Source organism: Mytilus trossulus, chromosome 6 (genome assembly GCF_036588685.1).
Source record: "Mytilus trossulus isolate FHL-02 chromosome 6, PNRI_Mtr1.1.1.hap1, whole genome shotgun sequence".
Classification (NCBI taxonomy): Eukaryota; Metazoa; Mollusca; class Bivalvia; order Mytilida; family Mytilidae; genus Mytilus; species Mytilus trossulus.
In genome coordinates, this window is record NC_086378.1 from 55,263,986 (window position 1) to 55,336,074 (window position 72,089).

At 34.2% G+C, this 72,089-nt stretch overlaps 1 long non-coding RNA gene across 1 annotated transcript; it reads left to right on the forward strand.

The window, feature by feature from the left end:
• The first annotated feature begins 15,601 nt into the window (after positions 1-15,601).
• On the forward strand, positions 15,602-17,157 carry LOC134723560 (uncharacterized). The gene is made up of 3 exons (XR_010108111.1): positions 15,602-15,740; positions 16,581-16,717; positions 17,143-17,157. It is a non-coding gene; the product is annotated as an uncharacterized LOC134723560 (long non-coding RNA).
• Positions 17,158-72,089: the final 54,932 nt, after the last annotated feature.

Sequence of the window (72,089 nt, forward strand, 5' to 3'; positions counted from 1 at the left end):
TGATTGTTTTTGCTTAACGTCCAGTGGCAAATAGTCCATGCAAATTAAAGCTATTGTGTTAGAAATTCACCTCAAGTCTAGTTAAACATTAGCTTTTATTTGTATTTTTGTGAGAGATGAAGGGAAAAAAAAACACGAATGATATAGAATTGCACACACGCACTTGCTTCAAATGTGTTTTCTTAAATAAAACCACTATGCAATCTTAAGCATTGATGACTATTTCGACTTAAGTTACAACAAAGTGGCATTTATTTGATAGCCAAATTATCTGATCCCGACTTGACTGTGATGAAAAAAAGCAACATATTACATGGTAGAGCACACTGGTTCCCGAAAAGTGGATCATAGTATAAGAACAGGTACTTCCGATTTAGGCAACAAGGTAAACACATCATACTTTCAAATATTTATTTCATTATTCACGTGAAACTTCCGTCATGGGTTCTACCGTCACCCTGTAACGTGGAGCCTTTCGATTTGTATCAATTCATTGCCCATTGTCTTTTAGTTTTGCACAAAGTAACAGCTACTCGTAGGAACTACATTTTGTCTAAAATGTGTACTACTAGTTTTCTGCAGACATATACAGTAAATTTAGTAAATAAACATACGTGATCAGGGACCGCCCATTTAGGGGAGAGCTTTCTGTATAACACTGAAGTTATATGCTCTTCTGATTGGCAGATAATGTTTGTAATAAATATTTTTTGGTAGATGGATCAAAACTAGAGTTGAAAAAAAATTAAAAAATATATGCTGAATGGACTAACTTTTTTCCCTTCAGGGTTGAAAAGTAATGGGGGTCAGTATAGGAATTCAGTGCGAATCTACATTGCTTGTAAACAAGGCCATGTGAATGCCCAAAAATGCCGCATGACCCTATGTTTTTATTGTTGCAAAAGATAGGGCTACATTTGTACTTTCATGAATGATATATGAAAGATTTTAATTTCTAAAGGTAAATCAGGTATAAATTTATTCCCACACATAGATTAGCATTAAAGTCAATGGGAGATTTTTTTTACTGAATTTACCCCTACAAGTAAGCAAAAACTAAACGAAGAGACAAATGACCAAACATAAAAGAAAGAAAAAAACTCCGCCACGGCTTTCTGGATTAATTCTTTTTTCATATCAACAATAGTCAGACAATTTTATTGAAACTCCACCACTTGCACGTGGACAGAAGTGAATATTTCCACACTGAGATTCTCCTAAAACAATACAACAAACAAAACACAGCGAATTTCATACCGTTCAGTTTTGAGTTGTTGGTTTGATTGATGTATACACTGCATCTCCTATGATTCATATGACTGTTTCATGCGTCAACAACGTTGTTGCTCATTTACTAAACAGTGAAGGTTATTTCGCCTTTTATAGCTGATGTTTATCATTTGAAAATCTATTTCAAGGTATCCCCCTTTTCTTCATAAAATAATATAAACCAAAACAATGCAAAAAGCAAAAAACACCAAAAAATTGTTTTCCAAACATTACTCGTAACAAAACAAGCTTCGTCTTTCAGAGGTAAGCATACGATGTAATGGGTTTGAAACCATTATATACTACCCATTTTGTAAAGTTTCCTCAGAGAAGGTATTGGCAAAAATCTGGTTGGTTATATACGTATAGTATACGTTTGCGGCTTGTGGCGTTTTTCTTGTTTTTGAAATTGTGCTATGTATAGATTAAAATCTAATAATCTCTAAAAATCTAAAACACCGACTCAATCATAGAATGAGTCCTTGTCAGGGCTTTTTCGTATTAACAAACAAAAATTTTGCAAATAATCGATATAGTACACCCTTTTAATTGAATAATCTATACATTTAAGTTTGCACTGCATGCTATGATTTCAAACCACAGTCTACATCTGTTGGGAACGTTGCCCTGAACGGGACGGAATTAAACCCGTACGTTCATGAGGCGAAAGACTTTAATCTTAGATACTAGTAGTCCTTCTTCTTTCCTCTTCAGGTTGAATGACAAAAGGGGGGTGTTAGTAATAACATTTAAAAAAAAAGAGCTTTATAATCATCCCATTTACATTTTATTAAACGTGTGTGGGTCCCACGTCAGGTACGTTGTCGTGAAAGGTTGTTTATCATATCTAAATGGCTATGCCCCACCACTTTTTGCTCATTGTAAAGGACCTCTCACCCCCATTATATTCACGCAGTACTTAATTTTCCATGTGCACTAATTGCTGACAACAATATCCTATAAATCGGATAGACTAAGCACTGCGAGTGTTTCTTTGCATCAAGTGTAGTGGATTGATTTGATTGTTTTTGCTTAACGTCCAGTGGCAAATAGTCCATGCAAATTAAAGCTATTGTGTTAGAAATTCACCTCAAGTCTAGTTAAACATTAGCTTTTATTTGTATTTTTGTGAGAGATGAAGGGAAAAAAAAAACACGAATGATATAGAATTGCACACACGCACTTGCTTCAAATGTGTTTTCTTAAATAAAACCACTATGCAATCTTAAGCATTGATGACTATTTCGACTTAAGTTACAACAAAGTGGCATTTATTTGATAGCCAAATTATCTGATCCCGACTTGACTGTGATGAAAAAAAGCAACATATTACATGGTAGAGCACACTGGTTCCCGAAAAGTGGATCATAGTATAAGAACAGGTACTTCCGATTTAGGCAACAAGGTAAACACATCATACTTTCAAATATTTATTTCATTATTCACGTGAAACTTCCGTCATGGGTTCTACCGTCACCCTGTAACGTGGAGCCTTTCGATTTGTATCAATTCATTGCCCATTGTCTTTTAGTTTTGCACAAAGTAACAGCTACTCGTAGGAACTACATTTTGTCTAAAATGTGTACTACTAGTTTTCTGCAGACATATACAGTAAAGGAGTATGTTCGATAAGGTCCTAAAATGGCCCCCTTTTTTAGCGCAAATTTCAAATTCGGATTTATTTACCAATATCACGATAAATTATAGCTAATACATTAACTAGATAGGATATAAGCCATTTTATTGAAAATTTCACGCTCCTGCGTTTCATTATGACGTCACAAGTTGTACTCATATTGATTTTTCACGAAAAAATCAATGAAACTGGGTAAATTTCCATAGATTATTGGACAGGAAACATAGAGCGCATACGTCGACAACAAAGATCTTTTAAAATAATGTTTGTGAAGACATTTCACATGTCTTATTTGAATATTAAGCTTGTCGACGCCTGCGCTCTATGTTTCCTGGTCCTTTATTTGGTTGAAATCCAGCTGATTTTGTCAAATTTCACAAAAATCCCTTATCTTGACCTTTTTGGGATGTAAAAATCAACGTGTTAGAATTAAACTTTGACAAAAACAGTTCTGTTTAACTTTCTCACATGTCTTTAAGGCAACTTAAAGCATTTATTGTCTTGTAACTATGAACTTTATAATTGGGGCCAAATATGGCCCTTACCGAACTTACTCCTTTAGTAAATAAACATACGTGATCAGGGACCGCCCATTTAGGGGAGAGCTTTCTGTATAACACTGAAGTTATATGCTCTTCTGATTGGCAGATAATGTTTGTAATAAATATTTTTTGGTAGATGGATCAAAACTAGAGTTGAAAAAAAATTAAAAAATATATGCTGAATGGACTAACTTTTTTCCCTTCAGGGTTGAAAAGTAATGGGGGTCAGTATAGGAATTCAGTGCGAATCTACATTGCTTGTAAACAAGGCCATGTGAATGCCCAAAAATGCCGCATGACCCTATGTTTTTATTGTTGCAAAAGATAGGGCTACATTTGTACTTTCATGAATGATATATGAAAGATTTTAATTTCTAAAGGTAAATCAGGTATAAATTTATTCCCACACATAGATTAGCATTAAAGTCAATGGGAGATTTTTTTTACTGAATTTACCCCTACAAGTAAGCAAAAACTAAACGAAGAGACAAATGACCAAACATAAAAGAAAGAAAAAAACTCCGCCACGGCTTTCTGGATTAATTCTTTTTTCATATCAACAATAGTCAGACAATTTTATTGAAACTCCACCACTTGCACGTGGACAGAAGTGAATATTTCCACACTGAGATTCTCCTAAAACAATACAACAAACAAAACACAGCGAATTTCATACCGTTCAGTTTTGAGTTGTTGGTTTGATTGATGTATACACTGCATCTCCTATGATTCATATGACTGTTTCATGCGTCAACAACGTTGTTGCTCATTTACTAAACAGTGAAGGTTATTTCGCCTTTTATAGCTGATGTTTATCATTTGAAAATCTATTTCAAGGTATCCCCCTTTTCTTCATAAAATAATATAAACCAAAACAATGCAAAAAGCAAAAAACACCAAAAAATTGTTTTCCAAACATTACTCGTAACAAAACAAGCTTCGTCTTTCAGAGGTAAGCATACGATGTAATGGGTTTGAAACCATTTTATACTACCCATTTTGTAAAGTTTCCTCAGAGAAGGTATTGGCAAAAATCTGGTTGGTTATATACGTATAGTATACGTTTGCGGCTTGTGGCGTTTTTCTTGTTTTTGAAATTGTGCTATGTATAGATTAAAATCTAATAATCTCTAAAAATCTAAAACACCGACTCAATCATAGAATGAGTCCTTGTCAGGGCTTTTTCGTATTAACAAACAAAAATTTTGCAAATAATCGATATAGTACACCCTTTTAATTGAATAATCTATACATTTAAGTTTGCACTGCATGCTATGATTTCAAACCACAGTCTACATCTGTTCGGAACGTTGCCCTGAACGGGACGGAATTAAACCCGTACGTTCATGAGGCGAAAGACTTTAATCTTAGATACTAGTAGTCCTTCTTCTTTCCTCTTCAGGTTGAATGACAAAAGGGGGGTGTTAGTAATAACATTTAAAAAAAAAGAGCTTTATAATCATCCCATTTACATTTTATTAAACGTGTGTGGGTCCCACGTCAGGTACGTTGTCGTGAAAGGTTGTTTATCATATCTAAATGGCTATGCCCCACCACTTTTTGCTCATTGTAAAGGACCTCTCACCCCCATTATATTCACGCAGTACTTAATTTTCCATGTGCACTAATTGCTGACAACAATATCCTATAAATCGGATAGACTAAGCACTGCGAGTGTTTCTTTGCATCAAGTGTAGTGGATTGATTTGATTGTTTTTGCTTAACGTCCAGTGGCAAATAGTCCATGCAAATTAAAGCTATTGTGTTAGAAATTCACCTCAAGTCTAGTTAAACATTAGCTTTTATTTGTATTTTTGTGAGAGATGAAGGGAAAAAAAAACACGAATGATATAGAATTGCACACACGCACTTGCTTCAAATGTGTTTTCTTAAATAAAACCACTATGCAATCTTAAGCATTGATGACTATTTCGACTTAAGTTACAACAAAGTGGCATTTATTTGATAGCCAAATTATCTGATCCCGACTTGACTGTGATGAAAAAAAGCAACATATTACATGGTAGAGCACACTGGTTCCCGAAAAGTGGATCATAGTATAAGAACAGGTACTTCCGATTTAGGCAACAAGGTAAACACATCATACTTTCAAATATTTATTTCATTATTCACGTGAAACTTCCGTCATGGGTTCTACCGTCACCCTGTAACGTGGAGCCTTTCGATTTGTATCAATTCATTGCCCATTGTCTTTTAGTTTTGCACAAAGTAACAGCTACTCGTAGGAACTACATTTTGTCTAAAATGTGTACTACTAGTTTTCTGCAGACATATACAGTAAATTTAGTAAATAAACATACGTGATCAGGGATCGCCCATTTAGGGGAGAGCTTTCTGTATAACACTGAAGTTATATGCTCTTCTGATTGGCAGATAATGTTTGTAATAAATATTTTTTGGTAGATGGATCAAAACTAGAGTTGAAAAAAAAATAAAAAATATATGCTGAATGGACTAACTTTTTTCCCTTCAGGGTTGAAAAGTAATGGGGGTCAGTATAGGAATTCAGTGCGAATCTACATTGCTTGTAAACAAGGCCATGTGAATGCCCAAAAATGCCGCATGACCCTATGTTTTTATTGTTGCAAAAGATAGGGCTACATTTGTACTTTCATGAATGATATATGAAAGATTTTAATTTCTAAAGGTAAATCAGGTATAAATTTATTCCCACACATAGATTAGCATTAAAGTCAATGGGAGATTTTTTTTACTGAATTTACCCCTACAAGTAAGCAAAAACTAAACGAAGAGACAAATGACCAAACATAAAAGAAAGAAAAAAACTCCGCCACGGCTTTCTGGATTAATTCTTTTTTCATATCAACAATAGTCAGACAATTTTATTGAAACTCCACCACTTGCACGTGGACAGAAGTGAATATTTCCACACTGAGATTCTCCTAAAACAATACAACAAACAAAACACAGCGAATTTCATACCGTTCAGTTTTGAGTTGTTGGTTTGATTGATGTATACACTGCATCTCCTATGATTCATATGACTGTTTCATGCGTCAACAACGTTGTTGCTCATTTACTAAACAGTGAAGGTTATTTCGCCTTTTATAGCTGATGTTTATCATTTGAAAATCTATTTCAAGGTATCCCCCTTTTCTTCATAAAATAATATAAACCAAAACAATGCAAAAAGCAAAAAACACCAAAAAATTGTTTTCCAAACATTACTCGTAACAAAACAAGCTTCGTCTTTCAGAGGTAAGTATACGATGTAATGGGTTTGAAACCATTATATACTACCCATTTTGTAAAGTTTCCTCAGAGAAGGTATTGGCAAAAATCTGGTTGGTTATATACGTATAGTATACGTTTGCGGCTTGTGGCGTTTTTCTTGTTTTTGAAATTGTGCTATGTATAGATTAAAATCTAATAATCTCTAAAAATCTAAAACACCGACTCAATCATAGAATGAGTCCTTGTCAGGGCTTTTTCGTATTAACAAACAAAAATTTTGCAAATAATCGATATAGTACACCCTTTTAATTGAATAATCTATACATTTAAGTTTGCACTGCATGCTATGATTTCAAACCACAGTCTACATCTGTTGGGAACGTTGCCCTGAACGGGACGGAATTAAACCCGTACGTTCATGAGGCGAAAGACTTTAATCTTAGATACTAGTAGTCCTTCTTCTTTCCTCTTCAGGTTGAATGACAAAAGGGGGGTGTTAGTAATAACATTTAAAAAAAAAGAGCTTTATAATCATCCCATTTACATTTTATTAAACGTGTGTGGGTCCCACGTCAGGTACGTTGTCGTGAAAGGTTGTTTATCATATCTAAATGGCTATGCCCCACCACTTTTTGCTCATTGTAAAGGACCTCTCACCCCCATTATATTCACGCAGTACTTAATTTTCCATGTGCACTAATTGCTGACAACAATATCCTATAAATCGGATAGACTAAGCACTGCGAGTGTTTCTTTGCATCAAGTGTAGTGGATTGATTTGATTGTTTTTGCTTAACGTCCAGTGGCAAATAGTCCATGCAAATTAAAGCTATTGTGTTAGAAATTCACCTCAAGTCTAGTTAAACATTAGCTTTTATTTGTATTTTTGTGAGAGATGAAGGGAAAAAAAAAACACGAATGATATAGAATTGCACACACGCACTTGCTTCAAATGTGTTTTCTTAAATAAAACCACTATGCAATCTTAAGCATTGATGACTATTTCGACTTAAGTTACAACAAAGTGGCATTTATTTGATAGCCAAATTATCTGATCCCGACTTGACTGTGATGAAAAAAAGCAACATATTACATGGTAGAGCACACTGGTTCCCGAAAAGTGGATCATAGTATAAGAACAGGTACTTCCGATTTAGGCAACAAGGTAAACACATCATACTTTCAAATATTTATTTCATTATTCACGTGAAACTTCCGTCATGGGTTCTACCGTCACCCTGTAACGTGGAGCCTTTCGATTTGTATCAATTCATTGCCCATTGTCTTTTAGTTTTGCACAAAGTAACAGCTACTCGTAGGAACTACATTTTGTCTAAAATGTGTACTACTAGTTTTCTGCAGACATATACAGTAAATTTAGTAAATAAACATACGTGATCAGGGACCGCCCATTTAGGGGAGAGCTTTCTGTATAACACTGAAGTTATATGCTCTTCTGATTGGCAGATAATGTTTGTAATAAATATTTTTTGGTAGATGGATCAAAACTAGAGTTGAAAAAAAATTAAAAAATATATGCTGAATGGACTAACTTTTTTCCCTTCAGGGTTGAAAAGTAATGGGGGTCAGTATAGGAATTCAGTGCGAATCTACATTGCTTGTAAACAAGGCCATGTGAATGCCCAAAAATGCCGCATGACCCTATGTTTTTATTGTTGCAAAAGATAGGGCTACATTTGTACTTTCATGAATGATATATGAAAGATTTTAATTTCTAAAGGTAAATCAGGTATAAATTTATTCCCACACATAGATTAGCATTAAAGTCAATGGGAGATTTTTTTTACTGAATTTACCCCTACAAGTAAGCAAAAACTAAACGAAGAGACAAATGACCAAACATAAAAGAAAGAAAAAAACTCCGCCACGGCTTTCTGGATTAATTCTTTTTTCATATCAACAATAGTCAGACAATTTTATTGAAACTCCACCACTTGCACGTGGACAGAAGTGAATATTTCCACACTGAGATTCTCCTAAAACAATACAACAAACAAAACACAGCGAATTTCATACCGTTCAGTTTTGAGTTGTTGGTTTGATTGATGTATACACTGCATCTCCTATGATTCATATGACTGTTTCATGCGTCAACAACGTTGTTGCTCATTTACTAAACAGTGAAGGTTATTTCGCCTTTTATAGCTGATGTTTATCATTTGAAAATCTATTTCAAGGTATCCCCCTTTTCTTCATAAAATAATATAAACCAAAACAATGCAAAAAGCAAAAAACACCAAAAAATTGTTTTCCAAACATTACTCGTAACAAAACAAGCTTCGTCTTTCAGAGGTAAGCATACGATGTAATGGGTTTGAAACCATTATATACTACCCATTTTGTAAAGTTTCCTCAGAGAAGGTATTGGCAAAAATCTGGTTGGTTATATACGTATAGTATACGTTTGCGGCTTGTGGCGTTTTTCTTGTTTTTGAAATTGTGCTATGTATAGATTAAAATCTAATAATCTCTAAAAATCTAAAACACCGACTCAATCATAGAATGAGTCCTTGTCAGGGCTTTTTCGTATTAACAAACAAAAATTTTGCAAATAATCGATATAGTACACCCTTTTAATTGAATAATCTATACATTTAAGTTTGCACTGCATGCTATGATTTCAAACCACAGTCTACATCTGTTGGGAACGTTGCCCTGAACGGGACGGAATTAAACCCGTACGTTCATGAGGCGAAAGACTTTAATCTTAGATACTAGTAGTCCTTCTTCTTTCCTCTTCAGGTTGAATGACAAAAGGGGGGTGTTAGTAATAACATTTAAAAAAAAAGAGCTTTATAATCATCCCATTTACATTTTATTAAACGTGTGTGGGTCCCACGTCAGGTACGTTGTCGTGAAAGGTTGTTTATCATATCTAAATGGCTATGCCCCACCACTTTTTGCTCATTGTAAAGGACCTCTCACCCCCATTATATTCACGCAGTACTTAATTTTCCATGTGCACTAATTGCTGACAACAATATCCTATAAATCGGATAGACTAAGCACTGCGAGTGTTTCTTTGCATCAAGTGTAGTGGATTGATTTGATTGTTTTTGCTTAACGTCCAGTGGCAAATAGTCCATGCAAATTAAAGCTATTGTGTTAGAAATTCACCTCAAGTCTAGTTAAACATTAGCTTTTATTTGTATTTTTGTGAGAGATGAAGGGAAAAAAAAACACGAATGATATAGAATTGCACACACGCACTTGCTTCAAATGTGTTTTCTTAAATAAAACCACTATGCAATCTTAAGCATTGATGACTATTTCGACTTAAGTTACAACAAAGTGGCATTTATTTGATAGCCAAATTATCTGATCCCGACTTGACTGTGATGAAAAAAAGCAACATATTACATGGTAGAGCACACTGGTTCCCGAAAAGTGGATCATAGTATAAGAACAGGTACTTCCGATTTAGGCAACAAGGTAAACACATCATACTTTCAAATATTTATTTCATTATTCACGTGAAACTTCCGTCATGGGTTCTACCGTCACCCTGTAACGTGGAGCCTTTCGATTTGTATCAATTCATTGCCCATTGTCTTTTAGTTTTGCACAAAGTAACAGCTACTCGTAGGAACTACATTTTGTCTAAAATGTGTACTACTAGTTTTCTGCAGACATATACAGTAAATTTAGTAAATAAACATACGTGATCAGGGATCGCCCATTTAGGGGAGAGCTTTCTGTATAACACTGAAGTTATATGCTCTTCTGATTGGCAGATAATGTTTGTAATAAATATTTTTTGGTAGATGGATCAAAACTAGAGTTGAAAAAAAAATAAAAAATATATGCTGAATGGACTAACTTTTTTCCCTTCAGGGTTGAAAAGTAATGGGGGTCAGTATAGGAATTCAGTGCGAATCTACATTGCTTGTAAACAAGGCCATGTGAATGCCCAAAAATGCCGCATGACCCTATGTTTTTATTGTTGCAAAAGATAGGGCTACATTTGTACTTTCATGAATGATATATGAAAGATTTTAATTTCTAAAGGTAAATCAGGTATAAATTTATTCCCACACATAGATTAGCATTAAAGTCAATGGGAGATTTTTTTTACTGAATTTACCCCTACAAGTAAGCAAAAACTAAACGAAGAGACAAATGACCAAACATAAAAGAAAGAAAAAAACTCCGCCACGGCTTTCTGGATTAATTCTTTTTTCATATCAACAATAGTCAGACAATTTTATTGAAACTCCACCACTTGCACGTGGACAGAAGTGAATATTTCCACACTGAGATTCTCCTAAAACAATACAACAAACAAAACACAGCGAATTTCATACCGTTCAGTTTTGAGTTGTTGGTTTGATTGATGTATACACTGCATCTCCTATGATTCATATGACTGTTTCATGCGTCAACAACGTTGTTGCTCATTTACTAAACAGTGAAGGTTATTTCGCCTTTTATAGCTGATGTTTATCATTTGAAAATCTATTTCAAGGTATCCCCCTTTTCTTCATAAAATAATATAAACCAAAACAATGCAAAAAGCAAAAAACACCAAAAAATTGTTTTCCAAACATTACTCGTAACAAAACAAGCTTCGTCTTTCAGAGGTAAGCATACGATGTAATGGGTTTGAAACCATTATACATGTATACTACCCATTTTGTAAAGTTTCCTCAGAGAAGGTATTGGCAAAAATCTGGTTGGTTATATACGTATAGTATACGTTTGCGGCTTGTGGCGTTTTTCTTGTTTTTTGAAATTGTGCTATGTATAGATTAAAATCTAATAATCTCTAAAAATCTAAAACACCGACTCAATCATAGAATGAGTCCTTGTCAGGGCTTTTTCGTATTAACAAACAAAAATTTTGCAAAAAATCGATATAGTACACCCTTTTAATTGAATAATCTATACATTTAAGTTTGCACTGCATGCTATGATTTCAAACCACAGTCTACATCTGTTGGGAACGTTGCCCTGAACGGGACGGAATTAAACCCGTACGTTCATGAGGCGAAAGACTTTAATCTTAGATACTAGTAGTCCTTCTTCTTTCCTCTTCAGGTTGAATGACAAAAGGGGGGTGTTAGTAATAACATTTAAAAAAAAAGAGCTTTATAATCATCCCATTTACATTTTATTAAACGTGTGTGGGTCCCACGTCAGGTACGTTGTCGTGAAAGGTTGTTTATCATATCTAAATGGCTATGCCCCACCACTTTTTGCTCATTGTAAAGGACCTCTCACCCCCATTATATTCACGCAGTACTTAATTTTCCATGTGCACTAATTGCTGACAACAATATCCTATAAATCGGATAGACTAAGCACTGCGAGTGTTTCTTTGCATCAAGTGTAGTGGATTGATTTGATTGTTTTTGCTTAACGTCCAGTGGCAAATAGTCCATGCAAATTAAAGCTATTGTGTTAGAAATTCACCTCAAGTCTAGTTAAACATTAGCTTTTATTTGTATTTTTGTGAGAGATGAAGGGAAAAAAAAAACACGAATGATATAGAATTGCACACACGCACTTGCTTCAAATGTGTTTTCTTAAATAAAACCACTATGCAATCTTAAGCATTGATGACTATTTCGACTTAAGTTACAACAAAGTGGCATTTATTTGATAGCCAAATTATCTGATCCCGACTTGACTGTGATGAAAAAAAGCAACATATTACATGGTAGAGCACACTGGTTCCCGAAAAGTGGATCATAGTATAAGAACAGGTACTTCCGATTTAGGCAACAAGGCAAACACATCATACTTTCAAATATTTATTTCATTATTCACGTGAAACTTCCGTCATGGGTTCTACCGTCACCCTGTAACGTGGAGCCTTTCGATTTGTATCAATTCATTGCCCATTGTCTTTTAGTTTTGCACAAAGTAACAGCTACTCGTAGGAACTACATTTTGTCTAAAATGTGTACTACTAGTTTTCTGCAGACATATACAGTAAATTTAGTAAATAAACATACGTCATCAGGGACCGCCCATTTAGGGGAGAGCTTTCTGTATAACACTGAAGTTATATGCTCTTCTGATTGGCAGATAATGTTTGTAATAAATATTTTTTGGTAGATGGATCAAAACTAGAGTTGAAAAAAAATTAAAAAATATATGCTGAATGGACTAACTTTTTTCCCTTCAGGGTTGAAAAGTAATGGGGGTCAGTATAGGAATTCAGTGCGAATCTACATTGCTTGTAAACAAGGCCATGTGAATGCCCAAAAATGCCGCATGACCCTATGTTTTTATTGTTGCAAAAGATAGGGCTACATTTGTACTTTCATGAATGATATATGAAAGATTTTAATTTCTAAAGGTAAATCAGGTATAAATTTATTCCCACACATAGATTAGCATTAAAGTCAATGGGAGATTTTTTTTACTGAATTTACCCCTACAAGTAAGCAAAAACTAAACGAAGAGACAAATGACCAAACAGAAAAGAAAGAAAAAAACTCCGCCACGGCTTTCTGGATAAATATTTTTTCATATCAACAATAGTCAGACAACTTTATTGAAACTCCACCACTTGCACGTGGACAGAAGTGAATATTTCCACACTGAGATTCTCCTAAAACAATACAACAAACAAAACACAGCGAATTTCATACCGTTCAGTTTTGAGTTGTTGGTTTGATTGATGTATACACTGCATCTCCTATGATTCATATGACTGTTTCATGCGTCAACAACGTTGTTGCTCATTTACTAAACAGTGAAGGTTATTTCGCCTTTTATAGCTGATGTTTATCATTTGAAAATCTATTTCAAGGTATCCCCCTTTTCTTCATAAAATAATATAAACCAAAACAATGCAAAAAGCAAAAAACACCAAAAAATTGTTTTCCAAACATTACTCGTAACAAAACAAGCTTCGTCTTTCAGAGGTAAGTATACGATGTAATGGGTTTGAAACCATTATACATGTATACTACCCATTTTGTAAAGTTTCCTCAGAGAAGGTATTGGCAAAAATCTGGTTGGTTATATACGTATAGTATACGTTTGCGGCTTGTGGCGTTTTTCTTGTTTTTTGAAATTGTGCTATGTATAGATTAAAATCTAATAATCTCTAAAAATCTAAAACACCGACTCAATCATAGAATGAGTCCTTGTCAGGGCTTTTTCGTATTAACAAACAAAAATTTTGCAAAAAATCGATATAGTACACCCTTTTAATTGAATAATCTATACATTTAAGTTTGCACTGCATGCTATGATTTCAAACCACAGTCTACATCTGTTGGGAACGTTGCCCTGAACGGGACGGAATTAAACCCGTACGTTCATGAGGCGAAAGACTTTAATCTTAGATACTAGTAGTCCTTCTTCTTTCCTCTTCAGGTTGAATGACAAAAGGGGGGTGTTAGTAATAACATTTAAAAAAAAAGAGCTTTATAATCATCCCATTTACATTTTATTAAACGTGTGTGGGTCCCACGTCAGGTACGTTGTCGTGAAAGGTTGTTTATCATATCTAAATGGCTATGCCCCACCACTTTTTGCTCATTGTAAAGGACCTCTCACCCCCATTATATTCACGCAGTACTTAATTTTCCATGTGCACTAATTGCTGACAACAATATCCTATAAATCGGATAGACTAAGCACTGCGAGTGTTTCTTTGCATCAAGTGTAGTGGATTGATTTGATTGTTTTTGCTTAACGTCCAGTGGCAAATAGTCCATGCAAATTAAAGCTATTGTGTTAGAAATTCACCTCAAGTCTAGTTAAACATTAGCTTTTATTTGTATTTTTGTGAGAGATGAAGGGAAAAAAAAAACACGAATGATATAGAATTGCACACACGCACTTGCTTCAAATGTGTTTTCTTAAATAAAACCACTATGCAATCTTAAGCATTGATGACTATTTCGACTTAAGTTACAACAAAGTGGCATTTATTTGATAGCCAAATTATCTGATCCCGACTTGACTGTGATGAAAAAAAGCAACATATTACATGGTAGAGCACACTGGTTCCCGAAAAGTGGATCATAGTATAAGAACAGGTACTTCCGATTTAGGCAACAAGGCAAACACATCATACTTTCAAATATTTATTTCATTATTCACGTGAAACTTCCGTCATGGGTTCTACCGTCACCCTCCCAGGTAGCACAAAACATTTTCAAAACATTTTTATAAGGTTGTATAAATGTCTTATCAAAACGTTGTCAAACAAATATTTTCGTGATGTTATGTAAATATTTTGTCTTTGATTTTTAAAACATTTTTTTTAAACATTTTTTGAAAATATTTTTACAATGATGTAAGAATATTCATAAAAATGTTTTCGATAATATTTTTTAAGATATTCTGTTTGAATGTTTTATAAATGTTCAGAAGATATGTAGGTTCTACCTCTGAAAAACATTTTAAAAGTATATAAGTAGAACATTCTTAACAATATTACTCTGATGTTTTAAAAATATTTTCTAAAAATGTTTCATAGAATGTTTAAATAACATGCCTTTAAGATATTTTAACAACATTTCTTCATAATATTCGATGAAAACATTTTGAAAACATTACGCTTTAATATTGAGAAAATGAATTTATAAAACAATTTGTTGCTAATATTTTAACAACATTTTAAAATAATATTATGAACACATTTACCCAAAAACATTTAAAAAACGTTTCGCATTTAATATTGAGAAAATGAATTTATAAAACATTTTGTTGCTAATATTTTAACAACATTTCAAAATAATATTATAAACACATTTACTCAAAAATATTTAATAGAAAATGTTTAAACAATATTTTTAAGACATTAATTTAGGTTATGTAAAACAAATAATTTCATTAAATGACAGTGATTTGAGTGGTACTTGGTCCCATATATAGCATTATATAGTGTAGTGCTATTTTCCGGATTATCTGTTCCACTACCGACAACAAACTTTTTACAAATTTAAAATCTGACTGTTCCCGGTGACCAACGAACATGAACCCAAGGAATTTTGGAATCAGTAACCGGAAGTTTTATTTACCGCCATGCTGTAAACAAAGACAAAGGAAACGTAGAAAATAAAGAATAACCTTATCATGCGTTAAAACTGGTAAGATATGACACTAGTTTACATTTATAAATCATTATTCTGCTTCTTAAAATATCTTGGTTATTTTTTTTAATATATTAAAAGAATTAATACGAGTTTAACATGTGTAAGCAAGTATAATGCAAAAAGGGGGGTGCTGATAATTTTAGTCTGCCTCGATGTTATGATGTTTATGTCCAGTGAACATTAGAATTATACTAAAATGGTTACCCTCAAGGGTTTTTTATATGATTTTAAAATCTATATAATTATAAATGCAACTACTTCATCTTGACTGCTTGTAACGACTCACCATGTCTGAAAAGTATTTTTACAAGTCAGTCCTTCATTTGCTTTAACAGACTAGGCTATTTAAGCAGCATTTTATTCACTCAATTGCTGTCGACATATCTACTAATCAAGGGAATCCCAAATACGCAATGGTTATCAAAGCTTTTGCTATTTGATAACGCGAGTGTTGTTGCCTCTATAATATATTGTTTTATGTTTATGTAACTCGTACATTTGTTTCGAGCCTTACAGCCTATCGCCAGGCCAGATAAATATGTATGTGCCGATCCCAAGACAGGAGTTTGACTCAGTTGTTGCCGGTCCATTTCTGACATATTTGTTTTTTCGTCAAACTTTATAAATAACAAGAATTATGCCGTTACTTTCTTTTTTTGAATTGTTTTATCATACGCCTTTACGGGACGTATTATGGAATACCGTGTCGATCTATCTGTCCGTTCCTCTGTCTGTAGGTTGTGACCTTTGTACATGTACATATGTAGCTCACTATTACAATGTGACTTTTTATAACTTATATTTTATTCATTTTGTTTATTTTAACTTTTGTAGGATCAATTAGATGTACCAAAATGTATGATAGATTTTCTGAAATGCAGATTAAAATGGAGAATGGAAATGGGGATTTTAAAAAAGAATATAAGCTTAGAAACGATTACAACCATCCTGGAAGAGCAAATTATATGGAGGTATTTATTCTTTAAAATCTTCAATCTACATAACATGTATTTGCGCAAAAATATACAATAACCATTTTTCTTTGTAAGACCAAGAACATGTTACAGGTTCTTCATGGGTGGCTACTTTTTATAGTTGAGAAAACTATAGTGTACAGTATACATGACTTATTTTAAAAACTGGTGAAATCTACCGTTACACTTGTTTAATAATAAAAAAAAATCTATAGATGTATAAAATAGCTACAATTGTTGCTTCACAATCCATTAACACTGATAAGTTGACACTTTTCAATATACTTTTGTAAAACCACTGTGGATTAAATGAAGAGAAATAGTTTATTGTGTAATTTTGATTAGATTAACTGAAGCTCCACTTGTTTATGTTGTTTAATCACTTAACGGAAGGACTAATTTGTTTATGCTTTATTTTACAGAAGCAAGCAGATGTCAAAGAAAATAAAAAGAATGGAAGAAAGGAAACGTTGAAAAAGAACAGTGATATGAAAATATTGAATAAATGTTTTGCATTTATAATTGTTATTCATCTTGTATAGTGTTGACTAATTATATATAAGGCAGCAAAGAAAACAGTTAAAAACGATGCAGAAAAAAATGTCTGACGGTACATGAGATGAAGAAATACTTCTAAAAAAAATGCACAAAGATATTTAAAATCAGAAAAAAAGAATACCTTTCTGTAAGTAAAACCATGACAAATTATAATATAACGTGTTCAATGAATACAAAAAAAAAGGGTTATGTCAATGAGACATCAATCTGACAAAAGTAAACAAAATATATAGATTCAACTGTAAACAACAAACAATTGTGAAAGGAGATGTGTGGTAAAGATCAGTATGACAGCAGTTGTTTTTTCAGATGCAGATCTAGGATTATGAGAAAAGTGTCCACATGCTCTACACTAGACAAAGTTGGATTGAAATAGTTGGAATTAGATAAACTATAATTATAGCTTCATAAGAGGACACAGGATCACCCCCGCCATATTCAAACACAATCAAATGATTTTTTAATATTTTATAAAACGTTTGAATAATGATGTTAGAAAACATTTTTCTTATGATATTCATATAACATTTAAATGATGTTTTGAGATTATGAACATTATAAAAACATTTTGTAAAATGTTTTTTGAACATTTTCACAACATTTTATCCTGCAACACATTTTTGTTTTATGTTTTAAAAATGTTTCAAGGATATTTTAATATAAACAAACATTTATAAAACATTTTACAAACATTGTCAACAAAATTTAGAAATGTTTTAATGATGTCTTTAAAAATATCCTGGACATTTTATGGAAAATGTTTTGAAAATATTTCTGATGCCATACAATAGCACGTTATTTTAATATTTTCTACGATATTTTCCCAACATTTTTCAAAATGTTTTAAAAACATAAACAAAATATTATTGTGTTAACTGGGCTGTAACGTGGAGCCTTTCGATTTGTATCAATTCATTGCCCATTGTCTTTTAGTTTTGCACAAAGTAACAGCTACTCGTAGGAACTACATTTTGTCTAAAATGTGTACTACTAGTTTTCTGCAGACATATACAGTAAATTTAGTAAATAAACATACGTCATCAGGGACCGCCCATTTAGGGGAGAGCTTTCTGTATAACACTGAAGTTATATGCTCTTCTGATTGGCAGATAATGTTTGTAATAAATATTTTTTGGTAGATGGATCAAAACTAGAGTTGAAAAAAAATTAAAAAATATATGCTGAATGGACTAACTTTTTTCCCTTCAGGGTTGAAAAGTAATGGGGGTCAGTATAGGAATTCAGTGCGAATCTACATTGCTTGTAAACAAGGCCATGTGAATGCCCAAAAATGCCGCATGACCCTATGTTTTTATTGTTGCAAAAGATAGGGCTACATTTGTACTTTCATGAATGATATATGAAAGATTTTAATTTCTAAAGGTAAATCAGGTATAAATTTATTCCCACACATAGATTAGCATTAAAGTCAATGGGAGATTTTTTTTACTGAATTTACCCCTACAAGTAAGCAAAAACTAAACGAAGAGACAAATGACCAAACAGAAAAGAAAGAAAAAAACTCCGCCACGGCTTTCTGGATAAATATTTTTTCATATCAACAATAGTCAGACAACTTTATTGAAACTCCACCACTTGCACGTGGACAGAAGTGAATATTTCCACACTGAGATTCTCCTAAAACAATACAACAAACAAAACACAGCGAATTTCATACCGTTCAGTTTTGAGTTGTTGGTTTGATTGATGTATACACTGCATCTCCTATGATTCATATGACTGTTTCATGCGTCAACAACGTTGTTGCTCATTTACTAAACAGTGAAGGTTATTTCGCCTTTTATAGCTGATGTTTATCATTTGAAAATCTATTTCAAGGTATCCCCCTTTTCTTCATAAAATAATATAAACCAAAACAATGCAAAAAGCAAAAAACACCAAAAAATTGTTTTCCAAACATTACTCGTAACAAAACAAGCTTCGTCTTTCAGAGGTAAGTATACGATGTAATGGGTTTGAAACCATTATACATGTATACTACCCATTTTGTAAAGTTTCCTCAGAGAAGGTATTGGCAAAAATCTGGTTGGTTATATACGTATAGTATACGTTTGCGGCTTGTGGCGTTTTTCTTGTTTTTTGAAATTGTGCTATGTATAGATTAAAATCTAATAATCTCTAAAAATCTAAAACACCGACTCAATCATAGAATGAGTCCTTGTCAGGGCTTTTTCGTATTAACAAACAAAAATTTTGCAAAAAATCGATATAGTACACCCTTTTAATTGAATAATCTATACATTTAAGTTTGCACTGCATGCTATGATTTCAAACCACAGTCTACATCTGTTGGGAACGTTGCCCTGAACGGGACGGAATTAAACCCGTACGTTCATGAGGCGAAAGACTTTAATCTTAGATACTAGTAGTCCTTCTTCTTTCCTCTTCAGGTTGAATGACAAAAGGGGGGTGTTAGTAATAACATTTAAAAAAAAAGAGCTTTATAATCATCCCATTTACATTTTATTAAACGTGTGTGGGTCCCACGTCAGGTACGTTGTCGTGAAAGGTTGTTTATCATATCTAAATGGCTATGCCCCACCACTTTTTGCTCATTGTAAAGGACCTCTCACCCCCATTATATTCACGCAGTACTTAATTTTCCATGTGCACTAATTGCTGACAACAATATCCTATAAATCGGATAGACTAAGCACTGCGAGTGTTTCTTTGCATCAAGTGTAGTGGATTGATTTGATTGTTTTTGCTTAACGTCCAGTGGCAAATAGTCCATGCAAATTAAAGCTATTGTGTTAGAAATTCACCTCAAGTCTAGTTAAACATTAGCTTTTATTTGTATTTTTGTGAGAGATGAAGGGAAAAAAAAAAACACGAATGATATAGAATTGCACACACGCACTTGCTTCAAATGTGTTTTCTTAAATAAAACCACTATGCAATCTTAAGCATTGATGACTATTTCGACTTAAGTTACAACGAAGTGGCATTTATTTGATAGCCAAATTATCTGATCCCGACTTGACTGTGATGAAAAAAAGCAACATATTACATGGTAGAGCACACTGGTTCCCGAAAAGTGGATCATAGTATAAGAACAGGTACTTCCGATTTAGGCAACAAGGCAAACACATCATACTTTCAAATATTTATTTCATTATTCACGTGAAACTTCCGTCATGGGTTCTACCGTCACCCTGTAACGTGGAGCCTTTCGATTTGTATCAATTCATTGCCCATTGTCTTTTAGTTTTGCACAAAGTAACAGCTACTCGTAGGAACTACATTTTGTCTAAAATGTGTACTACTAGTTTTCTGCAGACATATACAGTAAATTTAGTAAATAAACATACGTCATCAGGGACCGCCCATTTAGGGGAGAGCTTTCTGTATAACACTGAAGTTATATGCTCTTCTGATTGGCAGATAATGTTTGTAATAAATATTTTTTGGTAGATGGATCAAAACTAGAGTTGAAAAAAAATTAAAAAATATATGCTGAATGGACTAACTTTTTTCCCTTCAGGGTTGAAAAGTAATGGGGGTCAGTATAGGAATTCAGTGCGAATCTACATTGCTTGTAAACAAGGCCATGTGAATGCCCAAAAATGCCGCATGACCCTATGTTTTTATTGTTGCAAAAGATAGGGCTACATTTGTACTTTCATGAATGATATATGAAAGATTTTAATTTCTAAAGGTAAATCAGGTATAAATTTATTCCCACACATAGATTAGCATTAAAGTCAATGGGAGATTTTTTTTACTGAATTTACCCCTAAAAGTAAGCAAAAACTAAACGAAGAGACAAATGACCAAACAGAAAAGAAAGAAAAAAACTCCGCCACGGCTTTCTGGATAAATATTTTTTCATATCAACAATAGTCAGACAACTTTATTGAAACTCCACCACTTGCACGTGGACAGAAGTGAATATTTCCACACTGAGATTCTCCTAAAACAATACAACAAACAAAACACAGCGAATTTCATACCGTTCAGTTTTGAGTTGTTGGTTTGATTGATGTATACACTGCATCTCCTATGATTCATATGACTGTTTCATGCGTCAACAACGTTGTTGCTCATTTACTAAACAGTGAAGGTTATTTCGCCTTTTATAGCTGATGTTTATCATTTGAAAATCTATTTCAAGGTATCCCCCTTTTCTTCATAAAATAATATAAACCAAAACAATGCAAAAAGCAAAAAACACCAAAAAATTGTTTTCCAAACATTACTCGTAACAAAACAAGCTTCGTCTTTCAGAGGTAAGTATACGATGTAATGGGTTTGAAACCATTATACATGTATACTACCCATTTTGTAAAGTTTCCTCAGAGAAGGTATTGGCAAAAATCTGGTTGGTTATATACGTATAGTATACGTTTGCGGCTTGTGGCGTTTTTCTTGTTTTTTGAAATTGTGCTATGTATAGATTAAAATCTAATAATCTCTAAAAATCTAAAAAAACGACTTAATCATAGAATGAGTCCTTGTCAGGGCTTTTTCGTATTAACAAACAAAAATTTTGCAAAAAATCGATATAGTACACCCTTTTAATTGAATAATCTATACATTTAAGTTTGCACTGCATGCTATGATTTCAAACCACAGTCTACATCTGTTGGGAACGTTGCCCTGAACGGGACGGAATTAAACCCGTACGTTCATGAGGCGAAAGACTTTAATCTTAGATACTAGTAGTCCTTCTTCTTTCCTCTTCAGGTTGAATGACAAAAGGGGGGTGTTAGTAATAACATTTAAAAAAAAAGAGCTTTATAATCATCCCATTTACATTTTATTAAACGTGTGTGGGTCCCACGTCAGGTACGTTGTCGTGAAAGGTTGTTTATCATATCTAAATGGCTATGCCCCACCACTTTTTGCTCATTGTAAAGGACCTCTCACCCCCATTATATTCACGCAGTACTTAATTTTCCATGTGCACTAATTGCTGACAACAATATCCTATAAATCGGATAGACTAAGCACTGCGAGTGTTTCTTTGCATCAAGTGTAGTGGATTGATTTGATTGTTTTTGCTTAACGTCCAGTGGCAAATAGTCCATGCAAATTAAAGCTATTGTGTTAGAAATTCACCTCAAGTCTAGTTAAACATTAGCTTTTATTTGTATTTTTGTGAGAGATGAAGGGAAAAAAAAAACACGAATGATATAGAATTGCACACACGCACTTGCTTCAAATGTGTTTTCTTAAATAAAACCACTATGCAATCTTAAGCATTGATGACTATTTCGACTTAAGTTACAACAAAGTGGCATTTATTTGATAGCCAAATTATCTGATCCCGACTTGACTGTGATGAAAAAAAGCAACATATTACATGGTAGAGCACACTGGTTCCCGAAAAGTGGATCATAGTATAAGAACAGGTACTTCCGATTTAGGCAACAAGGCAAACACATCATACTTTCAAATATTTATTTCATTATTCACGTGAAACTTCCGTCATGGGTTCTACCGTCACCCTGTAACGTGGAGCCTTTCGATTTGTATCAATTCATTGCCCATTGTCTTTTAGTTTTGCACAAAGTAACAGCTACTCGTAGGAACTACATTTTGTCTAAAATGTGTACTACTAGTTTTCTGCAGACATATACAGTAAATTTAGTAAATAAACATACGTCATCAGGGACCGCCCATTTAGGGGAGAGCTTTCTGTATAACACTGAAGTTATATGCTCTTCTGATTGGCAGATAATGTTTGTAATAAATATTTTTTGGTAGATGGATCAAAACTAGAGTTGAAAAAAAATTAAAAAATATATGCTGAATGGACTAACTTTTTTCCCTTCAGGGTTGAAAAGTAATGGGGGTCAGTATAGGAATTCAGTGCGAATCTACATTGCTTGTAAACAAGGCCATGTCAATGCCCAAAAATGCCGCATGACCCTATGTTTTTATTGTTGCAAAAGATAGGGCTACATTTGTACTTTCATGAATGATATATGAAAGATTTTAATTTCTAAAGGTAAATCAGGTATAAATTTATTCCCACACATAGATTAGCATTAAAGTCAATGGGAGATTTTTTTTACTGAATTTACCCCTACAAGTAAGCAAAAACTAAACGAAGAGACAAATGACCAAACAGAAAAGAAAGAAAAAAACTCCGCCACGGCTTTCTGGATAAATATTTTTTCATATCAACAATAGTCAGACAACTTTATTGAAACTCCACCACTTGCACGTGGACAGAAGTGAATATTTCCACACTGAGATTCTCCTAAAACAATACAACAAACAAAACACAGCGAATTTCATACCGTTCAGTTTTGAGTTGTTGGTTTGATTGATGTATACACTGCATCTCCTATGATTCATATGACTGTTTCATGCGTCAACAACGTTGTTGCTCATTTACTAAACAGTGAAGGTTATTTCGCCTTTTATAGCTGATGTTTATCATTTGAAAATCTATTTCAAGGTATCCCCCTTTTCTTCATAAAATAATATAAACCAAAACAATGCAAAAAGCAAAAAACACCAAAAAATTGTTTTCCAAACATTACTCGTAACAAAACAAGCTTCGTCTTTCAGAGGTAAGTATACGATGTAATGGGTTTGAAACCATTATACATGTATACTACCCATTTTGTAAAGTTTCCTCAGAGAAGGTATTGGCAAAAATCTGGTTGGTTATATACGTATAGTATACGTTTGCGGCTTGTGGCGTTTTTCTTGTTTTTTGAAATTGTGCTATGTATAGATTAAAATCTAATAATCTCTAAAAATCTAAAAAACCGACTTAATCATAGAATGAGTCCTTGTCAGGGCTTTTTCGTATTAACAAACAAAAATTTTGCAAAAAATCGATATAGTACACCCTTTTAATTGAATAATCTATACATTTAAGTTTGCACTGCATGCTATGATTTCAAACCACAGTCTACATCTGTTGGGAACGTTGCCCTGAACGGGACGGAATTAAACCCGTACGTTCATGAGGCGAAAGACTTTAATCTTAGATACTAGTAGTCCTTCTTCTTTCCTCTTCAGGTTGAATGACAAAAGGGGGGTGTTAGTAATAACATTTAAAAAAAAAGAGCTTTATAATCATCCCATTTACATTTTATTAAACGTGTGTGGGTCCCACGTCAGGTACGTTGTCGTGAAAGGTTGTTTATCATATCTAAATGGCTATGCCCCACCACTTTTTGCTCATTGTAAAGGACCTCTCACCCCCATTATATTCACGCAGTACTTAATTTTCCATGTGCACTAATTGCTGACAACAATATCCTATAAATCGGATAGACTAAGCACTGCGAGTGTTTCTTTGCATCAAGTGTAGTGGATTGATTTGATTGTTTTTGCTTAACGTCCAGTGGCAAATAGTCCATGCAAATTAAAGCTATTGTGTTAGAAATTCACCTCAAGTCTAGTTAAACATTAGCTTTTATTTGTATTTTTGTGAGAGATGAAGGGAAAAAAAAAACACGAATGATATAGAATTGCACACACGCACTTGCTTCAAATGTGTTTTCTTAAATAAAACCACTATGCAATCTTAAGCATTGATGACTATTTCGACTTAAGTTACAACAAAGTGGCATTTATTTGATAGCCAAATTATCTGATCCCGACTTGACTGTGATGAAAAAAAGCAACATATTACATGGTAGAGCACACTGGTTCCCGAAAAGTGGATCATAGTATAAGAACAGGTACTTCCGATTTAGGCAACAAGGCAAACACATCATACTTTCAAATATTTATTTCATTATTCACGTGAAACTTCCGTCATGGGTTCTACCGTCACCCTGTAACGTGGAGCCTTTCGATTTGTATCAATTCATTGCCCATTGTCTTTTAGTTTTGCACAAAGTAACAGCTACTCGTAGGAACTACATTTTGTCTAAAATGTGTACTACTAGTTTTCTGCAGACATATACAGTAAATTTAGTAAATAAACATACGTCATCAGGGACCGCCCATTTAGGGGAGAGCTTTCTGTATAACACTGAAGTTATATGCTCTTCTGATTGGCAGATAATGTTTGTAATAAATATTTTTTGGTAGATGGATCAAAACTAGAGTTGAAAAAAAATTAAAAAATATATGCTGAATGGACTAACTTTTTTCCCTTCAGGGTTGAAAAGTAATGGGGGTCAGTATAGGAATTCAGTGCGAATCTACATTGCTTGTAAACAAGGCCATGTGAATGCCCAAAAATGCCGCATGACCCTATGTTTTTATTGTTGCAAAAGATAGGGCTACATTTGTACTTTCATGAATGATATATGAAAGATTTTAATTTCTAAAGGTAAATCAGGTATAAATTTATTCCCACACATAGATTAGCATTAAAGTCAATGGGAGATTTTTTTTACTGAATTTACCCCTACAAGTAAGCAAAAACTAAACGAAGAGACAAATGACCAAACAGAAAAGAAAGAAAAAAACTCCGCCACGGCTTTCTGGATAAATATTTTTTCATATCAACAATAGTCAGACAACTTTATTGAAACTCCACCACTTGCACGTGGACAGAAGTGAATATTTCCACACTGAGATTCTCCTAAAACAATACAACAAACAAAACACAGCGAATTTCATACCGTTCAGTTTTGAGTTGTTGGTTTGATTGATGTATACACTGCATCTCCTATGATTCATATGACTGTTTCATGCGTCAACAACGTTGTTGCTCATTTACTAAACAGTGAAGGTTATTTCGCCTTTTATAGCTGATGTTTATCATTTGAAAATCTATTTCAAGGTATCCCCCTTTTCTTCATAAAATAATATAAACCAAAACAATGCAAAAAGCAAAAAACACCAAAAAATTGTTTTCCAAACATTACTCGTAACAAAACAAGCTTCGTCTTTCAGAGGTAAGTATACGATGTAATGGGTTTGAAACCATTATACATGTATACTACCCATTTTGTAAAGTTTCCTCAGAGAAGGTATTGGCAAAAATCTGGTTGGTTATATACGTATAGTATACGTTTGCGGCTTGTGGCGTTTTTCTTGTTTTTTGAAATTGTGCTATGTATAGATTAAAATCTAATAATCTCTAAAAATCTAAAAAACCGACTTAATCATAGAATGAGTCCTTGTCAGGGCTTTTTCGTATTAACAAACAAAAATTTTGCAAAAAATCGATATAGTACACCCTTTTAATTGAATAATCTATACATTTAAGTTTGCACTGCATGCTATGATTTCAAACCACAGTCTACATCTGTTGGGAACGTTGCCCTGAACGGGACGGAATTAAACCCGTACGTTCATGAGGCGAAAGACTTTAATCTTAGATACTAGTAGTCCTTCTTCTTTCCTCTTCAGGTTGAATGACAAAAGGGGGGTGTTAGTAATAACATTTAAAAAAAAAGAGCTTTATAATCATCCCATTTACATTTTATTAAACGTGTGTGGGTCCCACGTCAGGTACGTTGTCGTGAAAGGTTGTTTATCATATCTAAATGGCTATGCCCCACCACTTTTTGCTCATTGTAAAGGACCTCTCACCCCCATTATATTCACGCAGTACTTAATTTTCCATGTGCACTAATTGCTGACAACAATATCCTATAAATCGGATAGACTAAGCACTGCGAGTGTTTCTTTGCATCAAGTGTAGTGGATTGATTTGATTGTTTTTGCTTAACGTCCAGTGGCAAATAGTCCATGCAAATTAAAGCTATTGTGTTAGAAATTCACCTCAAGTCTAGTTAAACATTAGCTTTTATTTGTATTTTTGTGAGAGATGAAGGGAAAAAAAAAACACGAATGATATAGAATTGCACACACGCACTTGCTTCAAATGTGTTTTCTTAAATAAAACCACTATGCAATCTTAAGCATTGATGACTATTTCGACTTAAGTTACAACAAAGTGGCATTTATTTGATAGCCAAATTATCTGATCCCGACTTGACTGTGATGAAAAAAAGCAACATATTACATGGTAGAGCACACTGGTTCCCGAAAAGTGGATCATAGTATAAGAACAGGTACTTCCGATTTAGGCAACAAGGCAAACACATCATACTTTCAAATATTTATTTCATTATTCACGTGAAACTTCCGTCATGGGTTCTACCGTCACCCTGTAACGTGGAGCCTTTCGATTTGTATCAATTCATTGCCCATTGTCTTTTAGTTTTGCACAAAGTAACAGCTACTCGTAGGAACTACATTTTGTCTAAAATGTGTACTACTAGTTTTCTGCAGACATATACAGTAAATTTAGTAAATAAACATACGTGATCAGGGACCGCCCATTTAGGGGAGAGCTTTCTGTATAACACTGAAGTTATATGCTCTTCTGATTGGCAGATAATGTTTGTAATAAATATTTTTTGGTAGATGGATCAAAACTAGAGTTGAAAAAAAATTAAAAAATATATGCTGAATGGACTAACTTTTTTCCCTTCAGGGTTGAAAAGTAATGGGGGTCAGTATAGGAATTCAGTGCGAATCTACATTGCTTGTAAACAAGGCCATGTGAATGCCCAAAAATGCCGCATGACCCTATGTTTTTATTGTTGCAAAAGATAGGGCTACATTTGTACTTTCATGAATGATATATGAAAGATTTTAATTTCTAAAGGTAAATCAGGTATAAATTTATTCCCACACATAGATTAGCATTAAAGTCAATGGGAGATTTTTTTTACTGAATTTACCCCTACAAGTAAGCAAAAACTAAACGAAGAGACAAATGACCAAACAGAAAAGAAAGAAAAAAACTCCGCCACGGCTTTCTGGATAAATATTTTTTCATATCAACAATAGTCAGACAACTTTATTGAAACTCCACCACTTGCACGTGGACAGAAGTGAATATTTCCACACTGAGATTCTCCTAAAACAATACAACAAACAAAACACAGCGAATTTCATACCGTTCAGTTTTGAGTTGTTGGTTTGATTGATGTATACACTGCATCTCCTATGATTCATATGACTGTTTCATGCGTCAACAACGTTGTTGCTCATTTACTAAACAGTGAAGGTTATTTCGCCTTTTATAGCTGATGTTTATCATTTGAAAATCTATTTCAAGGTATCCCCCTTTTCTTCATAAAATAATATAAACCAAAACAATGCAAAAAGCAAAAAACACCAAAAAATTGTTTTCCAAACATTACTCGTAACAAAACAAGCTTCGTCTTTCAGAGGTAAGTATACGATGTAATGGGTTTGAAACCATTATACATGTATACTACCCATTTTGTAAAGTTTCCTCAGAGAAGGTATTGGCAAAAATCTGGTTGGTTATATACGTATAGTATACGTTTGCGGCTTGTGGCGTTTTTCTTGTTTTTTGAAATTGTGCTATGTATAGATTAAAATCTAATAATCTCTAAAAATCTAAAACACCGACTCAATCATAGAATGAGTCCTTGTCAGGGCTTTTTCGTATTAACAAACAAAAATTTTGCAAAAAATCGATATAGTACACCCTTTTAATTGAATAATCTATACATTTAAGTTTGCACTGCATGCTATGATTTCAAACCACAGTCTACATCTGTTGGGAACGTTGCCCTGAACGGGACGGAATTAAACCCGTACGTTCATGAGGCGAAAGACTTTAATCTTAGATACTAGTAGTCCTTCTTCTTTCCTCTTCAGGTTGAATGACAAAAGGGGGGTGTTAGTAATAACATTTAAAAAAAAAGAGCTTTATAATCATCCCATTTACATTTTATTAAACGTGTGTGGGTCCCACGTCAGGTACGTTGTCGTGAAAGGTTGTTTATCATATCTAAATGGCTATGCCCCACCACTTTTTGCTCATTGTAAAGGACCTCTCACCCCCATTATATTCACGCAGTACTTAATTTTCCATGTGCACTAATTGCTGACAACAATATCCTATAAATCGGATAGACTAAGCACTGCGAGTGTTTCTTTGCATCAAGTGTAGTGGATTGATTTGATTGTTTTTGCTTAACGTCCAGTGGCAAATAGTCCATGCAAATTAAAGCTATTGTGTTAGAAATTCACCTCAAGTCTAGTTAAACATTAGCTTTTATTTGTATTTTTGTGAGAGATGAAGGGAAAAAAAAAACACGAATGATATAGAATTGCACACACGCACTTGCTTCAAATGTGTTTTCTTAAATAAAACCACTATGCAATCTTAAGCATTGATGACTATTTCGACTTAAGTTACAACAAAGTGGCATTTATTTGATAGCCAAATTATCTGATCCCGACTTGACTGTGATGAAAAAAAGCAACATATTACATGGTAGAGCACACTGGTTCCCGAAAAGTGGATCATAGTATAAGAACAGGTACTTCCGATTTAGGCAACAAGGCAAACACATCATACTTTCAAATATTTATTTCATTATTCACGTGAAACTTCCGTCATGGGTTCTACCGTCACCCTGTAACGTGGAGCCTTTCGATTTGTATCAATTCATTGCCCATTGTCTTTTAGTTTTGCACAAAGTAACAGCTACTCGTAGGAACTACATTTTGTCTAAAATGTGTACTACTAGTTTTCTGCAGACATATACAGTAAATTTAGTAAATAAACATACGTCATCAGGGACCGCCCATTTAGGGGAGAGCTTTCTGTATAACACTGAAGTTATATGCTCTTCTGATTGGCAGATAATGTTTGTAATAAATATTTTTTGGTAGATGGATCAAAACTAGAGTTGAAAAAAAATTAAAAAATATATGCTGAATGGACTAACTTTTTTCCCTTCAGGGTTGAAAAGTAATGGGGGTCAGTATAGGAATTCAGTGCGAATCTACATTGCTTGTAAACAAGGCCATGTGAATGCCCAAAAATGCCGCATGACCCTATGTTTTTATTGTTGCAAAAGATAGGGCTACATTTGTACTTTCATGAATGATATATGAAAGATTTTAATTTCTAAAGGTAAATCAGGTATAAATTTATTCCCACACATAGATTAGCATTAAAGTCAATGGGAGATTTTTTTTACTGAATTTACCCCTACAAGTAAGCAAAAACTAAACGAAGAGACAAATGACCAAACAGAAAAGAAAGAAAAAAACTCCGCCACGGCTTTCTGGATAAATATTTTTTCATATCAACAATAGTCAGACAACTTTATTGAAACTCCACCACTTGCACGTGGACAGAAGTGAATATTTCCACACTGAGATTCTCCTAAAACAATACAACAAACAAAACACAGCGAATTTCATACCGTTCAGTTTTGAGTTGTTGGTTTGATTGATGTATACACTGCATCTCCTATGATTCATATGACTGTTTCATGCGTCAACAACGTTGTTGCTCATTTACTAAACAGTGAAGGTTATTTCGCCTTTTATAGCTGATGTTTATCATTTGAAAATCTATTTCAAGGTATCCCCCTTTTCTTCATAAAATAATATAAACCAAAACAATGCAAAAAGCAAAAAACACCAAAAAATTGTTTTCCAAACATTACTCGTAACAAAACAAGCTTCGTCTTTCAGAGGTAAGTATACGATGTAATGGGTTTGAAACCATTATACATGTATACTACCCATTTTGTAAAGTTTCCTCAGAGAAGGTATTGGCAAAAATCTGGTTGGTTATATACGTATAGTATACGTTTGCGGCTTGTGGCGTTTTTCTTGTTTTTTGAAATTGTGCTATGTATAGATTAAAATCTAATAATCTCTAAAAATCTAAAACACCGACTCAATCATAGAATGAGTCCTTGTCAGGGCTTTTTCGTATTAACAAACAAAAATTTTGCAAAAAATCGATATAGTACACCCTTTTAATTGAATAATCTATACATTTAAGTTTGCACTGCATGCTATGATTTCAAACCACAGTCTACATCTGTTGGGAACGTTGCCCTGAACGGGACGGAATTAAACCCGTACGTTCATGAGGCGAAAGACTTTAATCTTAGATACTAGTAGTCCTTCTTCTTTCCTCTTCAGGTTGAATGACAAAAGGGGGGTGTTAGTAATAACATTTAAAAAAAAAGAGCTTTATAATCATCCCATTTACATTTTATTAAACGTGTGTGGGTCCCACGTCAGGTACGTTGTCGTGAAAGGTTGTTTATCATATCTAAATGGCTATGCCCCACCACTTTTTGCTCATTGTAAAGGACCTCTCACCCCCATTATATTCACGCAGTACTTAATTTTCCATGTGCACTAATTGCTGACAACAATATCCTATAAATCGGATAGACTAAGCACTGCGAGTGTTTCTTTGCATCAAGTGTAGTGGATTGATTTGATTGTTTTTGCTTAACGTCCAGTGGCAAATAGTCCATGCAAATTAAAGCTATTGTGTTAGAAATTCACCTCAAGTCTAGTTAAACATTAGCTTTTATTTGTATTTTTGTGAGAGATGAAGGGAAAAAAAAAACACGAATGATATAGAATTGCACACACGCACTTGCTTCAAATGTGTTTTCTTAAATAAAACCACTATGCAATCTTAAGCATTGATGACTATTTCGACTTAAGTTACAACAAAGTGGCATTTATTTGATAGCCAAATTATCTGATCCCGACTTGACTGTGATGAAAAAAAGCAACATATTACATGGTAGAGCACACTGGTTCCCGAAAAGTGGATCATAGTATAAGAACAGGTACTTCCGATTTAGGCAACAAGGCAAACACATCATACTTTCAAATATTTATTTCATTATTCACGTGAAACTTCCGTCATGGGTTCTACCGTCACCCTGTAACGTGGAGCCTTTCGATTTGTATCAATTCATTGCCCATTGTCTTTTAGTTTTGCACAAAGTAACAGCTACTCGTAGGAACTACATTTTGTCTAAAATGTGTACTACTAGTTTTCTGCAGACATATACAGTAAATTTAGTAAATAAACATACGTCATCAGGGACCGCCCATTTAGGGGAGAGCTTTCTGTATAACACTGAAGTTATATGCTCTTCTGATTGGCAGATAATGTTTGTAATAAATATTTTTTGGTAGATGGATCAAAACTAGAGTTGAAAAAAAATTAAAAAATATATGCTGAATGGACTAACTTTTTTCCCTTCAGGGTTGAAAAGTAATGGGGGTCAGTATAGGAATTCAGTGCGAATCTACATTGCTTGTAAACAAGGCCATGTGAATGCCCAAAAATGCCGCATGACCCTATGTTTTTATTGTTGCAAAAGATAGGGCTACATTTGTACTTTCATGAATGATATATGAAAGATTTTAATTTCTAAAGGTAAATCAGGTATAAATTTATTCCCACACATAGATTAGCATTAAAGTCAATGGGAGATTTTTTTTACTGAATTTACCCCTACAAGTAAGCAAAAACTAAACGAAGAGACAAATGACCAAACAGAAAAGAAAGAAAAAAACTCCGCCACGGCTTTCTGGATAAATATTTTTTCATATCAACAATAGTCAGACAACTTTATTGAAACTCCACCACTTGCACGTGGACAGAAGTGAATATTTCCACACTGAGATTCTCCTAAAACAATACAACAAACAAAACACAGCGAATTTCATACCGTTCAGTTTTGAGTTGTTGGTTTGATTGATGTATACACTGCATCTCCTATGATTCATATGACTGTTTCATGCGTCAACAACGTTGTTGCTCATTTACTAAACAGTGAAGGTTATTTCGCCTTTTATAGCTGATGTTTATCATTTGAAAATCTATTTCAAGGTATCCCCCTTTTCTTCATAAAATAATATAAACCAAAACAATGCAAAAAGCAAAAAACACCAAAAAATTGTTTTCCAAACATTACTCGTAACAAAACAAGCTTCGTCTTTCAGAGGTAAGTATACGATGTAATGGGTTTGAAACCATTATACATGTATACTACCCATTTTGTAAAGTTTCCTCAGAGAAGGTATTGGCAAAAATCTGGTTGGTTATATACGTATAGTATACGTTTGCGGCTTGTGGCGTTTTTCTTGTTTTTTGAAATTGTGCTATGTATAGATTAAAATCTAATAATCTCTAAAAATCTAAAACACCGACTCAATCATAGAATGAGTCCTTGTCAGGGCTTTTTCGTATTAACAAACAAAAATTTTGCAAAAAATCGATATAGTACACCCTTTTAATTGAATAATCTATACATTTAAGTTTGCACTGCATGCTATGATTTCAAACCACAGTCTACATCTGTTGGGAACGTTGCCCTGAACGGGACGGAATTAAACCCGTACGTTCATGAGGCGAAAGACTTTAATCTTAGATACTAGTAGTCCTTCTTCTTTCCTCTTCAGGTTGAATGACAAAAGGGGGGTGTTAGTAATAACATTTAAAAAAAAAGAGCTTTATAATCATCCCATTTACATTTTATTAAACGTGTGTGGGTCCCACGTCAGGTACGTTGTCGTGAAAGGTTGTTTATCATATCTAAATGGCTATGCCCCACCACTTTTTGCTCATTGTAAAGGACCTCTCACCCCCATTATATTCACGCAGTACTTAATTTTCCATGTGCACTAATTGCTGACAACAATATCCTATAAATCGGATAGACTAAGCACTGCGAGTGTTTCTTTGCATCAAGTGTAGTGGATTGATTTGATTGTTTTTGCTTAACGTCCAGTGGCAAATAGTCCATGCAAATTAAAGCTATTGTGTTAGAAATTCACCTCAAGTCTAGTTAAACATTAGCTTTTATTTGTATTTTTGTGAGAGATGAAGGGAAAAAAAAAACACGAATGATATAGAATTGCACACACGCACTTGCTTCAAATGTGTTTTCTTAAATAAAACCACTATGCAATCTTAAGCATTGATGACTATTTCGACTTAAGTTACAACAAAGTGGCATTTATTTGATAGCCAAATTATCTGATCCCGACTTGACTGTGATGAAAAAAGCAACATATTACATGGTAGAGCACACTGGTTCCCGAAAAGTGGATCATAGTATAAGAACAGGTACTTCCGATTTAGGCAACAAGGCAAACACATCATACTTTCAAATATTTATTTCATTATTCACGTGAAACTTCCGTCATGGGTTCTACCGTCACCCTGTAACGTGGAGCCTTTCGATTTGTATCAATTCATTGCCCATTGTCTTTTAGTTTTGCACAAAGTAACAGCTACTCGTAGGAACTACATTTTGTCTAAAATGTGTACTACTAGTTTTCTGCAGACATATACAGTAAATTTAGTAAATAAACATACGTCATCAGGGACCGCCCATTTAGGGGAGAGCTTTCTGTATAACACTGAAGTTATATGCTCTTCTGATTGGCAGATAATGTTTGTAATAAATATTTTTTGGTAGATGGATCAAAACTAGAGTTGAAAAAAAATTAAAAAATATATGCTGAATGGACTAACTTTTTTCCCTTCAGGGTTGAAAAGTAATGGGGGTCAGTATAGGAATTCAGTGCGAATCTACATTGCTTGTAAACAAGGCCATGTGAATGCCCAAAAATGCCGCATGACCCTATGTTTTTATTGTTGCAAAAGATAGGGCTACATTTGTACTTTCATGAATGATATATGAAAGATTTTAATTTCTAAAGGTAAATCAGGTATAAATTTATTCCCACACATAGATTAGCATTAAAGTCAATGGGAGATTTTTTTTACTGAATTTACCCCTACAAGTAAGCAAAAACTAAACGAAGAGACAAATGACCAAACAGAAAAGAAAGAAAAAAACTCCGCCACGGCTTTCTGGATAAATATTTTTTCATATCAACAATAGTCAGACAACTTTATTGAAACTCCACCACTTGCACGTGGACAGAAGTGAATATTTCCACACTGAGATTCTCCTAAAACAATACAACAAACAAAACACAGCGAATTTCATACCGTTCAGTTTTGAGTTGTTGGTTTGATTGATGTATACACTGCATCTCCTATGATTCATATGACTGTTTCATGCGTCAACAACGTTGTTGCTCATTTACTAAACAGTGAAGGTTATTTCGCCTTTTATAGCTGATGTTTATCATTTGAAAATCTATTTCAAGGTATCCCCCTTTTCTTCATAAAATAATATAAACCAAAACAATGCAAAAAGCAAAAAACACCAAAAAATTGTTTTCCAAACATTACTCGTAACAAAACAAGCTTCGTCTTTCAGAGGTAAGTATACGATGTAATGGGTTTGAAACCATTATACATGTATACTACCCATTTTGTAAAGTTTCCTCAGAGAAGGTATTGGCAAAAATCTGGTTGGTTATATACGTATAGTATACGTTTGCGGCTTGTGGCGTTTTTCTTGTTTTTTGAAATTGTGCTATGTATAGATTAAAATCTAATAATCTCTAAAAATCTAAAACACCGACTCAATCATAGAATGAGTCCTTGTCAGGGCTTTTTCGTATTAACAAACAAAAATTTTGCAAAAAATCGATATAGTACACCCTTTTAATTGAATAATCTATACATTTAAGTTTGCACTGCATGCTATGATTTCAAACCACAGTCTACATCTGTTGGGAACGTTGCCCTGAACGGGACGGAATTAAACCCGTACGTTCATGAGGCGAAAGACTTTAATCTTAGATACTAGTAGTCCTTCTTCATTCCTCTTCAGGTTGAATGACAAAAGGGGGGTGTTAGTAATAACATTTAAAAAAAAAGAGCTTTATAATCATCCCATTTACATTTTATTAAACGTGTGTGGGTCCCACGTCAGGTACGTTGTCGTGAAAGGTTGTTTATCATATCTAAATGGCTATGCCCCACCACTTTTTGCTCATTGTAAAGGACCTCTCACCCCCATTATATTCACGCAGTACTTAATTTTCCATGTGCACTAATTGCTGACAACAATATCCTATAAATCGGATAGACTAAGCACTGCGAGTGTTTCTTTGCATCAAGTGTAGTGGATTGATTTGATTGTTTTTGCTTAACGTCCAGTGGCAAATAGTCCATGCAAATTAAAGCTATTGTGTTAGAAATTCACCTCAAGTCTAGTTAAACATTAGCTTTTATTTGTATTTTTGTGAGAGATGAAGGGAAAAAAAAAACACGAATGATATAGAATTGCACACACGCACTTGCTTCAAATGTGTTTTCTTAAATAAAACCACTATGCAATCTTAAGCATTGATGACTATTTCGACTTAAGTTACAACAAAGTGGCATTTATTTGATAGCCAAATTATCTGATCCCGACTTGACTGTGATGAAAAAAAGCAACATATTACATGGTAGAGCACACTGGTTCCCGAAAAGTGGATCATAGTATAAGAACAGGTACTTCCGATTTAGGCAACAAGGCAAACACATCATACTTTCAAATATTTATTTCATTATTCACGTGAAACTTCCGTCATGGGTTCTACCGTCACCCTGTAACGTGGAGCCTTTTGATTTGTATCAATTCATTGCCCATTGTCTTTTAGTTTTGCACAAAGTAACAGCTACTCGTAGGAACTACATTTTGTCTAAAATGTGTACTACTAGTTTTCTGCAGACATATACAGTAAATTTAGTAAATAAACATACGTGATCAGGGACCGCCCATTTAGGGGAGAGCTTTCTGTATAACACTGAAGTTATATGCTCTTCTGATTGGCAGATAATGTTTGTAATAAATATTTTTTGGTAGATGGATCAAAACTAGAGTTGAAAAAAAATTAAAAAATATATGCTGAATGGACTAACTTTTTTCCCTTCAGGGTTGAAAAGTAATGGGGGTCAGTATAGGAATTCAGTGCGAATCTACATTGCTTGTAAACAAGGCCATGTGAATGCCCAAAAATGCCGCATGACCCTATGTTTTTATTGTTGCAAAAGATAGGGCTACATTTGTACTTTCATGAATGATATATGAAAGATTTTAATTTCTAAAGGTAAATCAGGTATAAATTTATTCCCACACATAGATTAGCATTAAAGTCAATGGGAGATTTTTTTTACTGAATTTACCCCTACAAGTAAGCAAAAACTAAACGAAGAGACAAATGACCAAACAGAAAAGAAAGAAAAAAACTCCGCCACGGCTTTCTGGATAAATATTTTTTCATATCAACAATAGTCAGACAACTTTATTGAAACTCCACCACTTGCACGTGGACAGAAGTGAATATTTCCACACTGAGATTCTCCTAAAACAATACAACAAACAAAACACAGCGAATTTCATACCGTTCAGTTTTGAGTTGTTGGTTTGATTGATGTATACACTGCATCTCCTATGATTCATATGACTGTTTCATGCGTCAACAACGTTGTTGCTCATTTACTAAACAGTGAAGGTTATTTCGCCTTTTATAGCTGATGTTTATCATTTGAAAATCTATTTCAAGGTATCCCCCTTTTCTTCATAAAATAATATAAACCAAAACAATGCAAAAAGCAAAAAACACCAAAAAATTGTTTTCCAAACATTACTCGTAACAAAACAAGCTTCGTCTTTCAGAGGTAAGTATACGATGTAATGGGTTTGAAACCATTATACATGTATACTACCCATTTTGTAAAGTTTCCTCAGAGAAGGTATTGGCAAAAATCTGGTTGGTTATATACGTATAGTATACGTTTGCGGCTTGTGGCGTTTTTCTTGTTTTTTGAAATTGTGCTATGTATAGATTAAAATCTAATAATCTCTAAAAATCTAAAACACCGACTCAATCATAGAATGAGTCCTTGTCAGGGCTTTTTCGTATTAACAAACAAAAATTTTGCAAAAAATCGATATAGTACACCCTTTTAATTGAATAATCTATACATTTAAGTTTGCACTGCATGCTATGATTTCAAACCACAGTCTACATCTGTTGGGAACGTTGCCCTGAACGGGACGGAAATAAACCCGTACGTTCATGAGGCGAAAGACTTTAATCTTAGATACTAGTAGTCCTTCTTCTTTCCTCTTCAGGTTGAATGACAAAAGGGGGGTGTTAGTAATAACATTTAAAAAAAAAGAGCTTTATAATCATCCCATTTACATTTTATTAAACGTGTGTGGGTCCCACGTCAGGTACGTTGTCGTGAAAGGTTGTTTATCATATCTAAATGGCTATGCCCCACCACTTTTTGCTCATTGTAAAGGACCTCTCACCCCCATTATATTCACGCAGTACTTAATTTTCCATGTGCACTAATTGCTGACAACAATATCCTATAAATCGGATAGACTAAGCACTGCGAGTGTTTCTTTGCATCAAGTGTAGTGGATTGATTTGATTGTTTTTGCTTAACGTCCAGTGGCAAATAGTCCATGCAAATTAAAGCTATTGTGTTAGAAATTCACCTCAAGTCTAGTTAAACATTAGCTTTTATTTGTATTTTTGTGAGAGATGAAGGGAAAAAAAAAACACGAATGATATAGAATTGCACACACGCACTTGCTTCAAATGTGTTTTCTTAAATAAAACCACTATGCAATCTTAAGCATTGATGACTATTTCGACTTAAGTTACAACAAAGTGGCATTTATTTGATAGCCAAATTATCTGATCCCGACTTGACTGTGATGAAAAAAAGCAACATATTACATGGTAGAGCACACTGGTTCCCGAAAAGTGGATCATAGTATAAGAACAGGTACTTCCGATTTAGGCAACAAGGCAAACACATCATACTTTCAAATATTTATTTCATTATTCACGTGAAACTTCCGTCATGGGTTCTACCGTCACCCTGTAACGTGGAGCCTTTCGATTTGTATCAATTCATTGCCCATTGTCTTTTAGTTTTGCACAAAGTAACAGCTACTCGTAGGAACTACATTTTGTCTAAAATGTGTACTACTAGTTTTCTGCAGACATATACAGTAAATTTAGTAAATAAACATACGTGATCAGGGACCGCCCATTTAGGGGAGAGCTTTCTGTATAACACTGAAGTTATATGCTCTTCTGATTGGCAGATAATGTTTGTAATAAATATTTTTTGGTAGATGGATCAAAACTAGAGTTGAAAAAAAATTAAAAAATATATGCTGAATGGACTAACTTTTTTCCCTTCAGGGTTGAAAAGTAATGGGGGTCAGTATAGGAATTCAGTGCGAATCTACATTGCTTGTAAACAAGGCCATGTGAATGCCCAAAAATGCCGCATGACCCTATGTTTTTATTGTTGCAAAAGATAGGGCTACATTTGTACTTTCATGAATGATATATGAAAGATTTTAATTTCTAAAGGTAAATCAGGTATAAATTTATTCCCACACATAGATTAGCATTAAAGTCAATGGGAGATTTTTTTTACTGAATTTACCCCTACAAGTAAGCAAAAACTAAACGAAGAGACAAATGACCAAACAGAAAAGAAAGAAAAAAACTCCGCCACGGCTTTCTGGATAAATATTTTTTCATATCAACAATAGTCAGACAACTTTATTGAAACTCCACCACTTGCACGTGGACAGAAGTGAATATTTCCACACTGAGATTCTCCTAAAACAATACAACAAACAAAACACAGCGAATTTCATACCGTTCAGTTTTGAGTTGTTGGTTTGATTGATGTATACACTGCATCTCCTATGATTCATATGACTGTTTCATGCGTCAACAACGTTGTTGCTCATTTACTAAACAGTGAAGGTTATTTCGCCTTTTATAGCTGATGTTTATCATTTGAAAATCTATTTCAAGGTATCCCCCTTTTCTTCATAAAATAATATAAACCAAAACAATGCAAAAAGCAAAAAACACCAAAAAATTGTTTTCCAAACATTACTCGTAACAAAACAAGCTTCGTCTTTCAGAGGTAAGTATACGATGTAATGGGTTTGAAACCATTATACATGTATACTACCCATTTTGTAAAGTTTCCTCAGAGAAGGTATTGGCAAAAATCTGGTTGGTTATATACGTATAGTATACGTTTGCGGCTTGTGGCGTTTTTCTTGTTTTTTGAAATTGTGCTATGTATAGATTAAAATCTAATAATCTCTAAAAATCTAAAACACCGACTCAATCATAGAATGAGTCCTTGTCAGGGCTTTTTCGTATTAACAAACAAAAATTTTGCAAAAAATCGATATAGTACACCCTTTTAATTGAATAATCTATACATTTAAGTTTGCACTGCATGCTATGATTTCAAACCACAGTCTACATCTGTTGGGAACGTTGCCCTGAACGGGACGGAAATAAACCCGTACGTTCATGAGGCGAAAGACTTTAATCTTAGATACTAGTAGTCCTTCTTCTTTCCTCTTCAGGTTGAATGACAAAAAGGGGGTGTTAGTAATAACATTTAAAAAAAAAGAGCTTTATAATCATCCCATTTACATTTTATTAAACGTGTGTGGGTCCCACGTCAGGTACGTTGTCGTGAAAGGTTGTTTATCATATCTAAATGGCTATGCCCCACCACTTTTTGCTCATTGTAAAGGACCTCTCACCCCCATTATATTCACGCAGTACTTAATTTTCCATGTGCACTAATTGCTGACAACAATATCCTATAAATCGGATAGACTAAGCACTGCGAGTGTTTCTTTGCATCAAGTGTAGTGGATTGATTTGATTGTTTTTGCTTAACGTCCAGTGGCAAATAGTCCATGCAAATTAAAGCTATTGTGTTAGAAATTCACCTCAAGTCTAGTTAAACATTAGCTTTTATTTGTATTTTTGTGAGAGATGAAGGGAAAAAAAAACCACGAATGATATAGAATTGCACACACGCACTTGCTTCAAATGTGTTTTCTTAAATAAAACCACTATGCAATCTTAAGCATTGATGACTATTTCGACTTAAGTTACAACAAAGTGGCATTTATTTGATAGCCAAATTATCTGATCCCGACTTGACTGTGATGAAAAAAAGCAACATATTACATGGTAGAGCACACTGGTTCCCGAAAAGTGGATCATAGTATAAGAACAGGTACTTCCGATTTAGGCAACAAGGCAAACACATCATACTTTCAAATATTTATTTCATTATTCACGTGAAACTTCCGTCATGGGTTCTACCGTCACCCTGTAACGTGGAGCCTTTCGATTTGTATCAATTCATTGCCCATTGTCTTTTAGTTTTGCACAAAGTAACAGCTACTCGTAGGAACTACATTTTGTCTAAAATGTGTACTACTAGTTTTCTGCAGACATATACAGTAAATTTAGTAAATAAACATACGTGATCAGGGACCGCCCATTTAGGGGAGAGCTTTCTGTATAACACTGAAGTTATATGCTCTTCTGATTGGCAGACAATGTTTGTAATAAATATTTTTTGGTAGATGGATCAAAACTAGAGTTGAAAAAAAATTAAAAAATATATGCTGAATGGACTAACTTTTTTCCCTTCAGGGTTGAAAAGTAATGGGGGTCAGTATAGGAATTCAGTGCGAATCTACATTGCTTGTAAACAAGGCCATGTGAATGCCCAAAAATGCCGCATGACCCTATGTTTTTATTGTTGCAAAAGATAGGGCTACATTTGTACTTTCATGAATGATATATGAAAGATTTTAATTTCTAAAGGTAAATCAGGTATAAATTTATTCCCACACATAGATTAGCATTAAAGTCAATGGGAGATTTTTTTTACTGAATTTACCCCTACAAGTAAGCAAAAACTAAACGAAGAGACAAATGACCAAACAGAAAAGAAAGAAAAAAACTCCGCCACGGCTTTCTGGATAAATATTTTTTCATATCAACAATAGTCAGACAACTTTATTGAAACTCCACCACTTGCACGTGGACAGAAGTGAATATTTCCACACTGAGATTCTCCTAAAACAATACAACAAACAAAACACAGCGAATTTCATACCGTTCAGTTTTGAGTTGTTGGTTTGATTGATGTATACACTGCATCTCCTATGATTCATATGACTGTTTCATGCGTCAACAACGTTGTTGCTCATTTACTAAACAGTGAAGGTTATTTCGCCTTTTATAGCTGATGTTTATCATTTGAACATCTATTTCAAGGTATCCCCCTTTTCTTCATAAAATAATATAAACCAAAACAATGCAAAAAGCAAAAAACACCAAAAAATTGTTTTCCAAACATTACTCGTAACAAAACAAGCTTCGTCTTTCAGAGGTAAGCATACGATGTAATGGGTTTGAAACCATTATATACTACCCATTTTGTAAAGTTTCCTCAGAGAAGGTACTGGCAAAAATCTGGTTGGTTATATACGTATAGTATACGTTTGCGGCTTGTGGCGTTTTTCTTGTTTTTTGAAATTGTGCTATGTATAGATTAAAATCTAATAATCTCTAAAAATCTAAAACACCGACTCAATCATAGAATGAGTCCTTGTCAGGGCTTTTTCGTATTAACAAACAAAAATTTTGCAAAAAATCGATATAGTACACCCTTTTAATTGAATAATCTATACATTTAAGTTTGCACTGCATGCTATGATTTCAAACCACAGTCTACATCTGTTGGGAACGTTGCCCTGAACGGGACGGAATTAAACCCGTACGTTCATGAGGCGAAAGACTTTAATCTTAGATACTAGTAGTCCTTCTTCATTCCTCTTCAGGTTGAATGACAAAAGGGGGGTGTTAGTAATAACATTTAAAAAAAAAGAGCTTTATAATCATCCCATTTACATTTTATTAAACGTGTGTGGGTCCCACGTCAGGTACGTTGTCGTGAAAGGTTGTTTATCATATCTAAATGGCTATGCCCCACCACTTTTTGCTCATTGTAAAGGACCTCTCACCCCCATTATATTCACGCAGTACTTAATTTTCCATGTGCACTAATTGCTGACAACAATATCCTATAAATCGGATAGACTAAGCACTGCGAGTGTTTCTTTGCATCAAGTGTAGTGGATTGATTTGATTGTTTTTGCTTAACGTCCAGTGGCAAATAGTCCATGCAAATTAAAGCTATTGTGTTAGAAATTCACCTCAAGTCTAGTTAAACATTAGCTTTTATTTGTATTTTTGTGAGAGATGAAGGGAAAAAAAAAACACGAATGATATAGAATTGCACACACGCACTTGCTTCAAATGTGTTTTCTTAAATAAAACCACTATGCAATCTTAAGCATTGATGACTATTTCGACTTAAGTTACAACAAAGTGGCATTTATTTGATAGCCAAATTATCTGATCCCGACTTGACTGTGATGAAAAAAAGCAACATATTACATGGTAGAGCACACTGGTTCCCGAAAAGTGGATCATAGTATAAGAGCAGGTACTTCCGATTTAGGCAACAAGGTAAACACATCATACTTTCAAATATTTATTTCATTATTCACGTGAAACTTCCGTCATGGGTTCTACCGTCACCCTGTAACGTGGAGCCTTTCGATTTGTATCAATTCATTGCCCATTGTCTTTTAGTTTTGCACAAAGTAACAGCTACTCGTAGGAACTACATTTTGTCTAAAATGTGTACTACTAGTTTTCTGCAGACATATACAGTAAATTTAGTAAATAAACATACGTGATCAGGGACCGCCCATTTAGGGGAGAGCTTTCTGTATAACACTGAAGTTATATGCTCTTCTGATTGGCAGATAATGTTTGTAATAAATATTTTTTGGTAGATGGATCAAAACTAGAGTTGAAAAAAAATTAAAAAATATATGCTGAATGGACTAACTTTTTTCCCTTCAGGGTTGAAAAGTAATGGGGGTCAGTATAGGAATTCAGTGCGAATCTACATTGCTTGTAAACAAGGCCATGTGAATGCCCAAAAATGCCGCATGACCCTATGTTTTTATTGTTGCAAAAGATAGGGCTACATTTGTACTTTCATGAATGATATATGAAAGATTTTAATTTCTAAAGGTAAATCAGGTATAAATTTATTCCCACACATAGATTAGCATTAAAGTCAATGGGAGATTTTTTTTACTGAATTTACCCCTACAAGTAAGCAAAAACTAAACGAAGAGACAAATGACCAAACAGAAAAGAAAGAAAAAAACTCCGCCACGGCTTTCTGGATAAATATTTTTTCATATCAACAATAGTCAGACAACTTTATTGAAACTCCACCACTTGCACGTGGACAGAAGTGAATATTTCCACACTGAGATTCTCCTAAAACAATACAACAAACAAAACACAGCGAATTTCATACCGTTCAGTTTTGAGTTGTTGGTTTGATTGATGTATACACTGCATCTCCTATGATTCATATGACTGTTTCATGCGTCAACAACGTTGTTGCTCATTTACTAAACAGTGAAGGTTATTTCGCCTTTTATAGCTGATGTTTATCATTTGAAAATCTATTTCAAGGTATCCCCCTTTTCTTCATAAAATAATATAAACCAAAACAATGCAAAAAGCAAAAAACACCAAAAAATTGTTTTCCAAACATTACTCGTAACAAAACAAGCTGCGTCTTTCAGAGGTAAGCATACGATGTAATGGGTTTGAAACCATTATATACTACCCATTTTGTAAAGTTTCCTCAGAGAAGGTATTGGCAAAAATCTGGTTGGTTATATACGTATAGTATACGTTTGCGGCTTGTGGCGTTTTTCTTGTTTTTTGAAATTGTGCTATGTATAGATTAAAATCTAATAATCTCTAAAAATCTAAAACACCGACTCAATCATAGAATGAGTCCTTGTCAGGGCTTTTTCGTATTAACAAACAAAAATTTTGCAAAAAATCGATATAGTACACCCTTTTAATTGAATAATCTATACATTTAAGTTTGCACTGCATGCTATGATTTCAAACCACAGTCTACATCTGTTGGGAACGTTGCCCTGAACGGGACGGAATTAAACCCGTACGTTCATGAGGCGAAAGACTTTAATCTTAGATACTAGTAGTCCTTCTTCATTCCTCTTCAGGTTGAATGACAAAAGGGGGGTGTTAGTAATAACATTTAAAAAAAAAGAGCTTTATAATCATCCCATTTACATTTTATTAAACGTGTGTGGGTCCCACGTCAGGTACGTTGTCGTGAAAGGTTGTTTATCATATCTAAATGGCTATGCCCCACCACTTTTTGCTCATTGTAAAGGACCTCTCACCCCCATTATATTCACGCAGTACTTAATTTTCCATGTGCACTAATTGCTGACAACAATATCCTATAAATCGGATAGACTAAGCACTGCGAGTGTTTCTTTGCATCAAGTGTAGTGGATTGATTTGATTGTTTTTGCTTAACGTCCAGTGGCAAATAGTCCATGCAAATTAAAGCTATTGTGTTAGAAATTCACCTCAAGTCTAGTTAAACATTAGCTTTTATTTGTATTTTTGTGAGAGATGAAGGGAAAAAAAAAACACGAATGATATAGAATTGCACACACGCACTTGCTTCAAATGTGTTTTCTTAAATAAAACCACTATGCAATCTTAAGCATTGATGACTATTTCGACTTAAGTTACAACAAAGTGGCATTTATTTGATAGCCAAATTATCTGATCCCGACTTGACTGTGATGAAAAAAAGCAACATATTACATGGTAGAGCACACTGGTTCCCGAAAAGTGGATCATAGTATAAGAACAGGTACTTCCGATTTAGGCAACAAGGTAAACACATCATACTTTCAAATATTTATTTCATTATTCACGTGAAACTTCCGTCATGGGTTCTACCGTCACCCTGTAACGTGGAGCCTTTCGATTTGTATCAATTCATTGCCCATTGTCTTTTAGTTTTGCACAAAGTAACAGCTACTCGTAGGAACTACATTTTGTCTAAAATGTGTACTACTAGTTTTCTGCAGACATATACAGTAAATTTAGTAAATAAACATACGTGATCAGGGACCGCCCATTTAGGGGAGAGCTTTCTGTATAACACTGAAGTTATATGCTCTTCTGATTGGCAGATAATGTTTGTAATAAATATTTTTTGGTAGATGGATCAAAACTAGAGTTGAAAAAAAATTAAAAAATATATGCTGAATGGACTAACTTTTTTCCCTTCAGGGTTGAAAAGTAATGGGGGTCAGTATAGGAATTCAGTGCGAATCTACATTGCTTGTAAACAAGGCCATGTGAATGCCCAAAAATGCCGCATGACCCTATGTTTTTATTGTTGCAAAAGATAGGGCTACATTTGTACTTTCATGAATGATATATGAAAGATTTTAATTTCTAAAGGTAAATCAGGTATAAATTTATTCCCACACATAGATTAGCATTAAAGTCAATGGGAGATTTTTTTTACTGAATTTACCCCTACAAGTAAGCAAAAACTAAACGAAGAGACAAATGACCAAACATAAAAGAAAGAAAAAAACTCCGCCACGGCTTTCTGGATTAATTCTTTTTTCATATCAACAATAGTCAGACAACTTTATTGAAACTCCACCACTTGCACGTGGACAGAAGTGAATATTTCCACACTGAGATTCTCCTAAAACAATACAACAAACAAAACACAGCGAATTTCATACCGTTCAGTTTTGAGTTGTTGGTTTGATTGATGTATACACTGCATCTCCTATGATTCATATGACTGTTTCATGCGTCAACAACGTTGTTGCTCATTTACTAAACAGTGAAGGTTATTTCGCCTTTTATAGCTGATGTTTATCATTTGAAAATCTATTTCAAGGTATCCCCCTTTTCTTCATAAAATAATATAAACCAAAACAATGCAAAAAGCAAAAAACACCAAAAAATTGTTTTCCAAACATTACTCGTAACAAAACAAGCTTCGTCTTTCAGAGGTAAGCATACGATGTAATGGGTTTGAAACCATTATATACTACCCATTTTGTAAAGTTTCCTCAGAGAAGGTATTGGCAAAAATCTGGTTGGTTATATACGTATAGTATACGTTTGCGGCTTGTGGCGTTTTTCTTGTTTTTTGAAATTGTGCTATGTATAGATTAAAATCTAATAATCTCTAAAAATCTAAAACACCGACTCAATCATAGAATGAGTCCTTGTCAGGGCTTTTTCGTATTAACAAACAAAAATTTTGCAAAAAATCGATATAGTACACCCTTTTAATTGAATAATCTATACATTTAAGTTTGCACTGCATGCTATGATTTCAAACCACAGTCTACATCTGTTGGGAACGTTGCCCTGAACGGGACGGAATTAAACCCGTACGTTCATGAGGCGAAAGACTTTAATCTTAGATACTAGTAGTCCTTCTTCTTTCCTCTTCAGGTTGAATGACAAAAGGGGGGTGTTAGTAATAACATTTAAAAAAAAAGAGCTTTATAATCATCCCATTTACATTTTATTAAACGTGTGTGGGTCCCACGTCAGGTACGTTGTCGTGAAAGGTTGTTTATCATATCTAAATGGCTATGCCCCACCACTTTTTGCTCATTGTAAAGGACCTCTCACCCCCATTATATTCACGCAGTACTTAATTTTCCATGTGCACTAATTGCTGACAACAATATCCTATAAATCGGATAGACTAAGCACTGCGAGTGTTTCTTTGCATCAAGTGTAGTGGATTGATTTGATTGTTTTTGCTTAACGTCCAGTGGCAAATAGTCCATGCAAATTAAAGCTATTGTGTTAGAAATTCACCTCAAGTCTAGTTAAACATTAGCTTTTATTTGTATTTTTGTGAGAGATGAAGGGAAAAAAAAAACACGAATGATATAGAATTGCACACACGCACTTGCTTCAAATGTGTTTTCTTAAATAAAACCACTATGCAATCTTAAGCATTGATGACTATTTCGACTTAAGTTACAACAAAGTGGCATTTATTTGATAGCCAAATTATCTGATCCCGACTTGACTGTGATGAAAAAAAGCAACATATTACATGGTAGAGCACACTGGTTCCCGAAAAGTGGATCATAGTATAAGAACAGGTACTTCCGATTTAGGCAACAAGGCAAACACATCATACTTTCAAATATTTATTTCATTATTCACGTGAAACTTCCGTCATGGGTTCTACCGTCACCCTGTAACGTGGAGCCTTTCGATTTGTATCAATTCATTGCCCATTGTCTTTTAGTTTTGCACAAAGTAACAGCTACTCGTAGGAACTACATTTTGTCTAAAATGTGTACTACTAGTTTTCTGCAGACATATACAGTAAATTTAGTAAATAAACATACGTGATCAGGGACCGCCCATTTAGGGGAGAGCTTTCTGTATAACACTGAAGTTATATGCTCTTCTGATTGGCAGATAATGTTTGTAATAAATATTTTTTGGTAGATGGATCAAAACTAGAGTTGAAAAAAAATTAAAAAATATATGCTGAATGGACTAACTTTTTTCCCTTCAGGGTTGAAAAGTAATGGGGGTCAGTATAGGAATTCAGTGCGAATCTACATTGCTTGTAAACAAGGCCATGTGAATGCCCAAAAATGCCGCATGACCCTATGTTTTTATTGTTGCAAAAGATAGGGCTACATTTGTACTTTCATGAATGATATATGAAAGATTTTAATTTCTAAAGGTAAATCAGGTATAAATTTATTCCCACACATAGATTAGCATTAAAGTCAATGGGAGATTTTTTTTACTGAATTTACCCCTACAAGTAAGCAAAAACTAAACGAAGAGACAAATGACCAAACAGAAAAGAAAGAAAAAAACTCCGCCACGGCTTTCTGGATAAATATTTTTTCATATCAACAATAGTCAGACAACTTTATTGAAACTCCACCACTTGCACGTGGACAGAAGTGAATATTTCCACACTGAGATTCTCCTAAAACAATACAACAAACAAAACACAGCGAATTTCATACCGTTCAGTTTTGAGTTGTTGGTTTGATTGATGTATACACTGCATCTCCTATGATTCATATGACTGTTTCATGCGTCAACAACGTTGTTGCTCATTTACTAAACAGTGAAGGTTATTTCGCCTTTTATAGCTGATGTTTATCATTTGAAAATCTATTTCAAGGTATCCCCCTTTTCTTCATAAAATAATATAAACCAAAACAATGCAAAAAGCAAAAAACACCAAAAAATTGTTTTCCAAACATTACTCGTAACAAAACAAGCTTCGTCTTTCAGAGGTAAGTATACGATGTAATGGGTTTGAAACCATTATACATGTATACTACCCATTTTGTAAAGTTTCCTCAGAGAAGGTATTGGCAAAAATCTGGTTGGTTATATACGTATAGTATACGTTTGCGGCTTGTGGCGTTTTTCTTGTTTTTTTGAAATTGTGCTATGTATAGATTAAAATCTAATAATCTCTAAAAATCTAAAACACCGACTCAATCATAGAATGAGTCCTTGTCAGGGCTTTTTCGTATTAACAAACAAAAATTTTGCAAAAAATCGATATAGTACACCCTTTTAATTGAATAATCTATACATTTAAGTTTGCACTGCATGCTATGATTTCAAACCACAGTCTACATCTGTTGGGAACGTTGCCCTGAACGGGACGGAAATAAACCCGTACGTTCATGAGGCGAAAGACTTTAATCTTAGATACTAGTAGTCCTTCTTCTTTCCTCTTCAGGTTGAATGACAAAAGGGGGGTGTTAGTAATAAAATTTAAAAAAAAAGAGCTTTATAATCATCCCATTTACATTTTATTAAACGTGTGTGGGTCCCACGTCAGGTACGTTGTCGTGAAAGGTTGTTTATCATATCTAAATGGCTATGCCCCACCACTTTTTGCTCATTGTAAAGGACCTCTCACCCCCATTATATTCACGCAGTACTTAATTTTCCATGTGCACTAATTGCTGACAACAATATCCTATAAATCGGATAGACTAAGCACTGCGAGTGTTTCTTTGCATCAAGTGTAGTGGATTGATTTGATTGTTTTTGCTTAACGTCCAGTGGCAAATAGTCCATGCAAATTAAAGCTATTGTGTTAGAAATTCACCTCAAGTCTAGTTAAACATTAGCTTTTATTTGTATTTTTGTGAGAGATGAAGGGAAAAAAAAAACACGAATGATATAGAATTGCACACACGCACTTGCTTCAAATGTGTTTTCTTAAATAAAACCACTATGCAATCTTAAGCATTGATGACTATTTCGACTTAAGTTACAACAAAGTGGCATTTATTTGATAGCCAAATTATCTGATCCCGACTTGACTGTGATGAAAAAAAGCAACATATTACATGGTAGAGCACACTGGTTCCCGAAAAGTGGATCATAGTATAAGAACAGGTACTTCCGATTTAGGCAACAAGGCAAACACATCATACTTTCAAATATTTATTTCATTATTCACGTGAAACTTCCGTCATGGGTTCTACCGTCACCCTGTAACGTGGAGCCTTTCGATTTGTATCAATTCATTGCCCATTGTCTTTTAGTTTTGCACAAAGTAACAGCTACTCGTAGGAACTACATTTTGTCTAAAATGTGTACTACTAGTTTTCTGCAGACATATACAGTAAATTTAGTAAATAAACATACGTGATCAGGGACCGCCCATTTAGGGGAGAGCTTTCTGTATAACACTGAAGTTATATGCTCTTCTGATTGGCAGATAATGTTTGTAATAAATATTTTTTGGTAGATGGATCAAAACTAGAGTTGAAAAAAAATTAAAAAATATATGCTGAATGGACTAACTTTTTTCCCTTCAGGGTTGAAAAGTAATGGGGGTCAGTATAGGAATTCAGTGCGAATCTACATTGCTTGTAAACAAGGCCATGTGAATGCCCAAAAATGCCGCATGACCCTATGTTTTTATTGTTGCAAAAGATAGGGCTACATTTGTACTTTCATGAATGATATATGAAAGATTTTAATTTCTAAAGGTAAATCAGGTATAAATTTATTCCCACACATAGATTAGCATTAAAGTCAATGGGAGATTTTTTTTACTGAATTTACCCCTACAAGTAAGCAAAAACTAAACGAAGAGACAAATGACCAAACAGAAAAGAAAGAAAAAAACTCCGCCACGGCTTTCTGGATAAATATTTTTTCATATCAACAATAGTCAGACAACTTTATTGAAACTCCACCACTTGCACGTGGACAGAAGTGAATATTTCCACACTGAGATTCTCCTAAAACAATACAACAAACAAAACACAGCGAATTTCATACCGTTCAGTTTTGAGTTGTTGGTTTGATTGATGTATACACTGCATCTCCTATGATTCATATGACTGTTTCATGCGTCAACAACGTTGTTGCTCATTTACTAAACAGTGAAGGTTATTTCGCCTTTTATAGCTGATGTTTATCATTTGAAAATCTATTTCAAGGTATCCCCCTTTTCTTCATAAAATAATATAAACCAAAACAATGCAAAAAGCAAAAAACACCAAAAAATTGTTTTCCAAACATTACTCGTAACAAAACAAGCTTCGTCTTTCAGAGGTAAGTATACGATGTAATGGGTTTGAAACCATTATACATGTATACTACCCATTTTGTAAAGTTTCCTCAGAGAAGGTATTGGCAAAAATCTGGTTGGTTATATACGTATAGTATACGTTTGCGGCTTGTGGCGTTTTTCTTGTTTTTTGAAATTGTGCTATGTATAGATTAAAATCTAATAATCTCTAAAAATCTAAAACACCGACTCAATCATAGAATGAGTCCTTGTCAGGGCTTTTTCGTATTAACAAACAAAAATTTTGCAAAAAATCGATATAGTACACCCTTTTAATTGAATAATCTATACATTTAAGTTTGCACTGCATGCTATGATTTCAAACCACAGTCTACATCTGTTGGGAACGTTGCCCTGAACGGGACGGAAATAAACCCGTACGTTCATGAGGCGAAAAACTTTAATCTTAGATACTAGTAGTCCTTCTTCTTTCCTCTTCAGGTTGAATGACAAAAGGGGGGTGTTAGTAATAACATTTAAAAAAAAAGAGCTTTATAATCATCCCATTTACATTTTATTAAACGTGTGTGGGTCCCACGTCAGGTACGTTGTCGTGAAAGGTTGTTTATCATATCTAAATGGCTATGCCCCACCACTTTTTGCTCATTGTAAAGGACCTCTCATCCCCATTATATTCACGCAGTACTTAATTTTCCATGTGCACTAATTGCTGACAACAATATCCTATAAATCGGATAGACTAAGCACTGCGAGTGTTTCTTTGCATCAAGTGTAGTGGATTGATTTGATTGTTTTTGCTTAACGTCCAGTGGCAAATAGTCCATGCAAATTAAAGCTATTGTGTTAGAAATTCACCTCAAGTCTAGTTAAACATTAGCTTTTATTTGTATTTTTGTGAGAGATGAAGGGAAAAAAAAAACACGAATGATATAGAATTGCACACACGCACTTGCTTCAAATGTGTTTTCTTAAATAAAACCACTATGCAATCTTAAGCATTGATGACTATTTCGACTTAAGTTACAACAAAGTGGCATTTATTTGATAGCCAAATTATCTGATCCCGACTTGACTGTGATGAAAAAAAGCAACATATTACATGGTAGAGCACACTGGTTCCCGAAAAGTGGATCATAGTATAAGAACAGGTACTTCCGATTTAGGCAACAAGGCAAACACATCATACTTTCAAATATTTATTTCATTATTCACGTGAAACTTCCGTCATGGGTTCTACCGTCACCCTGTAACGTGGAGCCTTTCGATTTGTATCAATTCATTGCCCATTGTCTTTTAGTTTTGCACAAAGTAACAGCTACTCGTAGGAACTACATTTTGTCTAAAATGTGTACTACTAGTTTTCTGCAGACATATACAGTAAATTTAGTAAATAAACATACGTGATCAGGGACCGCCCATTTAGGGGAGAGCTTTCTGTATAACACTGAAGTTATATGCTCTTCTGATTGGCAGATAATGTTTGTAATAAATATTTTTTGGTAGATGGATCAAAACTAGAGTTGAAAAAAAATTAAAAAATATATGCTGAATGGACTAACTTTTTTCCCTTCAGGGTTGAAAAGTAATGGGGGTCAGTATAGGAATTCAGTGCGAATCTACATTGCTTGTAAACAAGGCCATGTGAATGCCCAAAAATGCCGCATGACCCTATGTTTTTATTGTTGCAAAAGATAGGGCTACATTTGTACTTTCATGAATGATATATGAAAGATTTTAATTTCTAAAGGTAAATCAGGTATAAATTTATTCCCACACATAGATTAGCATTAAAGTCAATGGGAGATTTTTTTTACTGAATTTACCCCTACAAGTAAGCAAAAACTAAACGAAGAGACAAATGACCAAACAGAAAAGAAAGAAAAAAACTCCGCCACGGCTTTCTGGATAAATATTTTTTCATATCAACAATAGTCAGACAACTTTATTGAAACTCCACCACTTGCACGTGGACAGAAGTGAATATTTCCACACTGAGATTCTCCTAAAACAATACAACAAACAAAACACAGCGAATTTCATACCGTTCAGTTTTGAGTTGTTGGTTTGATTGATGTATACACTGCATCTCCTATGATTCATATGACTGTTTCATGCGTCAACAACGTTGTTGCTCATTTACTAAACAGTGAAGGTTATTTCGCCTTTTATAGCTGATGTTTATCATTTGAACATCTATTTCAAGGTATCCCCCTTTTCTTCATAAAATAATATAAACCAAAACAATGCAAAAAGCAAAAAACACCAAAAAATTGTTTTCCAAACATTACTCGTAACAAAACAAGCTTCGTCTTTCAGAGGTAAGCATACGATGTAATGGGTTTGAAACCATTATATACTACCCATTTTGTAAAGTTTCCTCAGAGAAGGTATTGGCAAAAATCTGGTTGGTTATATACGTATAGTATACGTTTGCGGCTTGTGGCGTTTTTCTTGTTTTTTGAAATTGTGCTATGTATAGATTAAAATCTAATAATCTCTAAAAATCTAAAACACCGACTCAATCATAGAATGAGTCCTTGTCAGGGCTTTTTCGTATTAACAAACAAAAATTTTGCAAAAAATCGATATAGTACACCCTTTTAATTGAATAATCTATACATTTAAGTTTGCACTGCATGCTATGATTTCAAACCACAGTCTACATCTGTTGGGAACGTTGCCCTGAACGGGACGGAATTAAACCCGTACGTTCATGAGGCGAAAGACTTTAATCTTAGATACTAGTAGTCCTTCTTCATTCCTCTTCAGGTTGAATGACAAAAGGGGGGTGTTAGTAATAACATTTAAAAAAAAAGAGCTTTATAATCATCCCATTTACATTTTATTAAACGTGTGTGGGTCCCACGTCAGGTACGTTGTCGTGAAAGGTTGTTTATCATATCTAAATGGCTATGCCCCACCACTTTTTGCTCATTGTAAAGGACCTCTCACCCCCATTATATTCACGCAGTACTTAATTTTCCATGTGCACTAATTGCTGACAACAATATCCTATAAATCGGATAGACTAAGCACTGCGAGTGTTTCTTTGCATCAAGTGTAGTGGATTGATTTGATTGTTTTTGCTTAACGTCCAGTGGCAAATAGTCCATGCAAATTAAAGCTATTGTGTTAGAAATTCACCTCAAGTCTAGTTAAACATTAGCTTTTATTTGTATTTTTGTGAGAGATGAAGGGAAAAAAAAAACACGAATGATATAGAATTGCACACACGCACTTGCTTCAAATGTGTTTTCTTAAATAAAACCACTATGCAATCTTAAGCATTGATGACTATTTCGACTTAAGTTACAACAAAGTGGCATTTATTTGATAGCCAAATTATCTGATCCCGACTTGACTGTGATGAAAAAAAGCAACATATTACATGGTAGAGCACACTGGTTCCCGAAAAGTGGATCATAGTATAAGAGCAGGTACTTCCGATTTAGGCAACAAGGTAAACACATCATACTTTCAAATATTTATTTCATTATTCACGTGAAACTTCCGTCATGGGTTCTACCGTCACCCTGTAACGTGGAGCCTTTCGATTTGTATCAATTCATTGCCCATTGTCTTTTAGTTTTGCACAAAGTAACAGCTACTCGTAGGAACTACATTTTGTCTAAAATGTGTACTACTAGTTTTCTGCAGACATATACAGTAAATTTAGTAAATAAACATACGTGATCAGGGACCGCCCATTTAGGGGAGAGCTTTCTGTATAACACTGAAGTTATATGCTCTTCTGATTGGCAGATAATGTTTGTAATAAATATTTTTTGGTAGATGGATCAAAACTAGAGTTGAAAAAAAATTAAAAAATATATGCTGAATGGACTAACTTTTTTCCCTTCAGGGTTGAAAAGTAATGGGGGTCAGTATAGGAATTCAGTGCGAATCTACATTGCTTGTAAACAAGGCCATGTGAATGCCCAAAAATGCCGCATGACCCTATGTTTTTATTGTTGCAAAAGATAGGGCTACATTTGTACTTTCATGAATGATATATGAAAGATTTTAATTTCTAAAGGTAAATCAGGTATAAATTTATTCCCACACATAGATTAGCATTAAAGTCAATGGGAGATTTTTTTTACTGAATTTACCCCTACAAGTAAGCAAAAACTAAACGAAGAGACAAATGACCAAACAGAAAAGAAAGAAAAAAACTCCGCCACGGCTTTCTGGATAAATATTTTTTCATATCAACAATAGTCAGACAACTTTATTGAAACTCCACCACTTGCACGTGGACAGAAGTGAATATTTCCACACTGAGATTCTCCTAAAACAATACAACAAACAAAACACAGCGAATTTCATACCGTTCAGTTTTGAGTTGTTGGTTTGATTGATGTATACACTGCATCTCCTATGATTCATATGACTGTTTCATGCGTCAACAACGTTGTTGCTCATTTACTAAACAGTGAAGGTTATTTCGCCTTTTATAGCTGATGTTTATCATTTGAAAATCTATTTCAAGGTATCCCCCTTTTCTTCATAAAATAATATAAACCAAAACAATGCAAAAAGCAAAAAACACCAAAAAATTGTTTTCCAAACATTACTCGTAACAAAACAAGCTTCGTCTTTCAGAGGTAAGCATACGATGTAATGGGTTTGAAACCATTATATACTACCCATTTTGTAAAGTTTCCTCAGAGAAGGTATTGGCAAAAATCTGGTTGGTTATATACGTATAGTATACGTTTGCGGCTTGTGGCGTTTTTCTTGTTTTTTGAAATTGTGCTATGTATAGATTAAAATCTAATAATCTCTAAAAATCTAAAACACCGACTCAATCATAGAATGAGTCCTTGTCAGGGCTTTTTCGTATTAACAAACAAAAATTTTGCAAAAAATCGATATAGTACACCCTTTTAATTGAATAATCTATACATTTAAGTTTGCACTGCATGCTATGATTTCAAACCACAGTCTACATCTGTTGGGAACGTTGCCCTGAACGGGACGGAATTAAACCCGTACGTTCATGAGGCGAAAGACTTTAATCTTAGATACTAGTAGTCCTTCTTCATTCCTCTTCAGGTTGAATGACAAAAGGGGGGTGTTAGTAATAACATTTAAAAAAAAAGAGCTTTATAATCATCCCATTTACATTTTATTAAACGTGTGTGGGTCCCACGTCAGGTACGTTGTCGTGAAAGGTTGTTTATCATATCTAAATGGCTATGCCCCACCACTTTTTGCTCATTGTAAAGGACCTCTCACCCCCATTATATTCACGCAGTACTTAATTTTCCATGTGCACTAATTGCTGACAACAATATCCTATAAATCGGATAGACTAAGCACTGCGAGTGTTTCTTTGCATCAAGTGTAGTGGATTGATTTGATTGTTTTTGCTTAACGTCCAGTGGCAAATAGTCCATGCAAATTAAAGCTATTGTGTTAGAAATTCACCTCAAGTCTAGTTAAACATTAGCTTTTATTTGTATTTTTGTGAGAGATGAAGGGAAAAAAAAACACGAATGATATAGAATTGCACACACGCACTTGCTTCAAATGTGTTTTCTTAAATAAAACCACTATGCAATCTTAAGCATTGATGACTATTTCGACTTAAGTTACAACAAAGTGGCATTTATTTGATAGCCAAATTATCTGATCCCGACTTGACTGTGATGAAAAAAAGCAACATATTACATGGTAGAGCACACTGGTTCCCGAAAAGTGGATCATAGTATAAGAACAGGTACTTCCGATTTAGGCAACAAGGTAAACACATCATACTTTCAAATATTTATTTCATTATTCACGTGAAACTTCCGTCATGGGTTCTACCGTCACCCTGTAACGTGGAGCCTTTCGATTTGTATCAATTCATTGCCCATTGTCTTTTAGTTTTGCACAAAGTAACAGCTACTCGTAGGAACTACATTTTGTCTAAAATGTGTACTACTAGTTTTCTGCAGACATATACAGTAAATTTAGTAAATAAACATACGTGATCAGGGACCGCCCATTTAGGGGAGAGCTTTCTGTATAACACTGAAGTTATATGCTCTTCTGATTGGCAGATAATGTTTGTAATAAATATTTTTTGGTAGATGGATCAAAACTAGAGTTGAAAAAAAATTAAAAAATATATGCTGAATGGACTAACTTTTTTCCCTTCAGGGTTGAAAAGTAATGGGGGTCAGTATAGGAATTCAGTGCGAATCTACATTGCTTGTAAACAAGGCCATGTGAATGCCCAAAAATGCCGCATGACCCTATGTTTTTATTGTTGCAAAAGATAGGGCTACATTTGTACTTTCATGAATGATATATGAAAGATTTTAATTTCTAAAGGTAAATCAGGTATAAATTTATTCCCACACATAGATTAGCATTAAAGTCAATGGGAGATTTTTTTTACTGAATTTACCCCTACAAGTAAGCAAAAACTAAACGAAGAGACAAATGACCAAACATAAAAGAAAGAAAAAAACTCCGCCACGGCTTTCTGGATTAATTCTTTTTTCATATCAACAATAGTCAGACAACTTTATTGAAACTCCACCACTTGCACGTGGACAGAAGTGAATATTTCCACACTGAGATTCTCCTAAAACAATACAACAAACAAAACACAGCGAATTTCATACCGTTCAGTTTTGAGTTGTTGGTTTGATTGATGTATACACTGCATCTCCTATGATTCATATGACTGTTTCATGCGTCAACAACGTTGTTGCTCATTTACTAAACAGTGAAGGTTATTTCGCCTTTTATAGCTGATGTTTATCATTTGAAAATCTATTTCAAGGTATCCCCCTTTTCTTCATAAAATAATATAAACCAAAACAATGCAAAAAGCAAAAAACACCAAAAAATTGTTTTCCAAACATTACTCGTAACAAAACAAGCTTCGTCTTTCAGAGGTAAGCATACGATGTAATGGGTTTGAAACCATTATATACTACCCATTTTGTAAAGTTTCCTCAGAGAAGGTATTGGCAAAAATCTGGTTGGTTATATACGTATAGTATACGTTTGCGGCTTGTGGCGTTTTTCTTGTTTTTTGAAATTGTGCTATGTATAGATTAAAATCTAATAATCTCTAAAAATCTAAAACACCGACTCAATCATAGAATGAGTCCTTGTCAGGGCTTTTTCGTATTAACAAACAAAAATTTTGCAAAAAATCGATATAGTACACCCTTTTAATTGAATAATCTATACATTTAAGTTTGCACTGCATGCTATGATTTCAAACCACAGTCTACATCTGTTGGGAACGTTGCCCTGAACGGGACGGAATTAAACCCGTACGTTCATGAGGCGAAAGACTTTAATCTTAGATACTAGTAGTCCTTCTTCTTTCCTCTTCAGGTTGAATGACAAAAGGGGGGTGTTAGTAATAACATTTAAAAAAAAAGAGCTTTATAATCATCCCATTTACATTTTATTAAACGTGTGTGGGTCCCACGTCAGGTACGTTGTCGTGAAAGGTTGTTTATCATATCTAAATGGCTATGCCCCACCACTTTTTGCTCATTGTAAAGGACCTCTCACCCCCATTATATTCACGCAGTACTTAATTTTCCATGTGCACTAATTGCTGACAACAATATCCTATAAATCGGATAGACTAAGCACTGCGAGTGTTTCTTTGCATCAAGTGTAGTGGATTGATTTGATTGTTTTTGCTTAACGTCCAGTGGCAAATAGTCCATGCAAATTAAAGCTATTGTGTTAGAAATTCACCTCAAGTCTAGTTAAACATTAGCTTTTATTTGTATTTTTGTGAGAGATGAAGGGAAAAAAAAAACACGAATGATATAGAATTGCACACACGCACTTGCTTCAAATGTGTTTTCTTAAATAAAACCACTATGCAATCTTAAGCATTGATGACTATTTCGACTTAAGTTACAACAAAGTGGCATTTATTTGATAGCCAAATTATCTGATCCCGACTTGACTGTGATGAAAAAAAGCAACATATTACATGGTAGAGCACACTGGTTCCCGAAAAGTGGATCATAGTATAAGAACAGGTACTTCCGATTTAGGCAACAAGGTAAACACATCATACTTTCAAATATTTATTTCATTATTCACGTGAAACTTCCGTCATGGGTTCTACCGTCACCCTGTAACGTGGAGCCTTTCGATTTGTATCAATTCATTGCCCATTGTCTTTTAGTTTTGCACAAAGTAACAGCTACTCGTAGGAACTACATTTTGTCTAAAATGTGTACTACTAGTTTTCTGCAGACATATACAGTAAATTTAGTAAATAAACATACGTGATCAGGGACCGCCCATTTAGGGGAGAGCTTTCTGTATAACACTGAAGTTATATGCTCTTCTGATTGGCAGATAATGTTTGTAATAAATATTTTTTGGTAGATGGATCAAAACTAGAGTTGAAAAAAAATTAAAAAATATATGCTGAATGGACTAACTTTTTTCCCTTCAGGGTTGAAAAGTAATGGGGGTCAGTATAGGAATTCAGTGCGAATCTACATTGCTTGTAAACAAGGCCATGTGAATGCCCAAAAATGCCGCATGACCCTATGTTTTTATTGTTGCAAAAGATAGGGCTACATTTGTACTTTCATGAATGATATATGAAAGATTTTAATTTCTAAAGGTAAATCAGGTATAAATTTATTCCCACACATAGATTAGCATTAAAGTCAATGGGAGATTTTTTTTACTGAATTTACCCCTACAAGTAAGCAAAAACTAAACGAAGAGACAAATGACCAAACATAAAAGAAAGAAAAAAACTCCGCCACGGCTTTCTGGATTAATTCTTTTTTCATATCAACAATAGTCAGACAATTTTATTGAAACTCCACCACTTGCACGTGGACAGAAGTGAATATTTCCACACTGAGATTCTCCTAAAACAATACAACAAACAAAACACAGCGAATTTCATACCGTTCAGTTTTGAGTTGTTGGTTTGATTGATGTATACACTGCATCTCCTATGATTCATATGACTGTTTCATGCGTCAACAACGTTGTTGCTCATTTACTAAACAGTGAAGGTTATTTCGCCTTTTATAGCTGATGTTTATCATTTGAAAATCTATTTCAAGGTATCCCCCTTTTCTTCATAAAATAATATAAACCAAAACAATGCAAAAAGCAAAAAACACCAAAAAATTGTTTTCCAAACATTACTCGTAACAAAACAAGCTTCGTCTTTCAGAGGTAAGCATACGATGTAATGGGTTTGAAACCATTATATACTACCCATTTTGTAAAGTTTCCTCAGAGAAGGTATTGGCAAAAATCTGGTTGGTTATATACGTATAGTATACGTTTGCGGCTTGTGGCGTTTTTCTTGTTTTTTGAAATTGTGCTATGTATAGATTAAAATCTAATAATCTCTAAAAATCTAAAACACCGACTCAATCATAGAATGAGTCCTTGTCAGGGCTTTTTCGTATTAACAAACAAAAATTTTGCAAAAAATCGATATAGTACACCCTTTTAATTGAATAATCTATACATTTAAGTTTGCACTGCATGCTATGATTTCAAACCACAGTCTACATCTGTTGGGAACGTTGCTCTGAACGGGACGGAATTAAACCCGTACGTTCATGAGGCGAAAGACTTTAATCTTAGATACTAGTAGTCCTTCTTCTTTCCTCTTCAGGTTGAATGACAAAAGGGGGGTGTTAGTAATAACATTTAAAAAAAAAGAGCTTTATAATCATCCCATTTACATTTTATTAAACGTGTGTGGGTCCCACGTCAGGTACGTTGTCGTGAAAGGTTGTTTATCATATCTAAATGGCTATGCCCCACCACTTTTTGCTCATTGTAAAGGACCTCTCACCCCCATTATATTCACGCAGTACTTAATTTTCCATGTGCACTAATTGCTGACAACAATATCCTATAAATCGGATAGACTAAGCACTGCGAGTGTTTCTTTGCATCAAGTGTAGTGGATTGATTTGATTGTTTTTGCTTAACGTCCAGTGGCAAATAGTCCATGCAAATTAAAGCTATTGTGTTAGAAATTCACCTCAAGTCTAGTTAAACATTAGCTTTTATTTGTATTTTTGTGAGAGATGAAGGGAAAAAAAAAACACGAATGATATAGAATTGCACACACGCACTTGCTTCAAATGTGTTTTCTTAAATAAAACCACTATGCAATCTTAAGCATTGATGACTATTTCGACTTAAGTTACAACAAAGTGGCATTTATTTGATAGCCAAATTATCTGATCCCGACTTGACTGTGATGAAAAAAAGCAACATATTACATGGTAGAGCACACTGGTTCCCGAAAAGTGGATCATAGTATAAGAACAGGTACTTCCGATTTAGGCAACAAGGCAAACACATCATACTTTCAAATATTTATTTCATTATTCACGTGAAACTTCCGTCATGGGTTCTACCGTCACCCTGTAACGTGGAGCCTTTCGATTTGTATCAATTCATTGCCCATTGTCTTTTAGTTTTGCACAAAGTAACAGCTACTCGTAGGAACTACATTTTGTCTAAAATGTGTACTACTAGTTTTCTGCAGACATATACAGTAAATTTAGTAAATAAACATACGTCATCAGGGACCGCCCATTTAGGGGAGAGCTTTCTGTATAACACTGAAGTTATATGCTCTTCTGATTGGCAGATAATGTTTGTAATAAATATTTTTTGGTAGATGGATCAAAACTAGAGTTGAAAAAAAATTAAAAAATATATGCTGAATGGACTAACTTTTTTCCCTTCAGGGTTGAAAAGTAATGGGGGTCAGTATAGGAATTCAGTGCGAATCTACATTGCTTGTAAACAAGGCCATGTGAATGCCCAAAAATGCCGCATGACCCTATGTTTTTATTGTTGCAAAAGATAGGGCTACATTTGTACTTTCATGAATGATATATGAAAGATTTTAATTTCTAAAGGTAAATCAGGTATAAATTTATTCCCACACATAGATTAGCATTAAAGTCAATGGGAGATTTTTTTTACTGAATTTACCCCTACAAGTAAGCAAAAACTAAACGAAGAGACAAATGACCAAACATAAAAGAAAGAAAAAAACTCCGCCACGGCTTTCTGGATTAATTCTTTTTTCATATCAACAATAGTCAGACAACTTTATTGAAACTCCACCACTTGCACGTGGACAGAAGTGAATATTTCCACACTGAGATTCTCCTAAAACAATACAACAAACAAAACACAGCGAATTTCATACCGTTCAGTTTTGAGTTGTTGGTTTGATTGATGTATACACTGCATCTCCTATGATTCATATGACTGTTTCATGCGTCAACAACGTTGTTGCTCATTTACTAAACAGTGAAGGTTATTTCGCCTTTTATAGCTGATGTTTATCATTTGAAAATCTATTTCAAGGTATCCCCCTTTTCTTCATAAAATAATATAAACCAAAACAATGCAAAAAGCAAAAAACACCAAAAAATTGTTTTCCAAACATTACTCGTAACAAAACAAGCTTCGTCTTTCAGAGGTAAGCATACGATGTAATGGGTTTGAAACCATTATATACTACCCATTTTGTAAAGTTTCCTCAGAGAAGGTATTGGCAAAAATCTGGTTGGTTATATACGTATAGTATACGTTTGCGGCTTGTGGCGTTTTTCTTGTTTTTTGAAATTGTGCTATGTATAGATTAAAATCTAATAATCTCTAAAAATCTAAAACACCGACTCAATCATAGAATGAGTCCTTGTCAGGGCTTTTTCGTATTAACAAACAAAAATTTTGCAAAAAATCGATATAGTACACCCTTTTAATTGAATAATCTATACATTTAAGTTTGCACTGCATGCTATGATTTCAAACCACAGTCTACATCTGTTGGGAACGTTGCCCTGAACGGGACGGAATTAAACCCGTACGTTCATGAGGCGAAAGACTTTAATCTTAGATACTAGTAGTCCTTCTTCTTTCCTCTTCAGGTTGAATGACAAAAGGGGGGTGTTAGTAATAACATTTAAAAAAAAGAGCTTTATAATCATCCCATTTACATTTTATTAAACGTGTGTGGGTCCCACGTCAGGTACGTTGTCGTGAAAGGTTGTTTATCATATCTAAATGGCTATGCCCCACCACTTTTTGCTCATTGTAAAGGACCTCTCACCCCCATTATATTCACGCAGTACTTAATTTTCCATGTGCACTAATTGCTGACAACAATATCCTATAAATCGGATAGACTAAGCACTGCGAGTGTTTCTTTGCATCAAGTGTAGTGGATTGATTTGATTGTTTTTGCTTAACGTCCAGTGGCAAATAGTCCATGCAAATTAAAGCTATTGTGTTAGAAATTCACCTCAAGTCTAGTTAAACATTAGCTTTTATTTGTATTTTTGTGAGAGATGAAGGGAAAAAAAAAACACGAATGATATAGAATTGCACACACGCACTTGCTTCAAATGTGTTTTCTTAAATAAAACCACTATGCAATCTTAAGCATTGATGACTATTTCGACTTAAGTTACAACAAAGTGGCATTTATTTGATAGCCAAATTATCTGATCCCGACTTGACTGTGATGAAAAAAAGCAACATATTACATGGTAGAGCACACTGGTTCCCGAAAAGTGGATCATAGTATAAGAACAGGTACTTCCGATTTAGGCAACAAGGTAAACACATCATACTTTCAAATATTTATTTCATTATTCACGTGAAACTTCCGTCATGGGTTCTACCGTCACCCTGTAACGTGGAGCCTTTCGATTTGTATCAATTCATTGCCCATTGTCTTTTAGTTTTGCACAAAGTAACAGCTACTCGTAGGAACTACATTTTGTCTAAAATGTGTACTACTAGTTTTCTGCAGACATATACAGTAAATTTAGTAAATAAACATACGTGATCAGGGACCGCCCATTTAGGGGAGAGCTTTCTGTATAACACTGAAGTTATATGCTCTTCTGATTGGCAGATAATGTTTGTAATAAATATTTTTTGGTAGATGGATCAAAACTAGAGTTGAAAAAAAATTAAAAAATATATGCTGAATGGACTAACTTTTTTCCCTTCAGGGTTGAAAAGTAATGGGGGTCAGTATAGGAATTCAGTGCGAATCTACATTGCTTGTAAACAAGGCCATGTGAATGCCCAAAAATGCCGCATGACCCTATGTTTTTATTGTTGCAAAAGATAGGGCTACATTTGTACTTTCATGAATGATATATGAAAGATTTTAATTTCTAAAGGTAAATCAGGTATAAATTTATTCCCACACATAGATTAGCATTAAAGTCAATGGGAGATTTTTTTTACTGAATTTACCCCTACAAGTAAGCAAAAACTAAACGAAGAGACAAATGACCAAACAGAAAAGAAAGAAAAAAACTCCGCCACGGCTTTCTGGATAAATATTTTTTCATATCAACAATAGTCAGACAACTTTATTGAAACTCCACCACTTGCACGTGGACAGAAGTGAATATTTCCACACTGAGATTCTCCTAAAACAATACAACAAACAAAACACAGCGAATTTCATACCGTTCAGTTTTGAGTTGTTGGTTTGATTGATGTATACACTGCATCTCCTATGATTCATATGACTGTTTCATGCGTCAACAACGTTGTTGCTCATTTACTAAACAGTGAAGGTTATTTCGCCTTTTATAGCTGATGTTTATCATTTGAAAATCTATTTCAAGGTATCCCCCTTTTCTTCATAAAATAATATAAACCAAAACAATGCAAAAAGCAAAAAACACCAAAAAATTGTTTTCCAAACATTACTCGTAACAAAACAAGCTTCGTCTTTCAGAGGTAAGCATACGATGTAATGGGTTTGAAACCATTATATACTACCCATTTTGTAAAGTTTCCTCAGAGAAGGTATTGGCAAAAATCTGGTTGGTTATATACGTATAGTATACGTTTGCGGCTTGTGGCGTTTTTCTTGTTTTTTGAAATTGTGCTATGTATAGATTAAAATCTAATAATCTCTAAAAATCTAAAACACCGACTCAATCATAGAATGAGTCCTTGTCAGGGCTTTTTCGTATTAACAAACAAAAATTTTGCAAAAAATCGATATAGTACACCCTTTTAATTGAATAATCTATACATTTAAGTTTGCACTGCATGCTATGATTTCAAACCACAGTCTACATCTGTTGGGAACGTTGCCCTGAACGGGACGGAATTAAACCCGTACGTTCATGAGGCGAAAGACTTTAATCTTAGATACTAGTAGTCCTTCTTCTTTCCTCTTCAGGTTGAATGACAAAAGGGGGGTGTTAGTAATAACATTTAAAAAAAAAGAGCTTTATAATCATCCCATTTACATTTTATTAAACGTGTGTGGGTCCCACGTCAGGTACGTTGTCGTGAAAGGTTGTTTATCATATCTAAATGGCTATGCCCCACCACTTTTTGCTCATTGTAAAGGACCTCTCACCCCCATTATATTCACGCAGTACTTAATTTTCCATGTGCACTAATTGCTGACAACAATATCCTATAAATCGGATAGACTAAGCACTGCGAGTGTTTCTTTGCATCAAGTGTAGTGGATTGATTTGATTGTTTTTGCTTAACGTCCAGTGGCAAATAGTCCATGCAAATTAAAGCTATTGTGTTAGAAATTCACCTCAAGTCTAGTTAAACATTAGCTTTTATTTGTATTTTTGTGAGAGATGAAGGGAAAAAAAACCACGAATGATATAGAATTGCACACACGCACTTGCTTCAAATGTGTTTTCTTAAATAAAACCACTATGCAATCTTAAGCATTGATGACTATTTCGACTTAAGTTACAACAAAGTGGCATTTATTTGATAGCCAAATTATCTGATCCCGACTTGACTGTGATGAAAAAAAGCAACATATTACATGGTAGAGCACACTGGTTCCCGAAAAGTGGATCATAGTATAAGAACAGGTACTTCCGATTTAGGCAACAAGGCAAACACATCATACTTTCAAATATTTATTTCATTATTCACGTGAAACTTCCGTCATGGGTTCTACCGTCACCCTGTAACGTGGAGCCTTTCGATTTGTATCAATTCATTGCCCATTGTCTTTTAGTTTTGCACAAAGTAACAGCTACTCGTAGGAACTACATTTTGTCTAAAATGTGTACTACTAGTTTTCTGCAGACATATACAGTAAATTTAGTAAATAAACATACGTGATCAGGGACCGCCCATTTAGGGGAGAGCTTTCTGTATAACACTGAAGTTATATGCTCTTCTGATTGGCAGATAATGTTTGTAATAAATATTTTTTGGTAGATGGATCAAAACTAGAGTTGAAAAAAAATTAAAAAATATATGCTGAATGGACTAACTTTTTTCCCTTCAGGGTTGAAAAGTAATGGGGGTCAGTATAGGAATTCAGTGCGAATCTACATTGCTTGTAAACAAGGCCATGTGAATGCCCAAAAATGCCGCATGACCCTATGTTTTTATTGTTGCAAAAGATAGGGCTACATTTGTACTTTCATGAATGATATATGAAAGATTTTAATTTCTAAAGGTAAATCAGGTATAAATTTATTCCCACACATAGATTAGCATTAAAGTCAATGGGAGATTTTTTTTACTGAATTTACCCCTACAAGTAAGCAAAAACTAAACGAAGAGACAAATGACCAAACAGAAAAGAAAGAAAAAAACTCCGCCACGGCTTTCTGGATAAATATTTTTTCATATCAACAATAGTCAGACAACTTTATTGAAACTCCACCACTTGCACGTGGACAGAAGTGAATATTTCCACACTGAGATTCTCCTAAAACAATACAACAAACAAAACACAGCGAATTTCATACCGTTCAGTTTTGAGTTGTTGGTTTGATTGATGTATACACTGCATCTCCTATGATTCATATGACTGTTTCATGCGTCAACAACGTTGTTGCTCATTTACTAAACAGTGAAGGTTATTTCGCCTTTTATAGCTGATGTTTATCATTTGAAAATCTATTTCAAGGTATCCCCCTTTTCTTCATAAAATAATATAAACCAAAACAATGCAAAAAGCAAAAAACACCAAAAAATTGTTTTCCAAACATTACTCGTAACAAAACAAGCTTCGTCTTTCAGAGGTAAGCATACGATGTAATGGGTTTGAAACCATTATATACTACCCATTTTGTAAAGTTTCCTCAGAGAAGGTATTGGCAAAAATCTGGTTGGTTATATACGTATAGTATACGTTTGCGGCTTGTGGCGTTTTTCTTGTTTTTTGAAATTGTGCTATGTATAGATTAAAATCTAATAATCTCTAAAAATCTAAAACACCGACTCAATCATAGAATGAGTCCTTGTCAGGGCTTTTTCGTATTAACAAACAAAAATTTTGCAAAAAATCGATATAGTACACCCTTTTAATTGAATAATCTATACATTTAAGTTTGCACTGCATGCTATGATTTCAAACCACAGTCTACATCTGTTGGGAACGTTGCCCTGAACGGGACGGAATTAAACCCGTACGTTCATGAGGCGAAAGACTTTAATCTTAGATACTAGTAGTCCTTCTTCTTTCCTCTTCAGGTTGAATGACAAAAGGGGGGTGTTAGTAATAACATTTAAAAAAAAAGAGCTTTATAATCATCCCATTTACATTTTATTAAACGTGTGTGGGTCCCACGTCAGGTACGTTGTCGTGAAAGGTTGTTTATCATATCTAAATGGCTATGCCCCACCACTTTTTGCTCATTGTAAAGGACCTCTCACCCCCATTATATTCACGCAGTACTTAATTTTCCATGTGCACTAATTGCTGACAACAATATCCTATAAATCGGATAGACTAAGCACTGCGAGTGTTTCTTTGCATCAAGTGTAGTGGATTGATTTGATTGTTTTTGCTTAACGTCCAGTGGCAAATAGTCCATGCAAATTAAAGCTATTGTGTTAGAAATTCACCTCAAGTCTAGTTAAACATTAGCTTTTATTTGTATTTTTGTGAGAGATGAAGGGAAAAAAAAACACGAATGATATAGAATTGCACACACGCACTTGCTTCAAATGTGTTTTCTTAAATAAAACCACTATGCAATCTTAAGCATTGATGACTATTTCGACTTAAGTTACAACAAAGTGGCATTTATTTGATAGCCAAATTATCTGATCCCGACTTGACTGTGATGAAAAAAAGCAACATATTACATGGTAGAGCACACTGGTTCCCGAAAAGTGGATCATAGTATAAGAACAGGTACTTCCGATTTAGGCAACAAGGCAAACACATCATACTTTCAAATATTTATTTCATTATTCACGTGAAACTTCCGTCATGGGTTCTACCGTCACCCTGTAACGTGGAGCCTTTCGATTTGTATCAATTCATTGCCCATTGTCTTTTAGTTTTGCACAAAGTAACAGCTACTCGTAGGAACTACATTTTGTCTAAAATGTGTACTACTAGTTTTCTGCAGACATATACAGTAAATTTAGTAAATAAACATACGTGATCAGGGACCGCCCATTTAGGGGAGAGCTTTCTGTATAACACTGAAGTTATATGCTCTTCTGATTGGCAGATAATGTTTGTAATAAATATTTTTTGGTAGATGGATCAAAACTAGAGTTGAAAAAAAATTAAAAAATATATGCTGAATGGACTAACTTTTTTCCCTTCAGGGTTGAAAAGTAATGGGGGTCAGTATAGGAATTCAGTGCGAATCTACATTGCTTGTAAACAAGGCCATGTGAATGCCCAAAAATGCCGCATGACCCTATGTTTTTATTGTTGCAAAAGATAGGGCTACATTTGTACTTTCATGAATGATATATGAAAGATTTTAATTTCTAAAGGTAAATCAGGTATAAATTTATTCCCACACATAGATTAGCATTAAAGTCAATGGGAGATTTTTTTTACTGAATTTACCCCTACAAGTAAGCAAAAACTAAACGAAGAGACAAATGACCAAACAGAAAAGAAAGAAAAAAACTCCGCCACGGCTTTCTGGATAAATATTTTTTCATATCAACAATAGTCAGACAACTTTATTGAAACTCCACCACTTGCACGTGGACAGAAGTGAATATTTCCACACTGAGATTCTCCTAAAACAATACAACAAACAAAACACAGCGAATTTCATACCGTTCAGTTTTGAGTTGTTGGTTTGATTGATGTATACACTGCATCTCCTATGATTCATATGACTGTTTCATGCGTCAACAACGTTGTTGCTCATTTACTAAACAGTGAAGGTTATTTCGCCTTTTATAGCTGATGTTTATCATTTGAAAATCTATTTCAAGGTATCCCCCTTTTCTTCATAAAATAATATAAACCAAAACAATGCAAAAAGCAAAAAACACCAAAAAATTGTTTTCCAAACATTACTCGTAACAAAACAAGCTTCGTCTTTCAGAGGTAAGCATACGATGTAATGGGTTTGAAACCATTATATACTACCCATTTTGTAAAGTTTCCTCAGAGAAGGTATTGGCAAAAATCTGGTTGGTTATATACGTATAGTATACGTTTGCGGCTTGTGGCGTTTTTCTTGTTTTTTGAAATTGTGCTATGTATAGATTAAAATCTAATAATCTCTAAAAATCTAAAACACCGACTCAATCATAGAATGAGTCCTTGTCAGGGCTTTTTCGTATTAACAAACAAAAATTTTGCAAAAAATCGATATAGTACACCCTTTTAATTGAATAATCTATACATTTAAGTTTGCACTGCATGCTATGATTTCAAACCACAGTCTACATCTGTTGGGAACGTTGCCCTGAACGGGACGGAATTAAACCCGTACGTTCATGAGGCGAAAGACTTTAATCTTAGATACTAGTAGTCCTTCTTCTTTCCTCTTCAGGTTGAATGACAAAAGGGGGGTGTTAGTAATAACATTTAAAAAAAAAGAGCTTTATAATCATCCCATTTACATTTTATTAAACGTGTGTGGGTCCCACGTCAGGTACGTTGTCGTGAAAGGTTGTTTATCATATCTAAATGGCTATGCCCCACCACTTTTTGCTCATTGTAAAGGACCTCTCACCCCCATTATATTCACGCAGTACTTAATTTTCCATGTGCACTAATTGCTGACAACAATATCCTATAAATCGGATAGACTAAGCACTGCGAGTGTTTCTTTGCATCAAGTGTAGTGGATTGATTTGATTGTTTTTGCTTAACGTCCAGTGGCAAATAGTCCATGCAAATTAAAGCTATTGTGTTAGAAATTCACCTCAAGTCTAGTTAAACATTAGCTTTTATTTGTATTTTTGTGAGAGATGAAGGGGAAAAAAAAACACGAATGATATAGAATTGCACACACGCACTTGCTTCAAATGTGTTTTCTTAAATAAAACCACTATGCAATCTTAAGCATTGATGACTATTTCGACTTAAGTTACAACAAAGTGGCATTTATTTGATAGCCAAATTATCTGATCCCGACTTGACTGTGATGAAAAAAAGCAACATATTACATGGTAGAGCACACTGGTTCCCGAAAAGTGGATCATAGTATAAGAACAGGTACTTCCGATTTAGGCAACAAGGTAAACACATCATACTTTCAAATATTTATTTCATTATTCACGTGAAACTTCCGTCATGGGTTCTACCGTCACCCTGTAACGTGGAGCCTTTCGATTTGTATCAATTCATTGCCCATTGTCTTTTAGTTTTGCACAAAGTAACAGCTACTCGTAGGAACTACATTTTGTCTAAAATGTGTACTACTAGTTTTCTGCAGACATATACAGTAAATTTAGTAAATAAACATACGTGATCAGGGACCGCCCATTTAGGGGAGAGCTTTCTGTATAACACTGAAGTTATATGCTCTTCTGATTGGCAGATAATGTTTGTAATAAATATTTTTTGGTAGATGGATCAAAACTAGAGTTGAAAAAAAATTAAAAAATATATGCTGAATGGACTAACTTTTTTCCCTTCAGGGTTGAAAAGTAATGGGGGTCAGTATAGGAATTCAGTGCGAATCTACATTGCTTGTAAACAAGGCCATGTGAATGCCCAAAAATGCCGCATGACCCTATGTTTTTATTGTTGCAAAAGATAGGGCTACATTTGTACTTTCATGAATGATATATGAAAGATTTTAATTTCTAAAGGTAAATCAGGTATAAATTTATTCCCACACATAGATTAGCATTAAAGTCAATGGGAGATTTTTTTTACTGAATTTACCCCTACAAGTAAGCAAAAACTAAACGAAGAGACAAATGACCAAACATAAAAGAAAGAAAAAAACTCCGCCACGGCTTTCTGGATTAATTCTTTTTTCATATCAACAATAGTCAGACAACTTTATTGAAACTCCACCACTTGCACGTGGACAGAAGTGAATATTTCCACACTGAGATTCTCCTAAAACAATACAACAAACAAAACACAGCGAATTTCATACCGTTCAGTTTTGAGTTGTTGGTTTGATTGATGTATACACTGCATCTCCTATGATTCATATGACTGTTTCATGCGTCAACAACGTTGTTGCTCATTTACTAAACAGTGAAGGTTATTTCGCCTTTTATAGCTGATGTTTATCATTTGAAAATCTATTTCAAGGTATCCCCCTTTTCTTCATAAAATAATATAAACCAAAACAATGCAAAAAGCAAAAAACACCAAAAAATTGTTTTCCAAACATTACTCGTAACAAAACAAGCTTCGTCTTTCAGAGGTAAGCATACGATGTAATGGGTTTGAAACCATTATATACTACCCATTTTGTAAAGTTTCCTCAGAGAAGGTATTGGCAAAAATCTGGTTGGTTATATACGTATAGTATACGTTTGCGGCTTGTGGCGTTTTTCTTG